Source organism: Sebastes fasciatus, chromosome 1 (assembly GCF_043250625.1).
Source record: "Sebastes fasciatus isolate fSebFas1 chromosome 1, fSebFas1.pri, whole genome shotgun sequence".
NCBI classification, from domain to species: Eukaryota; Metazoa; Chordata; class Actinopteri; order Perciformes; family Sebastidae; genus Sebastes; species Sebastes fasciatus.
In genome coordinates this window covers 401,371-471,547 of record NC_133795.1, presented here as the reverse complement: position 1 = coordinate 471,547, position 70,177 = coordinate 401,371, and the positions used below count along the sequence as shown (strand labels likewise).

General features: G+C 44.7%; 2 protein-coding genes across 2 annotated transcripts in view; both read right to left on the bottom strand.

The window, feature by feature from the left end:
- Nucleotides 1-34,319: 34,319 nt before the first annotated feature.
- On the bottom strand, nucleotides 34,320-40,126 carry LOC141776690 (uncharacterized). Its single transcript, XM_074650444.1, has 2 exons — nucleotides 40,085-40,126; nucleotides 34,320-35,212 (listed from the first exon to the last, which is right to left on the bottom strand). Exons 1-2 carry the CDS (start codon nucleotides 40,124-40,126, stop codon nucleotides 34,616-34,618), a joined length of 639 nt encoding a protein of 212 aa, XP_074506545.1. The 3' UTR covers nucleotides 34,320-34,615.
- A 22,511-nt stretch (nucleotides 40,127-62,637) lies between these two features.
- The window catches only part of LOC141778339 (Krueppel-like factor 15), a 26,299-nt gene continuing 18,759 nt past the window's right edge, over nucleotides 62,638-70,177 (bottom strand). The window contains exon 4 of the mRNA XM_074652926.1: nucleotides 62,638-65,676. Coding sequence (XP_074509027.1) covers nucleotides 65,508-65,676 — 169 coding nt within the window. The 3' untranslated portion in view covers nucleotides 62,638-65,507. The remainder of the gene's footprint in view (nucleotides 65,677-70,177) is intronic.

Genomic DNA, 70,177 nt, shown 5'->3' with positions numbered 1-70,177 from the left:
GTGTCCCTCTCATGGTGTGTTTCTCTCATGGTGTGTCCCTCTCATGGTGTGTCCCTCTCTCTGTGTGTCCCTCTCATGGTGTGTCCCTCTCATGGTGTGTTTCTCTCATGGTGTGTCCCTCTCATGGTGTGTCCCTCTCATGGTGTGTCCCTCTCTCTGTGTGTCCCTCTCATGGTGTGTCCCTCTCATGGTGTGTTTCTCTCTCTGTGTGTCCCTCTCATGGTGTGTCCCTCTCATGGTGTGTCCCTCTCTCTGTGTGTCCCTCTCATGGTGTGTCCCTCTCATGGTGTGTTTCTCTCATGGTGTGTCCCTCTCATGGTGTGTCCCTCTCATGGTGTGTCCCTCTCTCTGTGTGTCCCTCTCATGGTGTGTCCCTCTCATGGTGTGTTTCTCTCATGGTGTGTCCCTCTCATGGTGTGTCCCTCTCATGGTGTGTCCCTCTCATGGTGTGTTTCTCTCATGGTGTGTCCCTCTCTCTGTGTGTCCCTCTCATGGTGTGTCCCTCTCATGGTGTGTCCCTCTCATGGTGTGTCCCTCTCTCTGTGTGTCCCTCTCATGGTGTGTCCCTCTCATGGTGTGTCCCTCTCTCTGTGTGTCCCTCTCTCTGTGTGTCCCTCTCATGGTGTGTCCCTCTCATGGTGTGTTTCTCTCATGGTGTGTCCCTCTCTCATGGTGTGTCCCTCTCATGGTGTGTCCCTCTCATGGTGTGTTTCTCTCATGGTGTGTCCCTCTCATGGTGTGTCCCTCTCATGGTGTGTTTCTCTCATGGTGTGTCCCTCTCATGGTGTGTCCCTCTCTCTGTGTGTCCCTCTCATGGTGTGTCCCTCTCATGGTGTGTCCCTCTCTCTGTGTGTCCCTCTCATGGTGTGTCCCTCTCATGGTGTGTCCCTCTCTCTGTGTGTCCCTCTCATGGTGTGTTTCTCTCATGGTGTGTCCCTCTCATGGTGTGTCCCTCTCATGGTGTGTTTCTCTCATGGTGTGTCCCTCTCATGGTGTGTCCCTCTCATGGTGTGTCCCTCTCTCTGTGTGTCCCTCTCATGGTGTGTCCCTCTCATGGTGTGTCCCTCTCTCTGTGTGTCCCTCTCTCTGTGTGTCCCTCTCTCTGTGTGTCCCTCTCATGGTGTGTTTCTCTCATGGTGTGTCCCTCTCATGGTGTGTCCCTCTCATGGTGTGTCCCTCTCTCTGTGTGTCCCTCTCATGGTGTGTCCCTCTCATGGTGTGTTTCTCTCATGGTGTGTCCCTCTCTCATGGTGTGTCCCTCTCATGGTGTGTCCCTCTCATGGTGTGTCCCTCTCATGGTGTGTCCCTCTCTCTGTGTGTCCCTCTCATGGTGTGTCCCTCTCATGGTGTGTTTCTCTCATGGTGTGTTTCTCTCATGGTGTGTCCCTCTCATGGTGTGTCCCTCTCATGGTGTGTCCCTCTCTCTGTGTGTCCCTCTCATGGTGTGTCCCTCTCATGGTGTGTCCCTCTCATGGTGTGTCCCTCTCATGGTGTGTCCCTCTCTCTGTGTGTCCCTCTCATGGTGTGTCCCTCTCATGGTGTGTTTCTCTCATGGTGTGTTTCTCTCATGGTGTGTCCCTCTCATGGTGTGTCCCTCTCATGGTGTGTCCCTCTCTCTGTGTGTCCCTCTCATGGTGTGTCCCTCTCATGGTGTGTCCCTCTCATGGTGTGTCCCTCTCATGGTGTGTCCCTCTCTCTGTGTGTCCCTCTCTCTGTGTGTCCCTCTCATGGTGTGTCCCTCTCATGGTGTGTCCCTCTCTCTGTGTGTCCCTCTCATGGTGTGTCCCTCTCATGGTGTGTTTCTCTCATGGTGTGTCCCTCTCATGGTGTGTCCCTCTCATGGTGTGTTTCTCTCATGGTGTGTCCCTCTCATGGTGTGTCCCTCTCATAGTGTGTCCCTCTCATGGTGTGTTTCTCTCATGGTGTGTCCCTCTCATGGTGTGTCCCTCTCATGGTGTGTTTCTCTCATGGTGTGTCCCTCTCATGGTGTGTCCCTCTCTCTGTGTGTCCCTCTCTCTGTGTGTCCCTCTCATGGTGTGTCCCTCTCATGGTGTGTTTCTCTCATGGTGTGTCCCTCTCTCATGGTGTGTCCCTCTCATGGTGTGTCCCTCTCATGGTGTGTTTCTCTCATGGTGTGTCCCTCTCATGGTGTGTCCCTCTCATGGTGTGTCCCTCTCTCTGTGTGTCCCTCTCATGGTGTGTTTCTCTCATGGTGTGTCCCTCTCATGGTGTGTCCCTCTCTCTGTGTGTCCCTCTCATGGTGTGTCCCTCTCATGGTGTGTTTCTCTCATGGTGTGTCCCTCTCATGGTGTGTCCCTCTCATGGTGTGTCCCTCTCATGGTGTGTTTCTCTCATGGTGTGTCCCTCTCATGGTGTGTCCCTCTCATGGTGTGTCCCTCTCTCTGTGTGTCCCTCTCATGGTGTGTCCCTCTCATGGTGTGTTTCTCTCATGGTGTGTCCCTCTCATGGTGTGTCCCTCTCATGGTGTGTCCCTCTCTCTGTGTGTCCCTCTCATGGTGTGTCCCTCTCATGGTGTGTTTCTCTCTCTGTGTGTCCCTCTCATGGTGTGTCCCTCTCTCTGTGTGTCCCTCTCATGGTGTGTCCCTCTCATGGTGTGTCCCTCTCTCTGTGTGTCCCTCTCATGGTGTGTCCCTCTCATGGTGTGTTTCTCTCATGGTGTGTCCCTCTCATGGTGTGTCCCTCTCATGGTGTGTCCCTCTCTCTGTGTGTCCCTCTCATGGTGTGTCCCTCTCATGGTGTGTTTCTCTCATGGTGTGTCCCTCTCATGGTGTGTCCCTCTCATGGTGTGTCCCTCTCATGGTGTGTTTCTCTCATGGTGTGTCCCTCTCTCTGTGTGTCCCTCTCATGGTGTGTCCCTCTCATGGTGTGTCCCTCTCATGGTGTGTCCCTCTCTCTGTGTGTCCCTCTCATGGTGTGTCCCTCTCATGGTGTGTCCCTCTCTCTGTGTGTCCCTCTCTCTGTGTGTCCCTCTCATGGTGTGTCCCTCTCATGGTGTGTTTCTCTCATGGTGTGTCCCTCTCTCATGGTGTGTCCCTCTCATGGTGTGTCCCTCTCATGGTGTGTTTCTCTCATGGTGTGTCCCTCTCATGGTGTGTCCCTCTCATGGTGTGTTTCTCTCATGGTGTGTCCCTCTCATGGTGTGTCCCTCTCTCTGTGTGTCCCTCTCATGGTGTGTCCCTCTCATGGTGTGTCCCTCTCTCTGTGTGTCCCTCTCATGGTGTGTCCCTCTCATGGTGTGTCCCTCTCTCTGTGTGTCCCTCTCATGGTGTGTTTCTCTCATGGTGTGTCCCTCTCATGGTGTGTCCCTCTCATGGTGTGTTTCTCTCATGGTGTGTCCCTCTCATGGTGTGTCCCTCTCATGGTGTGTCCCTCTCTCTGTGTGTCCCTCTCATGGTGTGTCCCTCTCATGGTGTGTCCCTCTCTCTGTGTGTCCCTCTCATGGTGTGTTTCTCTCATGGTGTGTCCCTCTCATGGTGTGTCCCTCTCATGGTGTGTCCCTCTCTCTGTGTGTCCCTCTCATGGTGTGTCCCTCTCATGGTGTGTTTCTCTCATGGTGTGTCCCTCTCTCATGGTGTGTCCCTCTCATGGTGTGTCCCTCTCATGGTGTGTCCCTCTCATGGTGTGTCCCTCTCTCTGTGTGTCCCTCTCATGGTGTGTTTCTCTCATGGTGTGTCCCTCTCATGGTGTGTTTCTCTCATGGTGTGTCCCTCTCATGGTGTGTCCCTCTCATGGTGTGTCCCTCTCTCTGTGTGTCCCTCTCTCTGTGTGTCCCTCTCATGGTGTGTCCCTCTCATGGTGTGTCCCTCTCTCTGTGTGTCCCTCTCATGGTGTGTTTCTCTCATGGTGTGTTTCTCTCATGGTGTGTCCCTCTCATGGTGTGTCCCTCTCATGGTGTGTCCCTCTCTCTGTGTGTCCCTCTCTCTGTGTGTCCCTCTCATGGTGTGTCCCTCTCATGGTGTGTCCCTCTCATGGTGTGTCCCTCTCTCTGTGTGTCCCTCTCATGGTGTGTCCCTCTCATGGTGTGTCCCTCTCTCTGTGTGTCCCTCTCATGGTGTGTCCCTCTCATGGTGTGTCCCTCTCTCTGTGTGTCCCTCTCATGGTGTGACCGCTGGATCAGCTGTCAGACATCAGCAGACAGGAATCTCACCTTGGATATTTTCAGATGTCTCACTCGTCTCTCAGAGGACCAAACACAAACAAAACACCTGCATATGACTGACATACTGGTACATACTGGTACATACTGGTACATACTGGTACATACTGGTACACACTGGTACATACTGGTACATACTGGTACATACTGGTACATACTGGTACATACTGGTACATACTGGTACATACTGGTACATACTGGTACATACTGGTACACACTGGTACATACTGGTACATACTGGTACATACTGGTACATACTGGTACACACTGGTACATACTGGTACATACTGGTACATACTGGTACATACTGGTACACACTGGTGCATACTGGTGCATACTGTTACATACTGGTACATACTGGTACACACTGGTACATACTGGTACATACTGGTACATACTGCTACATACTGGTACATACTGGTACATACTGGTACATACTGTTACATACTGGTACATACTGGTACATACTGGTACATACTGGTACATACTGGTACACACTGGTACACACTGTTACATACTGGTACATACTGGTACATACTGGTACACACTGGTACATACTGGTACATACTGTTACATACTGTTACATACTGGTACATACTGCTACATACTGGTACATACTGCTACACACTGGTACATACTGGTACACACTGGTACATAATGGTACATACTGGTACATACTGGTACATACTGCTAAGTACATACTGGTACATACTGGTACATACTGCTACATACTGGTACATACTGCTACATACTGCTACATACTGGTACATACTTGTACATACTGGTACATAATGGTACATACTGGTACATACTGGTACATACTGCTACACACTGGTACATACTGGTACACACTGGTACATAATGGTACATACTGGTACATACTGGTACATACTGCTAAGTACATACTGGTACATACTGGTACATACTGCTACATACTGGTACATACTGCTACATACTGCTACATACTGGTACATACTTGTACATACTGGTACATACTGGTACATACTGGTACATACTGCTACATACTGCTACATACTGGTACATACTGGTACATACTGGTACATACTGTTACATACTGGTACATACTGGTACATACTGGTACATACTGGTACATACTGGTACACACTGGTACATACTGTTACATACTGGTACATACTGGTACATACTGGTACACACTGGTACATACTGGTACATACTGTTACATACTGTTACATACTGGTACATACTGCTACATACTGGTACATACTGCTACACACTGGTACATACTGGTACACACTGGTACATAATGGTACATACTGGTACATACTGGTACATACTGCTAAGTACATACTGGTACATACTGGTACATACTGCTACATACTGGTACATACTGGTACATACTGTTACATACTGTTACATACTGGTACATACTGCTACATACTGGTACATACTGCTACACACTGGTACATACTGGTACATACTGGTACATACTGGTACATACTGGTACACACTGGTGCATACTGGTGCATACTGTTACACACTGGTACATACTGGTACACACTGGTACATACTGGTACATACTGGTACATACTGTTACATACTGGTACATACTGGTACATACTGGTACATACTGTTACATACTGGTACATACTGGTACATACTGGTACATACTGGTACACACTGGTACACACTGTTACATACTGGTACATACTGGTACATACTGGTACACACTGGTACATACTGGTACATACTGTTACATACTGTTACATACTGGTACATACTGCTACATACTGGTACATACTGCTACACACTGGTACATACTGGTACACACTGGTACATAATGGTACATACTGGTACCTACTGGTACATACTGCTAAGTACATACTGGTACATACTGGTACATACTGCTACATACTGGTACATACTGCTACATACTGCTACATACTGGTACATACTTGTACATACTGGTACATAATGGTACATACTGGTACATACTGGTACATACTGCTACACACTGGTACATACTGGTACACACTGGTACATAATGGTACATACTGGTACATACTGGTACATACTGCTAAGTACATACTGGTACATACTGGTACATACTGCTACATACTGGTACATACTGCTACATACTGCTACATACTGGTACATACTTGTACATACTGGTACATACTGGTACATACTGGTACATACTGCTACATACTGCTACATACTGGTACATACTGGTACATACTGGTACATACTGTTACATACTGGTACATACTGGTACATACTGGTACATACTGGTACATACTGGTACACACTGGTACATACTGTTACATACTGGTACATACTGGTACATACTGGTACACACTGGTACACACTGGTACATACTGTTACATACTGTTACATACTGGTACATACTGCTACATACTGGTACATACTGCTACACACTGGTACATACTGGTACACACTGGTACATAATGGTACATACTGGTACATACTGGTACATACTGCTAAGTACATACTGGTACATACTGGTACATACTGCTACATACTGGTACATACTGCTACATACTGCTACATACTGGTACATACTTGTACATACTGGTACATAATGGTACATACTGGTACATACTGGTACATACTGTTACATACTGTTACATACTGGTACATACTGCTACATACTGGTACATACTGCTACACACTGGTACATACTGGTACACACTGGTACATAATGGTACATACTGGTACATACTGCTAAGTACATACTGGTACACACTGGTACATAATGGTACATACTGGTACATACTGCTAAGTACATACTGGTACATACTGGTACATACTGCTACATACTGCTACATACTGGTACATACTTGTACATACTGGTACATAATGGTACATACTGGTACATACTGCTACACACTGGTACATACTGGTACACACTGGTACATAATGGTACATACTGGTACATACTGCTAAGTACATACTGGTACATACTGGTACATACTGCTACATACTGCTACATACTGCTACATACTGCTACATACTGGTACATACTGGTACATACTGGTACATACTGCTACATACTGCTACATACTGGTACATACAGTACATAGCAAACATACACACACGACAAACACATGCCGCGACTCTCTCTCTGTCTTCCTCTTTCTATTCCTCGCTCTATCCAGTCATAAACAACACAGCACTTGTTCACCAGGTCGCGGTGTGGACGGACATGAATGTGCTGAGGACATCACATCACAGAGGTGACCGATGTGATGAAGAGGTGACCTCTGTGATGGGATGAAGAGGTGACTTCTGTGATGAGATGAAGAGGTGACTTCTGTGATGAGATGAAGAGGTGACTTCTGTGATGAGATGAAGAGGTGACTTCTGTGATGTGATGTGATGAAGAGGTGACTTCTGTGATGTGATGTGATGAAGAGGTGACTTCTGTGATGTGATGAAGAGGTGACTTCTGTGATGTGATGAAGAGGAGACCTCTGTGATGTGATGAAGAGGAGACCTCTGTGATGTGATGAAGAGGTGACGTCTGTGATGTGATGAAGAGGTGACCTCTGTGATGAGATGAAGAGGTGACCTCTGTGATGTGATGAAGAGGTGACCTCTGTAATGTGATGAAGAGGTGACCTCTGTGATGTGATGAAGAGGTGACCTCTGTGATGTGATGAAGAGGTGATGTCTGTGATGTGATGAAGAGGTGACCTCTGTGATGTGATGAAGAGGTGATGTCTGTGATGTGATGAAGAGGTGACCTCTGTGATGTGATGAAGAGGTGACCTCTGTGATGAGATGAAGAGGTGACCTCTGTGATGTGATGAAGAGGAGACCTCTGTGATGTGATGAAGAGGTGACGTCTGTGATGTGATGAAGAGGTGACCTCTGTGATGAGATGAAGAGGTGACCTCTGTGATGTGATGAAGAGGTGACCTCTGTGATGTGATGAAGAGGTGACCTCTGTGATGTGATGAAGAGGTGACCTCTGTGATGTGATGAAGAGGTGATGTCTGTGATGTGATGAAGAGGTGACCTCTGTGATGTGATGAAGAGGTGACCTCTGTGATGTGATGAAGAGGTGACCTCTGTGATGAGATGAAGAGGTGACCTCTGTGATGTGATGAAGAGGTGACCTCTGTGATGTGATGAAGAGGTGACCTCTGTGATGTGATGAAGAGGTGACCTCTGTGATGTGATGAAGAGGTGATGTCTGTGATGTGATGAAGAGGTGACCTCTGTGATGTGATGAAGAGGTGATGTCTGTGATGTGATGAAGAGGTGACCTCTGTGATGTGATGAAGAGGTGACCTCTGTGATGTGATGAAGAGGTGACCTCTGTGATGTGATGAAGAGGTGACCTCTGTGATGAGATGAAGAGGTGACCTCTGTGATGTGATGAAGAGGTGATGTCTGTGATGTGATGAAGAGGTGACCTCTGTGATGTGATGAAGAGGTGACCTCTGTGATGTTCTACTGTAGCTGAGACACCTGGTTCGTTAATGGGAAGCTGCCGTCTCTGTCCTATCTTTAGCCTGTTCTCATGTCTTCTCTCATTGTGCTTCTCGTGCTGCTGGAGAGCACATTCAAGGTGTCATGGTGAAAACTCTGGTCACAGACTGTTACCTGCTGTGTTGAATGTGTGTTGTGTTTTTCTGCCCTATTCTCTGTCTCCTCAGGTGCCGGCCTCCTCCCCTGTGCAGCTGCAGTCCAGGGAAGCACACGGCTGCAGCTGATCAGTAATCAAGGTGGAGAGTATAAAAGAGCAGGAGAACGGAGGAGAAGTGTCCCAGAGCCAATCTGCAGTATCTCTGAGACTCTGTGGTCAGTGGTTGACAGGTGTGCTTTAACCTTCATGGTGTTTAAGGTTGTAGTGTTGGCTGTCTCTGTGGAGCAGGAGATTGAAGTTGAGTACCTTCGGGTTGTTTTGCGCTGCACTCTGAAGCAGTAGCTTTAATGTGACTGTTTTATTCTTGGTTCCTGTTATATTTATTGAGTTGTGTAATTCTCCCATGCTTTCTGTTAGAGAGGAGTTTGCATTTGGTGTTTGTACATTTTTGTTATCATACTTTTTGTTAATAAATTGTATGATTCTTTTTCACACAATCTTGTTGCCAGTCCTCTCATTCCCGGGTTTAAAAATGTACGTTGTACGTTGCTCCATCCCCTGGACCTTAACGGAGGGGAACGGAACACAAACATTTTGAGGTCCTCAAAATCTTTTGATCCTCTTTTGAGGATCCAAACCTCACTCCACTAAACAACAAGACCCAGGACCCCCATTGACACGGACTCTGATCCTGATCCACATCTCACGTACTGTGTTAGTTCAGTGTGTTAGTTCAGTGTGTTAGTTCAGAGTGTTAGTTCAGAGTGTTAGTTCACTATCTTAGTTCACTATCTTAGTTCAGAGTGTTAGTTCAGTGTGTTAGTTCAGTGTGTTAGTTCAGAGTGTTAGTTCAGTGTTAGTTCAGAGTTAGTTCAGAGTGTTAGTTCAGAGTGTTAGTTCAGAGTGTTAGTTCAGAGTGTTAGTTCAGTGTGTTAGTTCAGAGTGTTAGTTCAGTGTTAGTTCAGAGTTAGTTCAGAGTGTTAGTTCAGAGTGTTAGTTCAGTGTTAGTTCAGTGTGTTAGTTCAGAGTGTTAGTTCACTATCTTAGTTCACTATCTTAGTTCAGAGTGTTAGTTCAGTGTGTTAGTTCAGTGTGTTAGTTCAGAGTGTTAGTTCAGTGTTAGTTCAGAGTTAGTTCAGAGTGTTAGTTCAGAGTGTTAGTTCAGTGTTAGTTCAGTGTGTTAGTTCAGAGTGTTAGTTCACTATCTTAGTTCACTATCTTAGTTCAGAGTGTTAGTTCAGTGTGTTAGTTCAGTGTGTTAGTTCAGAGTGTTAGTTCAGTGTTAGTTCAGAGTTAGTTCAGTGTGTTAGTTCAGAGTGTTAGTTCAGAGTGTTAGTTCACTATCTTAGTTCACTATCTTAGTTCAGAGTGTTAGTTCAGTGTGTTAGTTCAGTGTGTTAGTTCAGAGTGTTAGTTCAGTGTTAGTTCAGAGTTAGTTCAGTGTGTTAGTTCAGTGTGTTAGTTCAGTGTGTTAGTTCAGAGTGTTAGTTCAGTGTTAGTTCAGAGTTAGTTCAGAGTGTTAGTTCAGAGTGTTAGTTCAGTGTTAGTTCAGTGTGTTAGTTCAGAGTGTTAGTTCACTATCTTAGTTCACTATCTTAGTTCAGAGTGTTAGTTCAGTGTGTTAGTTCAGTGTGTTAGTTCAGAGTGTTAGTTCAGTGTTAGTTCAGAGTTAGTTCAGTGTGTTAGTTCAGTGTGTTAGTTCAGTGTGTTAGTTCAGTGTGTTAGTTCAGAGTGTTAGTTCAGAGTGTTAGTTCAGAGTGTTAGTTCACTATCTTAGTTCACTATCTTAGTTCAGAGTGTTAGTTCAGAGTGTTAGTTCAGTGTGTTAGTTCAGTGTGTTAGTTCAGAGTGTTAGTTCAGTGTTAGTTCAGTGTGTTAGTTCAGAGTGTTAGTTCACTATCTTAGTTCACTATCTTAGTTCAGAGTGTTAGTTCAGTGTGTTAGTTCAGTGTGTTAGTTCAGAGTGTTAGTTCAGTGTTAGTTCAGAGTTAGTTCAGAGTGTTAGTTCAGAGTGTTAGTTCAGTGTTAGTTCAGTGTGTTAGTTCAGAGTGTTAGTTCACTATCTTAGTTCACTATCTTAGTTCAGAGTGTTAGTTCAGTGTGTTAGTTCAGTGTGTTAGTTCAGAGTGTTAGTTCAGTGTTAGTTCAGAGTTAGTTCAGTGTGTTAGTTCAGTGTGTTAGTTCAGAGTGTTAGTTCAGTGTGTTAGTTCAGAGTGTTAGTTCAGTGTGTTAGTTCAGAGTGTTAGTTCAGTGTGTTAGTTCAGTGTGTTAGTTCAGAGTGTTAGTTCAGTGTTAGTTCAGTGTGTTAGTTCAGAGTGTTAGTTCAGTGTGTTAGTTCAGAGTGTTAGTTCAGTGTTAGTTCAGAGTGTTAGTTCAGAGTGTTAGTTCAGTGTGTTAGTTCAGAGTGTTAGTTCAGTGTTAGTTCAGAGTGTTAGTTCAGTGTGTTAGTTCAGAGTGTTAGTTCAGAGTGTTAGTTCAGTGTGTTAGTTCAGTGTGTTAGTTCAGAGTGTTAGTTCAGTGTTAGTTCAGTTTGTTAGTTCAGAGTGTTAGTTCAGTGTGTTAGTTCAGAGTGTTAGTTCAGTGTTAGTTCAGAGTGTTAGTTCAGTGTTAGTTCAGTGTGTTAGTTCAGAGTGTTAGTTCAGTGTGTTAGTTCAGTGTGTTAGTTCAGAGTGTTAGTTCAGTGTTAGTTCAGTGTGTTAGTTCAGTGTTAGTTCAGTGTGTTAGTTCAGAGTGTTAGTTCAGTGTGTTAGTTCAGAGTGTTAGTTCAGTGTGTTAGTTCAGAGTGTTAGTTCAGTGTGTTAGTTCAGAGTGTTAGTTCAGTGTGTTAGTTCAGAGTGTTAGTTCAGTGTTAGTTCAGTGTGTTAGTTCAGAGTGTTAGTTCAGTGTGTTAGTTCAGTGTGTTAGTTCAGTGTGTTAGTTCAGAGTGTTAGTTCAGTGTTAGTTCAGAGTGTTAGTTCAGAGTGTTAGTTCAGAGTGTTAGTTCAGTGTTAGTTCAGTGTGTTAGTTCAGAGTGTTAGTTCAGTGTTAGTTCAGTGTGTTAGTTCAGAGTGTTAGTTCAGTGTTAGTTCAGTGTGTTAGTTCAGTGTGTTAGTTCAGAGTGTTAGTTCAGTGTTAGTTCAGAGTGTTAGTTCAGAGTGTTAGTTCAGTGTTAGTTCAGTGTGTTAGTTCAGAGTGTTAGTTCAGTGTTAGTTCAGTGTGTTAGTTCAGTGTGTTAGTTCAGAGTGTTAGTTCAGTGTTAGTTCAGAGTGTTAGTTCAGAGTGTTAGTTCAGAGTGTTAGTTCAGTGTGTTAGTTCAGAGTGTTAGTTCAGTGTGTTAGTTCAGAGTGTTAGTTCAGTGTTAGTTCAGTGTGTTAGTTCAGAGTGTTAGTTCAGTGTGTTAGTTCAGTGTGTTAGTTCAGTGTGTTAGTTCAGAGTGTTAGTTCAGTGTTAGTTCAGAGTGTTAGTTCAGAGTGTTAGTTCAGAGTGTTAGTTCAGTGTTAGTTCAGAGTGTTAGTTCAGTGTGTTAGTTCAGTGTGTTAGTTCAGAGTGTTAGTTCAGAGTGTTAGTTCAGTGTTAGTTCAGAGTGTTAGTTCAGTGTGTTAGTTCGGTGTGTTAGTTCGGTGTGTTAGTTCGGTGTGTTAGTTCAGAGTGTTAGTTCAGTGTTAGTTCAGTGTGTTAGTTCAGAGTGTTAGTTCAGAGTGTTAGTTCAGAGTGTTAGTTCAGAGTGTTAGTTCAGTGTTAGTTCAGTGTTAGTTCAGTGTGTTAGTTCGGTGTGTTAGTTCGGTGTGTTAGTTCGGTGTGTTAGTTCAGAGTGTTAGTTCGGTGTGTTAGTTCAGAGTGTTAGTTCAGAGTGTTAGTTCAGAGTGTTAGTTCAGAGTGTTAGTTCAGTGTTAGTTCAGTGTGTTAGTTCAGTGTGTTAGTTCAGTGTGTTAGTTCAGTGTTAGTTCAGTGTGTTAGTTCGGTGTGTTAGTTCAGAGTGTTAGTTCAGAGTGTTAGTTCAGTGTTAGTTCAGTGTGTTAGTTCGGTGTGTTAGTTCAGAGTGTTAGTTCAGAGTGTTAGTTCAGTGTTAGTTCAGAGTGTTAGTTCAGTGTGTTAGTTCAGAGTGTTAGTTCAGTGTGTTAGTTCAGAGTGTTAGTTCAGAGTGTTAGTTCAGAGTGTTAGTTCAGAGTGTTAGTTCAGTGTTAGTTCAGTGTGTTAGTTCAGTGTGTTAGTTCAGTGTGTTAGTTCAGTGTTAGTTCAGTGTGTTAGTTCAGAGTGTTAGTTCAGTGTGTTAGTTCAGAGTGTTAGTTCAGAGTGTTAGTTCAGTGTTAGTTCAGAGTGTTAGTTCAGTGTTAGTTCAGTGTGTTAGTTCAGAGTGTTAGTTCAGAGTGTTAGTTCAGTGTTAGTTCAGTGTTAGTTCAGTGTGTTAGTTCAGTGTTAGTTCAGTGTGTTAGTTCAGAGTGTTAGTTCAGAGTGTTAGTTCAGTGTTAGTTCAGTGTTAGTTCAGTGTGTTAGTTCAGAGTGTTAGTTCAGAGTGTTAGTTCAGTGTTAGTTCAGTGTTAGTTCAGTGTGTTAGTTCAGTGTGTTAGTTCGGTGTGTTAGTTCGGTGTGTTAGTTCAGAGTGTTAGTTCAGTGTTAGTTCAGTGTGTTAGTTCGGTGTGTTAGTTCAGAGTGTTAGTTCAGTGTTAGTTCAGTGTGTTAGTTCAGAGTGTTAGTTCAGAGTGTTAGTTCAGAGTGTTAGTTCAGAGTGTTAGTTCAGTGTGTTAGTTCAGAGTGTTAGTTCAGAGTGTTAGTTCAGAGTGTTAGTTCGGTGTTAGTTCGGTGTTAGTTCGGTGTTAGTTCAGAGTGTTAGTTCAGAGTGTTAGTTCAGTGTTAGTTCAGTGTGTTAGTTCAGTGTTAGTTCAGAGTGTTAGTTCAGAGTGTTAGTTCAGTGTTAGTTCAGTGTGTTAGTTCAGAGTGTTAGTTCAGTGTGTTAGTTCAGTGTGTTAGTTCAGAGTGTTAGTTCAGAGTGTTAGTTCAGTGTTAGTTCAGTGTGTTAGTTCAGTGTTAGTTCAGAGTGTTAGTTCAGAGTGTTAGTTCAGTGTTAGTTCAGTGTGTTAGTTCAGAGTGTTAGTTCAGAGTGTTAGTTCAGAGTGTTAGTTCAGTGTTAGTTCGGTGTTAGTTCGGTGTTAGTTCAGAGTGTTAGTTCAGAGTGTTAGTTCAGTGTTAGTTCAGTGTGTTAGTTCAGTGTTAGTTCAGAGTGTTAGTTCAGAGTGTTAGTTCAGTGTTAGTTCAGTGTGTTAGTTCAGAGTGTTAGTTCAGTGTGTTAGTTCAGAGTGTTAGTTCAGAGTGTTAGTTCAGTGTGTTAGTTCAGAGTGTTAGTTCAGAGTGTTAGTTCAGAGTGTTAGTTCAGTGTTAGTTCAGAGTGTTAGTTCAGAGTGTTAGTTCAGAGTGTTAGTTCAGTGTTAGTTCAGTGTTAGTTCAGTGTGTTAGTTCAGTGTTAGTTCAGAGTGTTAGTTCAGAGTGTTAGTTCAGTGTTAGTTCAGTGTGTTAGTTCAGTGTTAGTTCAGAGTGTTAGTTCAGAGTGTTAGTTCAGTGTTAGTTCAGTGTGTTAGTTCAGAGTGTTAGTTCAGTGTTAGTTCAGAGTGTTAGTTCAGAGTGTTAGTTCAGTGTTAGTTCAGTGTGTTAGTTCAGTGTTAGTTCAGAGTGTTAGTTCAGAGTGTTAGTTCAGTGTTAGTTCAGTGTGTTAGTTCAGAGTGTTAGTTCAGTGTGTTAGTTCAGAGTGTTAGTTCAGTGTGTTAGTTCAGAGTGTTAGTTCAGTGTTAGTTCAGAGTGTTAGTTCAGAGTGTTAGTTCAGAGTGTTAGTTCAGTGTTAGTTCAGTGTGTTAGTTCAGTGTGTTAGTTCAGTGTTAGTTCAGTGTGTTAGTTCAGAGTGTTAGTTCAGTGTTAGTTCAGTGTGTTAGTTCAGTGTTAGTTCAGAGTGTTAGTTCAGAGTGTTAGTTCAGAGTGTTAGTTCAGTGTTAGTTCAGTGTGTTAGTTCAGTGTGTTAGTTCAGTGTGTTAGTTCAGTGTTAGTTCAGTGTGTTAGTTCAGAGTGTTAGTTCAGTGTTAGTTCAGTGTGTTAGTTCAGAGTGTTAGTTCAGAGTGTTAGTTCAGAGTGTTAGTTCAGAGTGTTAGTTCAGAGTGTTAGTTCAGTGTTAGTTCAGTGTGTTAGTTCAGAGTGTTAGTTCAGTGTGTTAGTTCAGAGTGTTAGTTCAGTGTGTTAGTTCAGAGTGTTAGTTCAGTGTTAGTTCAGTGTGTTAGTTCAGAGTGTTAGTTCAGAGTGTTAGTTCAGAGTGTTAGTTCAGTGTGTTAGTTCAGTGTTAGTTCAGTGTGTTAGTTCAGAGTGTTAGTTCAGTGTGTTAGTTCAGAGTGTTAGTTCAGTGTTAGTTCAGTGTGTTAGTTCAGTGTGTTAGTTCAGAGTGTTAGTTCAGAGTGTTAGTTCAGAGTGTTAGTTCAGAGTGTTAGTTCAGAGTGTTAGTTCAGAGTGTTAGTTCAGAGTGTTAGTTCAGAGTGTTAGTTCAGAGTGTTAGTTCAGTGTTAGTTCAGTGTGTTAGTTCAGTGTGTTAGTTCAGTGTGTTAGTTCAGTGTGTTAGTTCAGAGTGTTAGTTCAGAGTGTTAGTTCAGTGTTAGTTCAGTGTGTTAGTTCAGTGTGTTAGTTCAGAGTGTTAGTTCAGAGTGTTAGTTCAGAGTGTTAGTTCAGTGTGTTAGTTCAGTGTGTTAGTTCAGTGTGTTAGTTCAGTGTTAGTTCAGTGTGTTAGTTCAGTGTGTTAGTTCAGAGTGTTAGTTCAGTGTTAGTTCAGTGTGTTAGTTCAGTGTTAGTTCAGTGTGTTAGTTCAGTGTTAGTTCAGTGTGTTAGTTCAGTGTGTTAGTTCAGTGTGTTAGTTCAGAGTGTTAGTTCAGAGTGTTAGTTCAGAGTGTTAGTTCAGTGTGTTAGTTCAGTGTGTTAGTTCAGTGTGTTAGTTCAGTGTGTTAGTTCAGTGTGTTAGTTCAGTGTGTTAGTTCAGAGTGTTAGTTCAGTGTTAGTTCAGTGTGTTAGTTCAGTGTGTTAGTTCAGTGTGTTAGTTCAGTGTTAGTTCAGAGTGTTAGTTCAGAGTGTTAGTTCAGTGTTAGTTCAGTGTGTTAGTTCAGAGTGTTAGTTCAGAGTGTTAGTTCAGAGTGTTAGTTCAGTGTGTTAGTTCAGTGTTAGTTCAGAGTGTTAGTTCAGTGTGTTAGTTCAGTGTGTTAGTTCAGAGTGTTAGTTCAGTGTTAGTTCAGTGTGTTAGTTCAGTGTGTTAGTTCAGTGTGTTAGTTCAGTGTGTTAGTTCAGTGTTAGTTCAGTGTGTTAGTTCAGTGTGTTAGTTCAGTGTGTTAGTTCAGAGTGTTAGTTCAGTGTGTTAGTTCAGTGTGTTAGTTCAGAGTGTTAGTTCAGTGTTAGTTCAGTGTGTTAGTTCAGTGTGTTAGTTCAGTGTGTTAGTTCAGAGTGTTAGTTCAGAGTGTTAGTTCAGTGTGTTAGTTCAGAGTGTTAGTTCAGTGTGTTAGTTCAGAGTGTTAGTTCAGAGTGTTAGTTCAGAGTGTTAGTTCAGTGTGTTAGTTCAGAGTGTTAGTTCAGTGTGTTAGTTCAGTGTTAGTTCAGAGTGTTAGTTCAGTGTGTTAGTTCAGAGTGTTAGTTCAGTGTGTTAGTTCAGAGTGTTAGTTCAGAGTGTTAGTTCAGTGTGTTAGTTCAGTGTGTTAGTTCAGAGTGTTAGTTCAGAGTGTTAGTTCAGAGTGTTAGTTCAGTGTGTTAGTTCAGAGTGTTAGTTCAGAGTGTTAGTTCAGAGTGTTAGTTCAGTGTGTTAGTTCAGAGTGTTAGTTCAGAGTGTTAGTTCAGAGTGTTAGTTCAGTGTTAGTTCAGTGTGTTAGTTCGGTGTGTTAGTTCAGAGTGTTAGTTCAGAGTGTTAGTTCAGAGTGTTAGTTCAGTGTGTTAGTTCAGAGTGTTAGTTCAGTGTTAGTTCAGTGTGTTAGTTCAGAGTGTTAGTTCAGTGTGTTAGTTCAGAGTGTTAGTTCAGTGTGTTAGTTCAGTGTGTTAGTTCAGAGTGTTAGTTCAGTGTTAGTTCAGTGTGTTAGTTCAGAGTGTTAGTTCAGAGTGTTAGTTCAGTGTGTTAGTTCAGTGTGTTAGTTCAGAGTGTTAGTTCAGTGTTAGTTCAGTGTGTTAGTTCAGAGTGTTAGTTCAGTGTGTTAGTTCAGTGTGTTAGTTCAGAGTGTTAGTTCAGTGTTAGTTCAGTGTGTTAGTTCAGAGTGTTAGTTCAGTGTGTTAGTTCAGAGTGTTAGTTCAGAGTGTTAGTTCAGTGTTAGTTCAGTGTGTTAGTTCAGTGTGTTAGTTCAGTGTGTTAGTTCAGTGTGTTAGTTCAGTGTGTTAGTTCAGTGTGTTAGTTCAGTGTTAGTTCAGTGTGTTAGTTCAGTGTGTTAGTTCAGTGTGTTAGTTCAGTGTTAGTTCAGTGTGTTAGTTCAGTGTGTTAGTTCAGAGTGTTAGTTCAGAGTGTTAGTTCAGTGTTAGTTCAGTGTGTTAGTTCAGAGTGTTAGTTCAGAGTGTTAGTTCAGTGTTAGTTCAGTGTGTTAGTTCAGAGTGTTAGTTCAGAGTGTTAGTTCAGTGTTAGTTCAGTGTGTTAGTTCAGTGTGTTAGTTCAGTGTGTTAGTTCAGTGTGTTAGTTCAGTGTTAGTTCAGTGTGTTAGTTCAGTGTGTTAGTTCAGAGTGTTAGTTCAGAGTGTTAGTTCAGAGTGTTAGTTCAGAGTTAGTTCAGTGTGTTAGTTCAGAGTGTTAGTTCAGAGTGTTAGTTCAGTGTTAGTTCAGTGTGTTAGTTCAGTGTGTTAGTTCAGTGTGTTAGTTCAGTGTGTTAGTTCAGTGTGTTAGTTCAGTGTGTTAGTTCAGTGTTAGTTCAGTGTGTTAGTTCAGTGTGTTAGTTCAGTGTGTTAGTTCAGTGTTAGTTCAGTGTGTTAGTTCAGTGTGTTAGTTCAGAGTGTTAGTTCAGAGTGTTAGTTCAGTGTTAGTTCAGTGTGTTAGTTCAGAGTGTTAGTTCAGAGTGTTAGTTCAGTGTTAGTTCAGTGTGTTAGTTCAGAGTGTTAGTTCAGAGTGTTAGTTCAGAGTGTTAGTTCAGTGTTAGTTCAGAGTGTTAGTTCAGAATCTTAGTTCAGAGTGTTAGTTCAGAGTGTTAGTTCAGTGTGTTAGTTCAGTGTGTTAGTTCAGAGTGTTAGTTCAGAGTGTTAGTTCAGTGTTAGTTCAGTGTGTTAGTTCAGTGTGTTAGTTCAGAGTGTTAGTTCAGAGTGTTAGTTCAGAGTGTTAGTTCAGTGTGTTAGTTCAGAGTGTTAGTTCAGTGTGTTAGTTCAGAGTGTTAGTTCAGAGTGTTAGTTCAGTGTTAGTTCAGTGTGTTAGTTCAGAGTGTTAGTTCAGTGTGTTAGTTCAGTGTTAGTTCAGAGTGTTAGTTCAGAATGTTAGTTCAGAGTGTTAGTTCAGAGTGTTAGTTCAGTGTGTTAGTTCAGTGTGTTAGTTCAGAGTGTTAGTTCAGAGTGTTAGTTCAGTGTTAGTTCAGTGTGTTAGTTCGGTGTGTTAGTTCAGAGTGTTAGTTCAGAGTGTTAGTTCAGAGTGTTAGTTCAGTGTGTTAGTTCAGAGTGTTAGTTCAGTGTTAGTTCAGTGTGTTAGTTCAGAGTGTTAGTTCAGTGTGTTAGTTCAGAGTGTTAGTTCAGAGTGTTAGTTCAGTGTGTTAGTTCAGTGTTAGTTCAGTGTGTTAGTTCAGTGTGTTAGTTCAGAGTGTTAGTTCAGAGTGTTAGTTCAGAGTGTTAGTTCAGTGTGTTAGTTCAGAGTGTTAGTTCAGTGTTAGTTCAGTGTGTTAGTTCAGTGTGTTAGTTCAGTGTGTTAGTTCAGAGTGTTAGTTCAGAGTGTTAGTTCAGTGTGTTAGTTCAGAGTGTTAGTTCAGTGTTAGTTCAGTGTGTTAGTTCAGTGTGTTAGTTCAGTGTGTTAGTTCAGTGTGTTAGTTCAGTGTTAGTTCAGTGTGTTAGTTCAGTGTGTTAGTTCAGTGTGTTAGTTCAGTGTGTTAGTTCAGTGTTAGTTCAGAGTGTTAGTTCAGAGTGTTAGTTCAGAGTGTTAGTTCAGAGTTAGTTCAGTGTGTTAGTTCAGAGTGTTAGTTCAGAGTGTTAGTTCAGTGTTAGTTCAGTGTGTTAGTTCAGTGTGTTAGTTCAGTGTGTTAGTTCAGTGTGTTAGTTCAGTGTGTTAGTTCAGTGTGTTAGTTCAGTGTTAGTTCAGTGTGTTAGTTCAGTGTGTTAGTTCAGTGTGTTAGTTCAGTGTTAGTTCAGTGTGTTAGTTCAGTGTGTTAGTTCAGAGTGTTAGTTCAGAGTGTTAGTTCAGTGTTAGTTCAGTGTGTTAGTTCAGAGTGTTAGTTCAGAGTGTTAGTTCAGTGTTAGTTCAGTGTGTTAGTTCAGAGTGTTAGTTCAGAGTGTTAGTTCAGAGTGTTAGTTCAGTGTGTTAGTTCAGTGTTAGTTCAGAGTGTTAGTTCAGAGTGTTAGTTCAGAGTGTTAGTTCAGAGTGTTAGTTCAGTGTGTTAGTTCAGTGTGTTAGTTCAGTGTGTTAGTTCAGAGTGTTAGTTCAGAGTGTTAGTTCAGTGTGTTAGTTCAGAGTGTTAGTTCAGTGTGTTAGTTCAGTGTTAGTTCAGAGTGTTAGTTCAGAGTGTTAGTTCAGTGTGTTAGTTCAGTGTGTTAGTTCAGTGTGTTAGTTCAGAATCTTAGTTCAGAGTGTTAGTTCAGTGTGTTAGTTCAGTGTGTTAGTTCAGTGTGTTAGTTCAGAATCTTAGTTCAGAGTGTTAGTTCAGAGTGTTAGTTCAGTGTGTTAGTTCAGTGTGTTAGTTCAGAGTGTTAGTTCAGTGTGTTAGTTCAGTGTGTTAGTTCAGAATCTTAGTTCAGAGTGTTAGTTCAGAGTGTTAGTTCAGTGTTAGTTCAGAGTGTTAGTTCAGTGTGTTAGTTCAGTGTGTTAGTTCAGTGTGTTAGTTCAGAATCTTAGTTCAGAGTGTTAGTTCAGTGTGTTAGTTCAGAGTGTTAGTTCAGTGTGTTAGTTCAGAATCTTAGTTCAGAGTGTTAGTTCAGAGTGTTAGTTCAGTGTGTTAGTTCAGAATCTTAGTTCAGAGTGTTAGTTCAGAGTGTTAGTTCAGTGTTAGTTCAGAGTGTTAGTTCAGTGTGTTAGTTCAGTGTGTTAGTTCAGTGTGTTAGTTCAGAATCTTAGTTCAGAGTGTTAGTTCAGTGTGTTAGTTCAGAGTGTTAGTTCAGTGTGTTAGTTCAGAATCTTAGTTCAGAGTGTTAGTTCAGTGTGTTAGTTCAGTGTGTTAGTTCAGAGTGTTAGTTCAGTGTTAGTTCAGTGTGTTAGTTCAGTGTGTTAGTTCAGAGTGTTAGTTCAGAGTGTTAGTTCAGAGTGTTAGTTCAGTGTGTTAGTTCAGAATCTTAGTTCAGAGTGTTAGTTCAGTGTGTTAGTTCAGAGTGTTAGTTCAGTGTGTTAGTTCAGAATCTTAGTTCAGAGTGTTAGTTCAGTGTGTTAGTTCAGTGTGTTAGTTCAGAGTGTTAGTTCAGAGTGTTAGTTCAGTGTTAGTTCAGTGTGTTAGTTCAGTGTGTTAGTTCAGAGTGTTAGTTCAGAGTGTTAGTTCAGTGTGTTAGTTCAGTGTGTTAGTTCAGTGTGTTAGTTCAGAGTGTTAGTTCAGTGTGTTAGTTCAGTGTGTTAGTTCAGAGTGTTAGTTCAGAGTGTTAGTTCAGTGTGTTAGTTCAGAATCTTAGTTCAGAGTGTTAGTTCAGAGTGTTAGTTCAGTGTGTTAGTTCAGAATCTTAGTTCAGAGTGTTAGTTCAGTGTGTTAGTTCAGTGTGTTAGTTCAGAGTGTTAGTTCAGAGTGTTAGTTCAGTGTTAGTTCAGTGTGTTAGTTCAGTGTGTTAGTTCAGAGTGTTAGTTCAGAGTGTTAGTTCAGTGTGTTAGTTCAGTGTGTTAGTTCAGTGTGTTAGTTCAGAGTGTTAGTTCAGAGTGTTAGTTCAGTGTTAGTTCAGTGTGTTAGTTCAGTGTGTTAGTTCAGTGTGTTAGTTCAGTGTTAGTTCAGAGTGTTAGTTCAGAGTGTTAGTTCAGAGTGTTAGTTCAGTGTGTTAGTTCAGTGTGTTAGTTCAGAGTGTTAGTTCAGAGTGTTAGTTCAGTGTTAGTTCAGAGTGTTAGTTCAGAGTGTTAGTTCAGTGTGTTAGTTCAGTGTGTTAGTTCAGAGTGTTAGTTCAGTGTATTAGTTCAGTGTTAGTTCAGAGTGTTAGTTCAGTGTGTTAGTTCAGAGTGTTAGTTCAGAGTGTTAGTTCAGTGTTAGTTCAGAGTGTTAGTTCAGAGTGTTAGTTCAGTGTGTTAGTTCAGTGTGTTAGTTCAGAGTGTTAGTTCAGTGTATTAGTTCAGTGTTAGTTCAGAGTGTTAGTTCAGAGTGTTAGTTCAGAGTGTTAGTTCAGAGTGTTAGTTCAGTGTTTTAGTTCAGAGTGTTAGTTCAGAGTGTTAGTTCAGTGTGTTAGTTCAGAGTGTTAGTTCAGAGTGTTAGTTCAGAGTGTTAGTTCAGTGTGTTAGTTCAGAGTGTTAGTTCAGAGTGTTAGTTCAGTGTGTTAGTTCAGAGTGTTAGTTCAGAGTGTTAGTTCAGTGTTAGTTCAGAGTGTTAGTTCAGAGTGTTAGTTCAGAGTGTTAGTTCAGAGTGTTAGTTCAGTGTTAGTTCAGAGTGTTAGTTCAGAGTGTTAGTTCAGTGTTAGTTCAGAGTGTTAGTTCAGTGTGTTAGTTCAGAGTGTTAGTTCAGAGTGTTAGTTCAGTGTTAGTTCAGAGTGTTAGTTCAGAGTGTTAGTTCAGAGTGTTAGTTCAGAGTGTTAGTTCAGTGTGTTAGTTCAGAGTGTTAGTTCAGAGTGTTAGTTCAGAGTGTTAGTTCAGTGTTAGTTCAGAGTGTTAGTTCAGAGTTAGTTCAGAGTGTTAGTTCAGTGTTAGTTCAGTGTGTTAGTTCAGAGTGTTAGTTCAGTGTTAGTTCAGAGTGTTAGTTCAGAGTTAGTTCAGTGTTAGTTCAGAGTGTTAGTTCAGAGTGTTAGTTCAGTGTTAGTTCAGAGTGTTAGTTCAGAGTTAGTTCAGTGTGTTAGTTCAGTGTTAGTTCAGAGTGTTAGTTCAGAGTGTTAGTTCAGTGTTAGTTCAGAGTGTTAGTTCAGAGTTAGTTCAGTGTGTTAGTTCAGTGTTAGTTCAGTGTGTTAGTTCAGAGTGTTAGTTCAGTGTGTTAGTTCAGTGTGTTAGTTCAGAGTGTTAGTTCAGAGTGTTAGTTCAGAGTGTTAGTTCAGAGTGTTAGTTCAGAGTGTTAGTTCAGAGTGTTAGTTCAGTGTGTTAGTTCAGAGTGTTAGTTCAGTGTGTTAGTTCAGTGTTAGTTCAGAGTGTTAGTTCAGAGTGTTAGTTCAGAGTGTTAGTTCAGAGTGTTAGTTCAGAGTGTTAGTTCAGTGTTAGTTCAGTGTGTTAGTTCAGTGTGTTAGTTCAGTGTGTTAGTTCAGTGTTAGTTCAGTGTGTTAGTTCGGTGTGTTAGTTCAGAGTGTTAGTTCAGAGTGTTAGTTCAGTGTTAGTTCAGTGTGTTAGTTCGGTGTGTTAGTTCAGAGTGTTAGTTCAGAGTGTTAGTTCAGTGTTAGTTCAGAGTGTTAGTTCAGTGTGTTAGTTCAGAGTGTTAGTTCAGTGTGTTAGTTCAGAGTGTTAGTTCAGAGTGTTAGTTCAGAGTGTTAGTTCAGTGTTAGTTCAGTGTGTTAGTTCAGTGTGTTAGTTCAGTGTGTTAGTTCAGTGTTAGTTCAGTGTGTTAGTTCAGAGTGTTAGTTCAGTGTGTTAGTTCAGAGTGTTAGTTCAGAGTGTTAGTTCAGTGTTAGTTCAGAGTGTTAGTTCAGTGTTAGTTCAGTGTGTTAGTTCAGAGTGTTAGTTCAGAGTGTTAGTTCAGTGTTAGTTCAGTGTGTTAGTTCAGAGTGTTAGTTCAGAGTGTTAGTTCAGTGTTAGTTCAGTGTTAGTTCAGTGTTAGTTCAGTGTGTTAGTTCAGAGTGTTAGTTCAGAGTGTTAGTTCAGTGTTAGTTCAGTGTTAGTTCAGTGTGTTAGTTCAGTGTGTTAGTTCGGTGTGTTAGTTCGGTGTGTTAGTTCAGAGTGTTAGTTCAGAGTGTTAGTTCAGTGTTAGTTCAGAGTGTTAGTTCAGTGTTAGTTCAGTGTGTTAGTTCGGTGTGTTAGTTCAGAGTGTTAGTTCAGAGTGTTAGTTCAGTGTTAGTTCAGTGTGTTAGTTCAGTGTGTTAGTTCAGAGTGTTAGTTCAGTGTGTTAGTTCAGAGTGTTAGTTCAGAGTGTTAGTTCAGAGTGTTAGTTCAGTGTTAGTTCGGTGTTAGTTCGGTGTTAGTTCAGAGTGTTAGTTCAGAGTGTTAGTTCAGTGTTAGTTCAGTGTGTTAGTTCAGTGTTAGTTCAGAGTGTTAGTTCAGAGTGTTAGTTCAGTGTTAGTTCAGTGTGTTAGTTCAGAGTGTTAGTTCAGAGTGTTAGTTCGGTGTTAGTTCGGTGTTAGTTCGGTGTTAGTTCAGAGTGTTAGTTCAGAGTGTTAGTTCAGTGTTAGTTCAGTGTGTTAGTTCAGTGTTAGTTCAGAGTGTTAGTTCAGAGTGTTAGTTCAGTGTTAGTTCAGTGTGTTAGTTCAGAGTGTTAGTTCAGTGTGTTAGTTCAGAGTGTTAGTTCAGAGTGTTAGTTCAGTGTGTTAGTTCAGAGTGTTAGTTCAGAGTGTTAGTTCAGAGTGTTAGTTCAGAGTGTTAGTTCAGTGTTAGTTCAGAGTGTTAGTTCAGAGTGTTAGTTCAGAGTGTTAGTTCAGTGTTAGTTCAGTGTTAGTTCAGAGTGTTAGTTCAGAGTGTTAGTTCAGTGTTAGTTCAGTGTGTTAGTTCAGTGTTAGTTCAGAGTGTTAGTTCAGAGTGTTAGTTCAGTGTTAGTTCAGTGTTAGTTCAGTGTGTTAGTTCAGTGTTAGTTCAGTGTTAGTTCAGTGTTAGTTCAGAGTGTTAGTTCAGAGTGTTAGTTCAGTGTTAGTTCAGTGTGTTAGTTCAGAGTGTTAGTTCAGAGTGTTAGTTCAGAGTGTTAGTTCAGAGTGTTAGTTCAGTGTTAGTTCAGTGTGTTAGTTCAGTGTGTTAGTTCAGTGTGTTAGTTCAGTGTGTTAGTTCAGTGTTAGTTCAGTGTGTTAGTTCAGTGTGTTAGTTCAGAGTGTTAGTTCAGAGTGTTAGTTCAGTGTGTTAGTTCAGAGTGTTAGTTCAGTGTGTTAGTTCAGAGTGTTAGTTCAGAGTGTTAGTTCAGAGTGTTAGTTCAGTGTGTTAGTTCAGAGTGTTAGTTCAGTGTGTTAGTTCAGTGTTAGTTCAGAGTGTTAGTTCAGTGTGTTAGTTCAGAGTGTTAGTTCAGTGTGTTAGTTCAGAGTGTTAGTTCAGAGTGTTAGTTCAGTGTGTTAGTTCAGTGTGTTAGTTCAGAGTGTTAGTTCAGAGTGTTAGTTCAGAGTGTTAGTTCAGTGTGTTAGTTCAGAGTGTTAGTTCAGAGTGTTAGTTCAGAGTGTTAGTTCAGTGTGTTAGTTCAGAGTGTTAGTTCAGAGTGTTAGTTCAGAGTGTTAGTTCAGTGTTAGTTCAGTGTGTTAGTTCGGTGTGTTAGTTCAGAGTGTTAGTTCAGAGTGTTAGTTCAGAGTGTTAGTTCAGTGTGTTAGTTCAGAGTGTTAGTTCAGTGTTAGTTCAGTGTGTTAGTTCAGAGTGTTAGTTCAGTGTGTTAGTTCAGAGTGTTAGTTCAGTGTGTTAGTTCAGTGTGTTAGTTCAGAGTGTTAGTTCAGTGTTAGTTCAGTGTGTTAGTTCAGAGTGTTAGTTCAGAGTGTTAGTTCAGAGTGTTAGTTCAGTGTTAGTTCAGTGTGTTAGTTCAGAGTGTTAGTTCAGAGTGTTAGTTCAGAGTTAGTTCAGTGTGTTAGTTCAGAGTGTTAGTTCAGAGTGTTAGTTCAGTGTTAGTTCAGTGTGTTAGTTCAGTGTGTTAGTTCAGTGTGTTAGTTCAGTGTGTTAGTTCAGTGTTAGTTCAGTGTGTTAGTTCAGTGTGTTAGTTCAGTGTGTTAGTTCAGTGTGTTAGTTCAGTGTTAGTTCAGAGTGTTAGTTCAGAGTGTTAGTTCAGTGTTAGTTCAGTGTGTTAGTTCAGAGTGTTAGTTCAGAGTGTTAGTTCAGAGTTAGTTCAGTGTGTTAGTTCAGAGTGTTAGTTCAGAGTGTTAGTTCAGTGTTAGTTCAGTGTGTTAGTTCAGTGTGTTAGTTCAGTGTGTTAGTTCAGTGTGTTAGTTCAGTGTGTTAGTTCAGTGTGTTAGTTCAGTGTGTTAGTTCAGTGTTAGTTCAGTGTGTTAGTTCAGTGTGTTAGTTCAGTGTGTTAGTTCAGTGTGTTAGTTCAGTGTTAGTTCAGTGTGTTAGTTCAGTGTGTTAGTTCAGAGTGTTAGTTCAGTGTTAGTTCAGTGTGTTAGTTCAGAGTGTTAGTTCAGAGTGTTAGTTCAGTGTTAGTTCAGTGTGTTAGTTCAGAGTGTTAGTTCAGAGTGTTAGTTCAGAGTGTTAGTTCAGTGTGTTAGTTCAGTGTTAGTTCAGAGTGTTAGTTCAGTGTGTTAGTTCAGTGTGTTAGTTCAGTGTGTTAGTTCAGAGTGTTAGTTCAGAGTGTTAGTTCAGTGTGTTAGTTCAGAGTGTTAGTTCAGTGTGTTAGTTCAGTGTTAGTTCAGAGTGTTAGTTCAGAGTGTTAGTTCAGTGTGTTAGTTCAGTGTGTTAGTTCAGTGTGTTAGTTCAGAATCTTAGTTCAGAGTGTTAGTTCAGTGTGTTAGTTCAGTGTGTTAGTTCAGTGTGTTAGTTCAGAATCTTAGTTCAGAGTGTTAGTTCAGAGTGTTAGTTCAGTGTGTTAGTTCAGTGTGTTAGTTCAGAGTGTTAGTTCAGTGTGTTAGTTCAGTGTGTTAGTTCAGTGTGTTAGTTCAGAGTGTTAGTTCAGAATCTTAGTTCAGAGTGTTAGTTCAGAGTGTTAGTTCAGTGTGTTAGTTCAGAGTGTTAGTTCAGAGTGTTAGTTCAGTGTTAGTTCAGTGTGTTAGTTCAGTGTGTTAGTTCAGTGTTAGTTCAGAGTGTTAGTTCAGTGTGTTAGTTCAGTGTTAGTTCAGTGTGTTAGTTCAGTGTGTTAGTTCAGTGTTAGTTCAGTGTGTTAGTTCAGTGTGTTAGTTCAGAGTGTTAGTTCAGTGTTAGTTCAGTGTGTTAGTTCAGTGTTAGTTCAGTGTGTTAGTTCAGTGTTAGTTCAGTGTGTTAGTTCAGTGTGTTAGTTCAGTGTTAGTTCAGAGTGTTAGTTCAGTGTGTTAGTTCAGTGTGTTAGTTCAGTGTGTTAGTTCAGAGTGTTAGTTCAGTGTTAGTTCAGAGTGTTAGTTCAGTGTGTTAGTTCAGTGTGTTAGTTCAGTGTGTTAGTTCAGTGTGTTAGTTCAGAGTGTTAGTTCAGAGTGTTAGTTCAGTGTTAGTTCAGAGTGTTAGTTCAGAGTGTTAGTTCAGTGTTAGTTCAGAGTGTTAGTTCAGTGTGTTAGTTCAGTGTGTTAGTTCAGTGTTAGTTCAGAGTGTTAGTTCAGAGTGTTAGTTCAGTGTTAGTTCAGAGTGTTAGTTCAGTGTGTTAGTTCAGTGTGTTAGTTCAGTGTGTTAGTTCAGTGTTAGTTCAGAGTGTTAGTTCAGTGTGTTAGTTCAGTGTGTTAGTTCAGTGTTAGTTCAGAGTGTTAGTTCAGAGTGTTAGTTCAGTGTTAGTTCAGAGTGTTAGTTCAGAGTGTTAGTTCAGTGTGTTAGTTCAGTGTGTTAGTTCAGTGTGTTAGTTCAGAGTTAGTTCAGAGTGTTAGTTCAGTGTGTTAGTTCAGTGTTAGTTCAGAGTGTTAGTTCAGTGTGTTAGTTCAGTGTGTTAGTTCAGTGTTAGTTCAGAGTGTTAGTTCAGAGTGTTAGTTCAGTGTTAGTTCAGAGTGTTAGTTCAGAGTGTTAGTTCAGTGTGTTAGTTCAGTGTGTTAGTTCAGTGTGTTAGTTCAGAGTTAGTTCAGAGTGTTAGTTCAGTGTGTTAGTTCAGAGTGTTAGTTCAGAGTGTTAGTTCAGTGTGTTAGTTCAGAGTGTTAGTTCAGAGTTAGTTCAGAGTGTTAGTTCAGTGTGTTAGTTCAGAGTGTTAGTTCAGAGTGTTAGTTCAGAGTGTTAGTTCAGTGTGTTAGTTCAGAGTGTTAGTTCAGAGTGTTAGTTCAGTGTGTTAGTTCAGTGTGTTAGTTCAGAGTGTTAGTTCAGAGTTAGTTCAGAGTGTTAGTTCAGTGTGTTAGTTCAGTGTGTTAGTTCAGAGTGTTAGTTCAGAGTTAGTTCAGAGTGTTAGTTCAGAGTGTTAGTTCAGAGTGTTAGTTCAGAGTGTTAGTTCAGAGTGTTAGTTCAGAGTGTTAGTTCAGAGTGTTAGTTCAGTGTTAGTTCAGAGTGTTAGTTCAGTGTGTTAGTTCAGTGTGTTAGTTCAGTGTGTTAGTTCAGAATCTTAGTTCAGAGTGTTAGTTCAGAGTGTTAGTTCAGTGTGTTAGTTCAGTGTGTTAGTTCAGTGTGTTAGTTCAGAATCTTAGTTCAGAGTGTTAGTTCAGAGTGTTAGTTCAGTGTGTTAGTTCAGAATCTTAGTTCAGAGTGTTAGTTCAGTGTGTTAGTTCAGTGTGTTAGTTCAGAGTGTTAGTTCAGTGTTAGTTCAGTGTGTTAGTTCAGTGTGTTAGTTCAGAGTGTTAGTTCAGAGTGTTAGTTCAGAGTGTTAGTTCAGTGTGTTAGTTCAGAATCTTAGTTCAGAGTGTTAGTTCAGTGTGTTAGTTCAGAGTGTTAGTTCAGAGTGTTAGTTCAGTGTGTTAGTTCAGAATCTTAGTTCAGAGTGTTAGTTCAGTGTGTTAGTTCAGAGTGTTAGTTCAGAGTGTTAGTTCAGAGTGTTAGTTCAGAGTGTTAGTTCAGTGTGTTAGTTCAGAATCTTAGTTCAGAGTGTTAGTTCAGTGTGTTAGTTCAGTGTGTTAGTTCAGAGTGTTAGTTCAGAGTGTTAGTTCAGTGTTAGTTCAGTGTGTTAGTTCAGTGTGTTAGTTCAGAGTGTTAGTTCAGAGTGTTAGTTCAGTGTGTTAGTTCAGTGTGTTAGTTCAGTGTGTTAGTTCAGAGTGTTAGTTCAGTGTGTTAGTTCAGTGTGTTAGTTCAGAGTGTTAGTTCAGAGTGTTAGTTCAGAGTGTTAGTTCAGTGTGTTAGTTCAGAATCTTAGTTCAGAGTGTTAGTTCAGAGTGTTAGTTCAGTGTGTTAGTTCAGAATCTTAGTTCAGAGTGTTAGTTCAGTGTGTTAGTTCAGTGTTAGTTCAGTGTGTTAGTTCAGTGTGTTAGTTCAGAGTGTTAGTTCAGAGTGTTAGTTCAGAGTGTTAGTTCAGTGTGTTAGTTCAGTGTGTTAGTTCAGTGTGTTAGTTCAGAGTGTTAGTTCAGAGTGTTAGTTCAGAGTGTTAGTTCAGTGTTAGTTCAGTGTGTTAGTTCAGTGTGTTAGTTCAGAGTGTTAGTTCAGAGTGTTAGTTCAGTGTGTTAGTTCAGTGTGTTAGTTCAGTGTGTTAGTTCAGAGTGTTAGTTCAGAGTGTTAGTTCAGTGTTAGTTCAGTGTGTTAGTTCAGTGTGTTAGTTCAGTGTGTTAGTTCAGTGTTAGTTCAGAGTGTTAGTTCAGAGTGTTAGTTCAGAGTGTTAGTTCAGTGTGTTAGTTCAGTGTGTTAGTTCAGTGTGTTAGTTCAGAGTGTTAGTTCAGAGTGTTAGTTCAGTGTTAGTTCAGAGTGTTAGTTCAGAGTGTTAGTTCAGAGTGTTAGTTCAGTGTGTTAGTTCAGTGTGTTAGTTCAGAGTGTTAGTTCAGTGTATTAGTTCAGTGTTAGTTCAGAGTGTTAGTTCAGAGTGTTAGTTCAGAGTGTTAGTTCAGTGTGTTAGTTCAGAGTGTTAGTTCAGAGTGTTAGTTCAGTGTGTTAGTTCAGAGTGTTAGTTCAGAGTGTTAGTTCAGAGTGTTAGTTCAGAGTGTTAGTTCAGTGTGTTAGTTCAGAGTGTTAGTTCAGAGTGTTAGTTCAGTGTGTTAGTTCAGAGTGTTAGTTCAGAGTGTTAGTTCAGTGTTAGTTCAGAGTGTTAGTTCAGAGTGTTAGTTCAGAGTGTTAGTTCAGAGTGTTAGTTCAGTGTGTTAGTTCAGAGTGTTAGTTCAGAGTGTTAGTTCAGTGTTAGTTCAGAGTGTTAGTTCAGTGTGTTAGTTCAGAGTGTTAGTTCAGAGTGTTAGTTCAGTGTTAGTTCAGAGTGTTAGTTCAGAGTGTTAGTTCAGAGTGTTAGTTCAGAGTGTTAGTTCAGTGTGTTAGTTCAGAGTGTTAGTTCAGAGTGTTAGTTCAGAGTGTTAGTTCAGTGTTAGTTCAGAGTGTTAGTTCAGAGTTAGTTCAGAGTTAGTTCAGAGTGTTAGTTCAGTGTGTTAGTTCAGAGTGTTAGTTCAGAGTGTTAGTTCAGAGTGTTAGTTCAGAGTGTTAGTTCAGAGTGTTAGTTCAGTGTGTTAGTTCAGAGTGTTAGTTCAGTGTGTTAGTTCAGTGTTAGTTCAGAGTGTTAGTTCAGAGTGTTAGTTCAGAGTGTTAGTTCAGAGTGTTAGTTCAGTGTTAGTTCAGTGTGTTAGTTCAGTGTGTTAGTTCAGTGTGTTAGTTCAGAGTGTTAGTTCAGTGTTAGTTCAGAGTGTTAGTTCAGTGTGTTAGTTCAGAGTGTTAGTTCAGTGTTAGTTCAGAGTGTTAGTTCAGTGTGTTAGTTCAGAGTGTTAGTTCAGTGTGTTAGTTCAGTGTTAGTTCAGTGTGTTAGTTCAGTGTGTTAGTTCAGAGTGTTAGTTCAGTGTTAGTTCAGAGTGTTAGTTCAGAGTGTTAGTTCAGTGTGTTAGTTCAGTGTTAGTTCAGAGTGTTAGTTCAGAGTGTTAGTTCAGTGTGTTAGTTCAGTGTTAGTTCAGAGTGTTAGTTCAGTGTGTTAGTTCAGAGTGTTAGTTCAGTGTTAGTTCAGTGTTAGTTCAGTGTGTTAGTTCAGTGTGTTAGTTCAGAGTGTTAGTTCAGTGTTAGTTCAGAGTGTTAGTTCAGAGTGTTAGTTCAGTGTGTTAGTTCAGAGTGTTAGTTCAGTGTGTTAGTTCAGAGTGTTAGTTCAGTGTTAGTTCAGAGTGTTAGTTCAGTGTGTTAGTTCAGAGTGTTAGTTCAGTGTTAGTTCAGTGTGTTAGTTCAGTGTGTTAGTTCAGTGTGTTAGTTCAGAGTGTTAGTTCAGTGTGTTAGTTCAGAGTGTTAGTTCAGTGTTAGTTCAGAGTGTTAGTTCAGAGTGTTAGTTCAGAGTGTTAGTTCAGAGTGTTAGTTCAGTGTGTTAGTTCAGAGTGTTAGTTCAGAGTGTTAGTTCAGAGTGTTAGTTCAGTGTTAGTTCAGAGTGTTAGTTCAGAGTTAGTTCAGAGTTAGTTCAGAGTGTTAGTTCAGTGTGTTAGTTCAGAGTGTTAGTTCAGAGTGTTAGTTCAGAGTGTTAGTTCAGAGTGTTAGTTCAGAGTGTTAGTTCAGTGTGTTAGTTCAGAGTGTTAGTTCAGTGTGTTAGTTCAGTGTTAGTTCAGAGTGTTAGTTCAGAGTGTTAGTTCAGAGTGTTAGTTCAGAGTGTTAGTTCAGTGTTAGTTCAGTGTGTTAGTTCAGTGTGTTAGTTCAGTGTGTTAGTTCAGAGTGTTAGTTCAGTGTGTTAGTTCAGAGTGTTAGTTCAGTGTTAGTTCAGAGTGTTAGTTCAGTGTGTTAGTTCAGAGTGTTAGTTCAGTGTGTTAGTTCAGTGTTAGTTCAGTGTGTTAGTTCAGTGTGTTAGTTCAGAGTGTTAGTTCAGTGTTAGTTCAGAGTGTTAGTTCAGTGTGTTAGTTCAGTGTTAGTTCAGAGTGTTAGTTCAGAGTGTTAGTTCAGTGTGTTAGTTCAGTGTTAGTTCAGAGTGTTAGTTCAGTGTGTTAGTTCAGAGTGTTAGTTCAGTGTTAGTTCAGTGTGTTAGTTCAGTGTGTTAGTTCAGAGTGTTAGTTCAGTGTTAGTTCAGAGTGTTAGTTCAGAGTGTTAGTTCAGTGTGTTAGTTCAGAGTGTTAGTTCAGTGTGTTAGTTCAGAGTGTTAGTTCAGTGTTAGTTCAGAGTGTTAGTTCAGTGTGTTAGTTCAGAGTGTTAGTTCAGTGTTAGTTCAGTGTGTTAGTTCAGTGTGTTAGTTCAGTGTGTTAGTTCAGAGTGTTAGTTCAGTGTGTTAGTTCAGAGTGTTAGTTCAGAGTGTTAGTTCAGAGTGTTAGTTCAGAGTGTTAGTTCAGAGTTAGTTCAGAGTGTTAGTTCAGTGTGTTAGTTCAGAGTTAGTTCAGAGTTAGTTCAGAGTGTTAGTTCAGAGTGTTAGTTCAGTGTGTTAGTTCAGTGTGTTAGTTCAGAGTTAGTTCAGAGTGTTAGTTCAGAGTGTTAGTTCAGAGTTAGTTCAGAGTGTTAGTTCAGAGTTAGTTCAGTGTGTTAGTTCAGAGTGTTAGTTCAGAGTTAGTTCAGAGTGTTAGTTCAGAGTGTTAGTTCAGTGTGTTAGTTCAGTGTGTTAGTTCAGAGTTAGTTCAGAGTGTTAGTTCAGAGTTAGTTCAGAGTGTTAGTTCAGAGTTAGTTCAGAGTGTTAGTTCAGAGTGTTAGTTCAGAGTGTTAGTTCAGAGTGTTAGTTCAGAGTGTTAGTTCAGAGTGTTAGTTCAGAGTGTTAGCTCAGAGTGTTAGCATGCTGATGAGATGGGAATATTGTGGAAAATTACATTTTAAATTGACACTACATGAAAATGTATTCCAATTCATCCGGAGGGGAACATGAACGAGAAAATCCATTTCACTCAAAGGCACAAATATGTGAACCTAAACCTAAACCTAACCTAAACCTAAACCTAAACCTAAACCTAAACCTAAACCGAACCTGAACCGGAACCTAACCTAAACCTGAACCTAACCTAAACCTGAACCTAACCTAAACCTAAAACCTAACCCTAGCCCTAACCTAAAACCTAAACCTAAACCCTAACCCTAGCCTAAACCTAAAACCTAAACCTAAACCTAAACCTAAAACCTAAAACCTGTTCATTTTCGTTGTTCAAACGTGGTCGTTTTAAACCCAACCATATAGTTCTTTACTAAACAGAACTATAGTGGTTTTGTTGCCTGATCCTAAAGTGACACCAAGCGGTGCGACAAACAGCTGTATGTGACGAGTTGGGATAAGAACGCATTGGCTCCTCCGGTCACTGGACCGCTCTGACCAGAGAGATCACCTCCACCGCCACCGCCACCGCCACCGCTCCGTCTGTGCTCAGCGTCTCCTCGACTCGTCTCTCTGCGTGTGTGAGTGTAGACATGTTTGTGGGCCTTCTCGGCAGTGTTTTGAGGCGGATGTGTTCGTGTATCACACACCGCCTCTCCAGCGTAATGCAGCCTTCCTCTCAGCCCTTCCCGACAGAGCGATCGGATCTCAGTGTGGAAACTGGAGACACATTTATACCAGGTTTAAATGCAATCAGGTTAAATCCTATCTCTACCATCTGGATACATGATGTATTTCAATGGCAGGTGTAAAGAGGATCTGTGTGTGTATGAAACACTTTCTGACATCACAGAGCAGATGATGCTGTGTTCATGTAGAATGTGTTTTATTTGCCGGCACAGAACTCCTCATGTGGTCCAACCACAGCAGATGAAATCTGTATGAAGTATTCCTGTAGTGTGAACTCTCCACGTTCCCACAAAACGTTACAAACCATCCGATCAATGTGTTTTTCTTTATGTATTGATCCGGTGAATAAACGGTTAACATGAAACGGCCTCAGTGACGGCCGAAGCTCAGCGCATACATAAATATACAAGCAGCCTTGTTTTCCAGGAAATCAACCACTTCCTTCGTGGGCACCGGTTTGGGATATTGTTGGACATCGTTCACCAGCACAAATTGAGCGTGACCATTAAAACGGCGCCTTGAGGCACCTCGCCACCTCGCCGCAAACACAATGAACCGCTTCAGTAAAACACATCAGAATAACAACCCAAGCTGCAGCGGCAGATTGTGGAGCGTGTGTTTTAGATGAAACGGCGGACTTATCGTATGTCAGAAGACTGATTAGCCTGATGTTTACAGGTCTTTAGACGGCGGTGGAAAGGCAGACGACAACGGGCTGAAGGAACCTTTTACTTCTTCGAATAGTAGTTCCAGGGACGTCCCGTTTCCACCATGGAGGTATTCCACGTTTCTACCGCTGTCTTCCGGCAACACGTCTCCTCGCCAGATTTCAGAAGGAGACTTCTCCTTGAGTGAGACTCTTTCCATAATATTATCAGACACTGATAATACCAATCAGAGCCATCATGGTGGAAACAACAACTGTTAGTGGACGGTGCCATGTTGGTGCCATGTTGGTGCCATGTTGGTGCCATGTTGCCCCAACAGCACCATATTGAGCAGCTGTCGTCCGCAGCGTTCTCCCTCATACTGGACCAGTTTCAGACGCGTTGTCCTGATGCAGGTTGAAGTTTCCCTTTAATGAGACGTTTCCAAGCAACACTGACCTGCTTTTATTTTGAAATATTAATAAATTCATTTTTCACACAGGCAGATTTCATGCCCTACTTCTCCTCCTTCCCTCTCCTTTGTGTTTAGTTTTCATCAGTGTGTGTGTGTGTGTGTGTGTGTGTGTGTGTGTGTTCAGTTCAAGAATGTGCACACACACATAGACACACACACACACACACACACAAACAAATCTGCGTTCGTTGAGGTCTTTCATATTTGTTTCGTTGTTTGTGTTCGTCCAGTGAGTGTGTCAGTGTTTGAATATGCACACGTGTACACACATATTATGGATACGTGTGTGTGTGTGTGTGTGTGTGTGTGTGTGTGTGTGTGTGTGTGTGTGTGTGTGTGTGTGTGTGTGTGTGTGTGCGCGAGTGCGAGTGCGAGTGTGTGCGTGTGCGTGTGCGTGTGCGTGTGCGTGTGCGTGTGCGTGTGCGTGTGTGTGTGTGTGTCTGGTTTCCATTTGGGGCTCTGTTTTGACCAAACCAAGCATGACCGGGTGTGGATGGCGTGGGACCTCCAGAGCAGCGGGGGGGGGGATGGAGGGATCTTTGCAGCCCAATGAGGAGGCCACAGAGTGGTTGATTGAATCATCATCATCATCATCACGTCCTTCACTGTGAACTGTGCGATGAAGATGATTCAGTCACTCAGTCAGATATTATCCAGCGTACAGTTATCAGAAGTTCAGCTGCTGCCTGACTGATCCTGACTGATCCTGACTGATCCTGAATGATTCTGACTGATCCTGAATGATCCTGAATGATTCTGACTGATCCTGACTGATCCTGAATGATCCTGAATGATTCTGACTGATCCTGAATGATCCTGACTGATCCTGACTGATCCTGACTGATCCTGAATGATCCTGACTGATCCTGAATGATCCTGACTGATCCTGAATGATCCTGACTGATCCTGACTGATCCTGATGACATGATGATGATGATGATGGAAACACACGTTTTTTATCTGGTGTAGCGTGTCACAGTACACGACAACCGACACCGCGTCTGGGACGCCTCACGACGTCCCGACAGGAAGTCTACCATGTTTGATTTTTGTTTCTTTCAACGACGTTTCCCGTGAATTTGACCGTCTGAGCTCAGACGCACACAGCGTAAACAGAAGCACATGGCTACTTATTATGCAGAATGATGTCATCGACCTTCAACTGCTGCCGGACCTCTGGTAGGATATTCAGTCTTGGTTGTGTCGGAGTAGAAAACACCACCGCCGTTGTGTCTTTGTGCATGGAGCATCCTGTTGAGCGCCCGCTTTCTCTTCTCTCTGTGAATTATATCTTTATTGTTTTCCCCTGGAGCCTCGTGGGCCTCCTTACATTGTCGGGCACCTTTACATGGTCGGGCCCCTTTACATGGTCGGGCCCCTTCACGTGGTCGGGCCCCTTTACGTGGTCGGGCCCCTTTACGTGGTCGGGCCCCATTACGTGGTCGGGCCCCATTACGTGGTCGGGCCCCTTTACATGGTCGGGCCCCTTTACATGGTCGGGCCCCTTCACATGGTCGGGCCCCTTTACGTGGTCGGGCCCCTTTACGTGGTCGGGCCCCATTACGTGGTCGGGCCCCCTTACATGGTCGGGCCCCTTTAGATGGTCGGGCCCCTTTACATGGTCGGGCCCCTTCACATGGTCGGGCCCCATTACATGGTCGGGCCCCTTCACATGGTCGGGCCCCTTTACGTGGTCGGGCCCCATTACGTGGTCGGGCCCCATTACGTGGTCGGGCCCCCTTACATGGTCGGGCCCCGTTACATGGTCGGGCCCCTTCACATGGTCAGGCCCCGTTACATGGTCGGGCCCCTTTACAGGGTCGGGCCCCGTTACATGGTCGGGCCCCTTTACATGGTCGGGCCCCGTTACATGGTCGGGCCCCTATACAGGGTCGGGCCCCTTTACAGGGTCGGGCCCGGGGGGCTTGAGCCCCGGTAAGCCCGTATATATTCAGACGGCGGTGTCAGGAGGGTGTGTGTTGTCGGAACAGAGGACCGGTCTGTAGCCTGTAGCCTGTAGCCTGTAGGCTGTAGGCTGTAGTCTGTAGCCTGTAGCCTGTAGGCTGTAGCCTGTAGCCTGTAGGCTGTAGTCTGTAGTCTGTAGCCTGTAGCCTGTAGGCTGTAGTCTGTAGCCTGTAGGCTGTAGCCTGTAGCCTGTAGCCTGTAGGCTGTAGGCTGTAGTCTGTAGCCTGTAGCCTGTAGGCTGTAGCCTGTAGGCTGTAGTCTGTAGCCTGTAGCCTGTAGCCTGTAACCTGTAGGCTGTAGCCTGTAGCCTGTAGGCTGTAGTCTGTAGCCTGTAGCCTGTAGGCTGTAGCCTGTAGCCTGTAGCCTGTAGCCTGTAGGCTGTAGCCTGTAGCCTGTAGCCTGTAGGCTGTAGCCTGTAGCCTGTAGCCTGTAGGCTGTAGCCTGTAGCCTGTAGGCTGTAGGCTGTAGTCTGTAGCCTGTAGGCTGTAGTCTGTAGCCTGTAGCCTGTAGCCTGTAGCCTGTAGGCTGTAGTCTGTAGCCTGTAGCCTGTAGGCTGTAGTCTGTAGCCTGTAGCCTGTAGGCTGTAGTCTGTAGGCTGTAGTCTGTAGCCTGTAGCCTGTAGGCTGTAGGCTGTAGCCTGTAGCCTGTAGCCTGTAGCCTGTAGGCTGTAGTCTGTAGCCTGTAGCCTGTAGCCTGTAGCCTGTAGGCTGTAGTCTGTAGCCTGTAGTCTGTAGCCTGTAGCCTGTAGCCTGTAGCCTGTAGCCTGTAGCCTGTAGGCTGTAGTCTGTAGCCTGTAGCCTGTAGCCTGTAGCCTGTAGGCTGTAGTCTGTAGCCTGTAGTCTGTAGCCTGTAGCCTGTAGGCTGTAGGCTGTAGCCTGTAGGCTGTAGTCTGTAGCCTGTAGCCTGTAGGCTGTAGTCTGTAGTCTGTAGTCTGTAGCCTGTAGTCTGTAGGCTGTAGTCTGTAGGCTGTAGTCTGTAGCCTGTAGCCTGTAGCCTGTAGGCTGTAGTCTGTAGCCTGTAGTCTGTAGGCTGTAGTCTGTAGCCTGTAGCCTGTAGGCTGTAGTCTGTAGCCTGTAGTCTGTAGCCTGTAGCCTGTAGCCTGTAGCCTGTAGGCTGTAGTCTGTAGCCTGTAGTTGTTGAGTCTGGAAATCTCAAGCCTTGGGCTAAGAACGGCAGAGATCCCAGCTCAATGTTCTTCAGGTTCAATTTTAATGGTGTCAGAAAGTCAACACAGGTTACTCAAATGAATCACATAATGCTGTACAAGTATTTTGCAAAAAGCAGAGTTTTCATGGTGTTTAATATCAACAGACATAAACACAACCAAAACCCGAGCAGGTCCGGACACGTCTGTCCGGACGCAACTGCCCGTGTTCCTTACATCATAACCTTATATACTTGGAACAAAGAACTCACCCCTCTTTTCCTGTCATCATAAATCGTAGTATTCCTCAATTCTACTGGTCTCTGTCTTACTAATCAGCATATACCCTCTACCATACATATGATCTTGGTCCCTCCTCTACCATACATATGATCTTGGTACCTCCTATATGATCTTGGTACCTCCTCTGCCAGATTCCCTGTTTTGGGCCCCCTGCAGCTGCAAGGTTGCTTGGATCAGCATTACATCACTAGAGCTGTGAGTTACAGTGGCCAGTGTGAGTATTACAGCACTGGGATCAATACAGCAGCACTATGATTGTATGCTGTTTCAGTAGTAAAAACAGTGTTATAGGATTAATACTTTTATCATTGTTTATCACATTTTTATATAGTTTAAAAGGGATTGCTTCCTCATAGTCTGTAGCCTGTAGCCTGTAGTCTGTAGCCTGTAGGCTGTAGCCTGTAGTCTGTAGTCTGTAGCCTGTAGCCTGTAGGCTGTAGTCTGTAGTCTGTAGCCTGTAGGCTGTAGTCTGTAGTCTGTAGCCTGTAGCCTGTAGCCTGCAGCCTGCAGCCCGTAGCCCGTAGGCCGTAGTCCGTAGCCCGTAGCCCGTAGCCCGTAGTCCGTAGTCCGTAGTCCGTAGCCCGTAGCCTGCAGCCTGCAGGCTGTAGCCTGTAGGCTGTAGGCTGTAGCCTGTAGCCTGTAGCCTGTAGGCTGTAGCCTGTAGCCTGTAGCCTGTAGGCTGTAGTCTGTAGCCTGTAGCCTGTAGCCTGTAACCTGTAGGCTGTAGTCTGTAGTCTGTAGCCTGTAGGCTGTAGCCTGTAGCCTGTAGCCTGTAGCCTGTAGGCTGTAGGCTGTAGCCTGTAGCCTGTAGGCTGTAGTCTGTAGGCTGTAGTTTGTAGCCTGTAGCCTGTAGCCTGTAGCCTGTAACCTGTAGTCTGTAGCCTGTAGGCTGTAGCCTGTAACCTGTAGTCTGTAGTCTGTAGCCTGTAGGCTGTAGCCTGTAGCCTGTAGCCTGTAGGCTGTAGCCTGTAGCCTGTAGCCTGTAGCCTGTAACCTGTAGTCTGTAGCCTGTAGCCCGTAGCCCGTAGGCCGTAGCCTGTAGGCTGTAGCCTGTAGGCTGTAGTCTGTAGCCTGTAGCCTGTAGCCTGTAGCCTGTAGGCTGTAGCCTGTAGCCTGTAGCCTGTAGCCTGTAGCCTGTAGTCTGTAGCCTGTAGCCTGTAGGCTGTAGTCTGCAGCCTGTAGCCTGTAGTCTGTAGTCTGTAGCCTGTAGGCTGTAGCCTGTAGCCTGTAGGCTGTAGCCTGTAGCCTGTAGGCTGTAGCCTGTAGCCTGTAACCTGTAGTCTGTAGGCTGTAGTCTGTAGTCTGTAGCCTGTAGTCTGTAGCCTGTAGGCTGTAGTCTGTAGCCTGTAGGCTTTAGCCTGTAGTCTGTAGCCTGTAGCCTGTAGCCTGTAGCCTGTAGCCTGTAGGCTGTAGTCTGTAACCTGTAGTCTGTAGTCTGTAGCCTGTAGCCTGTAACCTGTAGTCTGTAGCCTGTAGCCTGTAACCTGTAGTCTGTAGCCTGTAGCCTGTAGCCTGTAGCCTGTAGCCTGTAGGCTGTAGCCTGTAGCCTGTAGCCTGTAGGCTGTAGCCTGTAGCCTGTAGCCTGTAGCCTGTAGGTTGTAGTCTGTAGCCTGTAGCCTGTAGCCTGTAGCCTGTAACCTGTAGTCTGTAGCCTGTAGCCTGTAGCCTGTAGTCTGTAGCCTGTAGCCTGTAGCCTGTAACCTGTAGTCTGTAGTCTGTAGCCTGTAGCCTGTAGCCTGTAACCTGTAGTCTGTAGCCTGTAGCCTGTAGGCTGTAGTCTGTAGCCTGTAGCCTGTAGTCTGTAGCCTGTAACCTGTAGTCTGTAGTCTGTAGCCTGTAGCCTGTAGGCTGTAGTCTGTAGCCTGTAGGCTGTAGCCTGTAGTCTGTAGCCTGTAGCCTTTAGCCTGTAGCCTGTAACCTGTAGTCTGTAGGCTGTAGTCTGTAGCCTGTAGCCTTTAGCCTGTAGCCTGTAACCTGTAGTCTGTAGTCTGTAGGCTGTAGTCTGTAGCCTGTAGCCTGTAGCCTGTAGCCTGTAGGCTGTAGTCTGTAGCCTGTAGCCTGTAGTCTGTAGCCTGTAACCTGTAGTCTGTAGGCTGTAGTCTGTAGCCTGTAGCCTTTAGCCTGTAGCCTGTAGCCTGTAGCCTGTAACCTGTAGTCTGTAGCCTGTAGCCTGTAGCCTGTAGCCTGTAACCTGTAGTCTGTAGTCTGTAGGCTGTAGTCTGTAGCCTGTAGCCTGTAGTCTGTAGCCTGTAGCCTGTAGCCTGTAGCCTGTAGCCTGTAGCCTGTAGGCTGTAGTCTGTAGCCTGTAGCCTGTCCACTTCCTGTTTACAGTCTATATCTGTTCTGTCAGGTATAGCGGGGGGGGGGGTGTAACAGGCCCTGAACTCTTGGAGGAAACCTGGTTTCTCCTTTGACGTGAGGAATCCGGTGATTCCAGCTGGAAGTGAACACGCTGCTGCTCAGACGGAGAGTCTGCAGAGTGACGCCACGTCGTGTCTGAGCGAAGGCCGACCGAGGCCAACCAGATGAGACTGACGTTGTAATTTGAGCTTTGGTTCTTCACACTGAGGTATTGTGTAGCGTAATCTATCCCTTCTCTAATTTAAGACCTGGGGACAGGAAAGGTAGGACGAGGAAGTGAACCTCAGGTATCAGCAGAATACATCAGCCATCAGCCGCCACACAACCAGGTCAGGTGATCCTGCAACCACCTGAAGACTTCTTGATTCCCAGCTTCTACAGTGCACATTTCATATATCTTCTTTGTCTAGATTTATCTCTGTACCCCCCCGCCCCTCCTGCCTGACAGAACCACAGAGCTGCTTTATGACTGTAATATAGCAGCGGGGACGACGAGGACGCCAGCTGTACGACAGCGCTGGCCTCCCAAGAGGCCGGCTAGAAAGAAGTGGAACGAAGGACAATAGCATCAGCACAATGTGGCGGTCTGTTAGTGAGCAGCGCTGCCAGGCTCCTCTCAGCAGCGTAACACCGGGTCACACATGATTACATCTGTCCTGACTGTGAACTCTCTCCATTATCACATTAGCATGGAAGACACGCTTTGCCTTACACCTTGACTCAGTCTGACGGAAGATAACTGACCCTTCCTAAGTCCCGCCCCTTTACGCTCTGTGCTCCAATAAGAGTTGAGCGAGCTCGGAACCCGGCAGAACCTCGGTTCCCTTTTCCTGTTGGGTTATACATGTACTATATGCTACGTCTGTTCAAAGGTAACATTACTGTCAGTAAATCAATTTAATACATATAAACTTGAAACAGGAAATACAAAGAGCGGCAAACGCAGCGTCGGGAGGAGGTACAAAAACACGGGACTCTCACCAGGAGACCGGCGTTTGGGTCCCGTCTGAAACCAGAAGGCATAGTTGATTTAATTGTCACGTAAGTTACACACTTAAGTAACGCCACTTTCTGAATTATTTCAAGCCAAACCACCATCTTTTCCTCAACCTAACCGAAGCTGTTTGTTGCCTAAACCAAAGGAAGCTTTTTCCTGTGAAGTTTATTTTGAAAAGATTGTATGCATGTTAACGAGCGTAGGAAAACTAACGAAGAATGAGGAATAACTTCTTCGTAAGATATCATACGAACCGTTGTATGAGGATACGTTCCAGGGTCTGAACTTAGCACCCGCCACCAGCGGGTAGGTTGTTGACAGTGGCGGGTGAAATCATCAGGACATCCGTCACGTTGGCAGGCAGAGAAAACACTAGAGATGGAACAGAGAACAGTAGTTGTCCTCTTTCTTGACATCTCATGTCTCCGTGACCATCGATTCCTCTTATTGATGCTTTCCCACAGTTACGCTGCACAATGACGCAGACGCACGCTGCATCATGTTTCAGTTTGTTTGACCGGAGACACGGCGGAGAGAAAAAAAAGCTCTCAACAGCGTGGCGCTACTAAACCTGAGGGGACGCACCCTATTTCTACCTGATAAAGAGACACTGAACAACAAACCTGTTCACATCAGCAGGAGAGTTAGTAACGTTAGCTGTTAGCAGCCGTTAGCAGCTCAGTCCTGACTGGATAAATAACGGAGATACTAACGTTAACGGAGGTGCCATTGAGTTATTGTTATGAGACGTTCAGGGTCTGCTCAGGGAAAATGAATTCTGGGTAAAGGTAAATTACAACGTCATCATGATGTGTTCAAATGTAATCTGGTAAAATGTAGTTTTTGGTGATAAACTTGAATAAATCCAGTTGTTTGAAGGAGATGTTTTCACATCAATATAAAATAGATATTAGAGAGAATTATGACCTGTTGAACTTCCTAACACTAGCTCTAAGCAGTTTGACAAGACTTTTTTGATCAAAGCAAATATTTAAATATTCATAATCACTTAAATTGTGTGCTTTAATGCAAACAGCCACTATAGATGACAATAACAAAGTACAGTTCAGTACTGAGTACACTACCCTCCCTCCACGGTGTAATTCAAACACTGTAATTTACTGTGTATATAATGTTTTTATGTTAAATATATGGAACATTGAATGACATCAGATCTAAAATGTTATTCCTTCATTTAGTGCAGAGATTTCAAAAGTGGCAGATTAAAATAAACCCTTGTCTACCACAGAGGCAGGAAGTGAAGGAAGGTAATGTCAGACCCTGTAAACATGTGGGATTCATTCTGCCTGTCTCCGTTGACTACCGTACATCATGAGGTCCCATCAGGGACACCAGAAGGGGCTTTGTCTCTCCATTCAGAGGATGATTCCAGTGAGGGGTGGTACCCTGACAGGTCAGAGTTTCCACTCAGCTGGTGAAGTTCAGGAAGTCAGCAGAAGTTAAAGTGCGTTCATACAAACCAACACATTCACACATCTTCTCTGAAACTGGGGAACATCCCTCGGCAGCTCGTTCACATCTCTTGAGTGACCTCACATCCTTCTGCCCCACTTCCATCACGAGTACAAAGTGAGACCGACTGTGAACACACAGCAGCACAACCTCAGCTGACATAGCACATCGCTGCAGCCTGACATGCCTTCACATTAATAAAAACACTACACCTCCCATGAGACCTCATTAAGGCCTCTCTGCCGTGCTGATAGGACAGAATGGGGCTCCGGCTTTGTGTGCTGGACTTCACCACAACCTCAGGCAGGCAGAATAAAGGTCCATTGTCTGATTCCTGCTTCCACTCACTGTGTCACTGTTCATCCTTCAAACGCCGACCCGGCCACAACAAGCCCCGTGCCAAATGTTCCTGGTCCACTGGGTCTGGGAATCTGGCAGCCAGTTTACACTCTCACAAAAAGAGGTACAGTTTAGTGGACGGCCACAGCCGCATGACGGGCCCCGAAAACCCAACTGAATTTACACTTGTGTTCAACGTGGTCACGACGAGTCCCTGAACGCCTCCGGAGGTGGTTCGGCCCATCGGATCACCGTTCGTCCTCAATGTGTTTTGGGTGCATTTACTTTCATGTGGTCTAGAACTCCGGGTAGGGAATGAGTCCTTACCCCAAGTGAAGGAGTTCAAGTACCTCGGGGTCTTGTTGGCTCCTGTGATTATTACGTGATATTTCTGCCACCCCAGGAATATTTCTCTAGATGCGCCACTGGAATATGGAAACCAATCTTTACCTCCATCACTGATTCACAGGGAACCCTTTTCATAGCAACAACACTCCTTTGTTTCTCAGAGTGTATGAAGCCCTCTGCTGCGGCCCGGCCGGCGTATCGGAGTCCCAGCACTGATGAGCTGCACACTAACTGGGTTAGGGGGAAAATAGGGCACTCTGGGAAATAAAACAAAGTCCTGTTTTGAGTCAAATCAAAGCAGGTTTCATCTCAGAGAGCACGGTGAGGAGATCAGAGGTGTTAGAATGACTTAAAACAGTCAGTAGCAGGTCCCTGAACGCCACTTTCTCCGGTTAACGAGGAGCCCGTCTCGCTCCGACAGAGACAGGCGATTGTTCCAAAAGCAGTAAATGATTTTTCCATTTGTCTTTATTTCCATGTAGGCAGAGTGAATCCGATACCCCGTGAGCCTATAGGGTGTCAGGACGCGCTGCAGTGAAACCGTATCGCTCAGTCAACAAGCAAGTAAACGTACCATGATATCCTCCTGGTCCACAGACAGCAGCAGTAATCAGATCCCAGAGCTCCAAGAGCTGCTCCCAGAGAGCTCCCAGAGCTGCTCCCAGAGCTGCTCCCAGAGCTCCCACCAGAGCTCCCAGAGCAGTGGTTATGGCACATTTAACTGTTATTTGTGTTGTAATCAGGGTCTGAATGACCTTTCTTCACTTCCTGCCACTGCGGCAGTAGAGTATTTTTTTTTATCTGCCAATTTTGAAATCTCAGTAAATGAAGGAATAACATTTTAGATCTGATGTCATTCAATGTTCCATATATTTAACATAAAAACATTATATACACGGTAAATTATAGTGTTGGAATTACACCATGGAGGGAGGGTAGTGTACACTGTACTTTACTCTACTTTGTTATTGTCATCTATAGTGGCTATTTGCATAAAAACACACAATTTAAGTGATTATGAATATTTAAATATTTGCTTTGATTAAAAAAATAAATCTTGCCAAGCTGCTTAGAGCTAGTGTTATGAAGTTAAATAGGTCATAGTTCTCTCTCTAATATCTATTTTATATTGCTCAAACATCTGGATTTATTCAAGTTTCTCACCAAAAACTAAATTTTACCAGATTACATTTGAACACATCGTGATAACTAATTTACCTTTACCCAATAGTCATTTTTCCTGAGCCGACCCTGAACGCCTCATAACAATAACTCAATGGCACCTCCGTTAACGTTAGTATCTCCGTTATTTATCCAGTCAGGACTGAGCTGCTAACGGCTGCTAACAGCTAACGTTACTAACTCTCCTGCTGATGTGAACAGGTTTGTTGTTCAGTGTCTCTTTATCAGGTAGAAATAGGGTGCGTCCCCTCAGGTTTAGTAGCGCCACGCTGTTGAGAGCTTTTTTTTCTCTCCGCCGTGTCTCCGGTCAAACAAACTGAAACATGATGCAGCGTGCGTCTGCGTCATTGTGCAGCGTAACTGTGGGAAAGCATCAATAAGAGGAATCGATGGTCACGGAGACATGAGATGTCAAGAAAGAGGACAACTAATAACCCGTTCTTAACGGGAACCGGTTCTCTGTTCCATCTCTAGCGGTTTCCCTGCCTGCCAAAGTGCCGGATGGCCTAACGATTTAACGATTTTCTCCGCCACCCGCCAAATGCAGGTAAATTGGCAGTGGTGGGTGCTAATTTCCAACCCTGGCTGTAACACACAGCAGCGGTTCTATAAGTAAAGGGAGGTGGGGATGTGATGTCCAGTCTCGGTCTGTGAGTGTTTGATAGAAAGAGACGTGTAAGAGAGGACGAGCTGGTAATTTGGACTTCAAGCTGCATTGGATCTTAAACAGAACTGTTAGTGGAGTCCGTCTGAGGAACGGAGGAGCGCTACGAGGGAAACATTTACACATTCACACACTGAAAGTACACAGTGCTTCTTCTCTCAAAGAGAAGCTCCACTACTGACTGAAGTTCCTGTGTGGAAAAGTCATTTCATCAGGATCCATACGGCCCAACGCAACATTAACAGGAGAATATTATGACTTAGTTAACTGGGCCGTATTTATGAAGCTTCCTCGCACAAAGAGTCGCTCCTGGTGACGACAAACGTTTCCTCTTCCAGTTCAGGCTAGATCCTGGTAAAGATAAAAGTTATTCACAAACATCTTCGCCGTTAAAGGACCAGTGTTTAACATTCAGGGGATCTACAGGCAGAAATGGTTTTCTTTAATGTATAATCACCTGATAATAAGAACGGTCGTGTTTTCGTGACCTTATAATGAGCCGTTTATATCTCCACGGGGTCCGCCATGTTTCTACAGTAGCCCAGAACGGACAAACCAAACTCTCTCTCTCTCTCTTGCTTCACCACTCACTTCACACGCACTGGCTCTGCCCTAAATGACCCACGCTACTCTTACATCGCCATTCACATTATCGCGTCGGCCACCGTAGCTCTCCAACACGCTCGGCACACGGGAGAGGCTTCAGTTGGTTGTAATCTCCTCACCTCACTAGATACCACCAGATCCGACACACCACAGGCGCAGTTTGAACTTTAAGGTTGGAATGTGATGTGTACAACGCAGGGAGGTCTAAAGTATCAGGATGTGTGTAGCTACATATTACAAGTGTACGTGACAAAATCGGTTTGATTGCATTGTTTTCTATCGGAGTGTCCGACTCTTAACTGGCCACAAGCGACGAAGCGCTGCACAGTTTAGAGCTGAACTTTTGTCAGACGCCCTGTTTCTATTTACTCCCGGCACTCACTTTGAAAGCGCCGCAACGGACGAGGAACGACTGATTGGTGAAGTTGAAACGAGACGTCTGATACGATATCTCCTCGTTTCACTACAAACACCTGAATAAGGAGGCAGCAGGCTGGAGGGAGATCACCAGAATAAGGAGGCAGCAGGCTGGAGGGAGATCACCTGAATAAGGAGGCAGCAGGCTGGAGGAGATCACCTGAATAAGGAGGCAGCAGGCTGGAGGAGATCACCTGAATAAGGAGGCAGCAGGCTGGAGGAGATCACCTGAATAAGGAGGCAGCAGGCTGGAGGGAGATCACCTGAATAAGGAGGCAGCAGGCTGGAGGAGATCACCTGAATAAGGAGGCAGCAGGCTGGAGGAGATCACCTGAATAAGGAGGCAGCAGGCTGGAGGGAGATCACCTGAATAAGGAGGCAGCAGGCTGGAGGGAGATCACCTGAATAAGGAGGCAGCAGGCTGGAGGAGATCACCTGAATAAGGAGGCAGCAGGCTGGAGGGAGATCACCTGAATAAGGAGGCAGCAGGCTGGAGGAGATCACCTGAATAAGGAGGCAGCAGGCTGGAGGGAGATCACCTGAATAAGGAGGCAGCAGGCTGGAGGGAGATCACCTGAATAAGGAGGCAGCAGGCTGGAGGAGATCACCTGAATAAGGAGGCAGCAGGCTGGAGGGAGATCACCTGAATAAGGAGGCAGCAGGCTGGAGGAGATCACCTGAATAAGGAGGCAGCAGGCTGGAGGGAGATCACCTGAATAAGGAGGCAGCAGGCTGGAGGAGATCACCTGAATAAGGAGGCAGCAGGCTGGAGGAGATCACCTGAATAAGGAGGCAGCAGGCTGGAGGAGATCACCTGAATAAGGAGGCAGCAGGCTGGAGGAGATCACCTGAAGGTTTCCTGAGGCTGCTGTTGGCTGGATTGTTTATCATTTTCAGTAAATATCACAATATAAAACCTTTCTGTTTAAAAAAACACATTACATTTTGTGACTATTTCACGAGCTGCTGTGCGACTGTGCTGTAGTGAAAAAGACAGACCGTCTTTCTCCTAGTTTAAACAAACCAGGATGAAGTCATCAGTCACCGTAACTAATGATCAGCATGCTTATCGTCTCATTATGATTGACTGACGGTAACTAACGGAGACGGATTAACAACCGCGTTGTGTCTCGTGTGTTTGGACACGAAGCAGACGGCCTTCTGCCGCGCCGCCGTCAGCGGTGAGTTCACTGCCTGCTGACACATGACAGCTTTTAAAGCTGGTAATGGAAAGCAGTGTTTGTCACCGCCACTGAAATGAAAGGCCTGTTGATGGAGCGTTATGTAACGTGTTTACTGGTTCAGAGCGACTGCAGCATTCAGATATATATATATATGCATGCCTCCTGATATCTCCAGGATCAGCGTGTGCACTGGATGGTTCCCTGGATAGAGCAGCTGCTGTTCTGGATGACGGATACTGTACATACCTGACAGGGTGCAGAGTTTCACACTGAGAACCACGGTCCTGTACAGCTCCGGTGTCATTTCTTGAAGGCTGGAGAATGTGTGACATCCTCCAGCTGGAACATGACCGAGGTGTTGTGTGCACTGCAGTGATGATGCAAAACAAATTCAATTTCATGCTTTGTAATTTTAGCAAAGCGGAACAGGCTTTTATTCATTTTATCTCTGGCGTTCACAGGAAGAAGCTGAATGTGAGCTCTGTTTCAGACAGCTGCTTGTGTTTTTATAGTCGTCCTTCCAACAGGAAGTGCTGCTATCAGATGTCAACACATTAACTGTTGTCTTCTGGGGCATTTGGATTAAATTCAATTCTCCTGGAGTTAAAAATGATGTCTTGTTTGAGTGACACTGTTATCAAACTATCCAGAGTTTAGATAAGCTGCTCTCAACTTGCTGGGTGTGAACAAACACGCCCTCGCTGCAGAGATATCACACATACGTTCACTCAGATATTCAAAATATCCACATGAGGCTGCAGCCCACGGCGTAACAGCGTAACAGGGTAACAGGGTAACAGCGTAACAGGGTAACAGGGTAACAGGGCAACAGGGTAACAGTGTAACAGGGTAACAGTGTAACAGCGTAACAGTGTAACAGGGTAACAGTGTAACAGGGTAACAGGGTAACAGGGTAACAGGGCAACAGGGTAACAGTGTAACAGAGTAACAGGGTAACAGGGTAACAGGGTAACAGGGTAACAGGGCAACAGGGTAACAGGGTAACAGTGTAACAGGGTAACAGTGTAACAGCGTAACAGGGTAACAGGGTAACAGCGTAACAGGGTAACAGGGTAACAGCGTAACAGGGCAACAGGGTAACAGTGTAACAGAGTAACAGAGTAACAGGGTAACAGTGTAACAGCGTAACAGGGTAACAGGGTAACAGTGTAACAGGGTAACAGTGTAACAGCTTAACAGGGCAACAGGGTAACAGTGTAACAGGGTAACAGTGTAACAGGGTAACGGTAACAGTGTAACAGCGTAACAGCGTAACAGGGTAACAGTGTAACAGGGTAACAGGGTAACAGGGTAACAGTGTAACAGCGTAACAGCGTAACAGGGTAACAGGGTAACAGCGTAACAGGGTAACAGGGTAACAGCGTAACAGCGTAACAGGGTAACAGTGTAACAGGGTAACAGGGTAACAGTGTAACAGGGTAACAGGGTAACAGTGTAACAGGGTAACAGTGTAACAGGGTAACAGGGTAACAGTGTAACAGGGTAACAGCGTAACAGGGTAACAGGGTAACAGGGTAACAGCGTAACAGGGCAACAGGGTAACAGTGTAACAGGGTAACAGGGTAACAGTGTAACAGGGTAACAGTGTAACAGCGTAACAGGGTAACAGCGTAACAGGAGTTTGAGGGAACCGCCAAAAAGATTCTGATGTCCAGAATGAGCCTGACAACTGTTTATACTGTGAGGAGACTAATTTGTGCCTGTAAGTCCAGCCTTTAGTCCACATCTATATCTTTGTCTCCAATGTATCCTCAGACAACGGTTTGTATGATATCTTCTTTCTTTTTTTCCGTGAGTGTCAAGTTTCCGCTTCAGTCTTCAGAATAAACTTCTTTATATTTAATGAGAATGTTGAAGGTTTTAACTTTAGATGATCTCATACAGTATCTCACACTGCTCCTCCCTGCTGCAGCAGGTAACAATAGTTCACTTCTGATTACTGCGTATCATATGACTATGAAAAGGCCAGGGAACATTAGTTGCACCCTGTTTGTTGATGCTGACTTTGTGTAGAAGGAGTCAAAGAGGAGCTGGTGGGAGGACAGAACACTGAGATCACTGAGCATGTGATGAGGGAGGACGTGTGATCAAGAGATATTTCATAGTTCTTACATTCAAGCAGCTTGGTATCAAAAAGGTAGAAGAGCGGAAACTTTGATTTCTTTCTGCAGCATTAAGCAAAGTTTCCTTTCAGAGCACAAACAGCCTCCTGAGCTTTGTGCTCTGAATGTGAGAGAAATATATAGGACAGGAAGAGATTAGTAGAAAGAGGCATGATGGAAACTGACTGTAGTTTGACAGAAGAGTTGTTAGGAAAAGGTGAGGAGGAGGAGGAGGATAGGTGGGAGTTAACTCCGGTGATTCAGCTTTGATACGTGACACTTTGGTTTGCAGATAAAGGCTATGTTCACCTCAACCAAAGCCTGACTTCAGTTTACATCCCGTTAAACCAAAGGTGTGTTACCCGTGAAGAGCAGGTGGAAATCGATTTAAGGCTAAACTTGGTGAGGCTCTCTGGTAAATCTAAATTTTGATGCATACAACGTTGACCGGTCAAATAAAAGTCGTTCCAAAGAGCAGCTGAAGGATGACTGATGATTGACAGGCTGGTATCATCTCTGCTGACGTCATCAGCTGTTTACCTGTGTTTGTTTTGGCCGCGCTCGTCGATAAACAGCCCGACCCGGAGGGGTCCTGAGGGGACTTTCTGGAACACCATCTGCCTGCACAAATATTGACCGGAGCGCACGGCCGCTAGCGTCATCGGCTGCGAGCGTGCAGGTCAGTGGCACGAGGTTCGCTGAGGAGAGCCGAGAGAGAGTGGCATGAAGCGTAGAGTGTTGCAACGCGTGTGTGTGTGTGTGTGTGTGTGTGTGTGTGTTTACACACCGATAACCGGCGGTGGAAAGTTACTTCATCTACTCTGGTACTTTACTGATGGACACCTTGGAGGTACACACCTTTCATATTTTCATTTAGTGCATCTTTATACCTCGACTCACTAAACGTCAGAGACAAATCACCTCCTTTTTGTTTATCAAGACCAAAATCACAAATCTTTGTCTCAGAGTTCTGAAAATAACGTTTGATCTCGACTTCCTTCAACGTGTGGGCTAAGAGATCATTTCTACACATTATAAGACATAAAATAATGCATTTACAAACAGGATGTCAATAAATGTGATGCAAATAATTATGAAATGAACGTACATAGAGACTTTAAAAAGGAAAAGACGGAGCGAATACAAACTCTGAACCGTATGAAGTCACGACATAAACAGACGTTTGTGCCGATTGACGGCCGCCGTCGTCACAAAGTGACGCCGCTTCTACGGCTGTCAATCCATTCAAATATTTAGTCGTGATTAATCCCGCTTGGGCCGGAGTCGATATCGTTCTTCACTCCTGCCGCCGCCGCTCTCTCTCTCTCTCTTGCTTCTGTAGCGGAGTTAATGATTACACTTGCCATTACTAACTCTGTCTTAATATGTTTATATGTATGTACACTGAATGAATGTATTATATGTCATCTGTTTCAATATCGTGTTATTTACTTTATTATTTACTTTATTATTTACTTTATTATTTACTTTATTATTTAATTATTATTATTCATTTTATATATTATTTACTCTGATATCTGATTATAATGGAGGTTGCCATGGAGACCGTTGTGTGTACGTAGCATTAGCGCCCTCTACTGCGCCCCTGCAGACTTGACAGGTGCACCCCGCATCTGGTCAACAGTCTGCATGTGCCGTCTCCGTGGTAGGTTGACTTTGAATTAGCTCCGTAAATATAAAGAGCATAAGCCTTGTTTTTATGGGTAAAATTGTGTTTCTGTAAATTGTATGTCGAGCTACGCTTACAAAGTACTAGAGAAAATGCTGAATGTTGATATTAGTTGCCTCTTTGATTGTACTTTGTTGAACACGCCACGTTGTCGGTGACTTTGCTAGCTTAGTTAAAGCTAGCTGGCTAATCAACAGCAACTTCAACTGATATCATTTTGTTTTAGCATCTTTGAGAAGCTTTGCCGCTGTGAGACTGACTGTGGGAGATCTAACATCATCTCTGTATTATCAGGTACATGTTGTATATTTTTATATTTGTATTAATGTTAGCTTGTATGTAAATAACTTGTGAACAGTCTGCATGTGCCGTCTCCGTGCATCTTTGAGAAGCTTTGTCGCTGTGAGACTGACTGTGGGAGATCTAACATCATCTCTGTATTATCAGAATAAATGGCGAGTTGGAGCCAAACGTGACGGTGTGTGGACATCATTCATAACACAACGCAAAGAGAGAGTACACAACTGCTACACTTCACCACTCACTTCCCACATACACACACACACACACACACACACTCTACACACTGGCTCTGCTCCAGATGACCTCCGCTACTCTGACAACAACAACCGTCTCCAGAGAGGAACAGCCATGTTTTAGCTCTCCAACACGCTCGGCACACGGGAGACGCTTCAGCTGGTTGCAACCTGCAACCTCACCGCTAGATACCAGCAGATGCTCCATACTGGACCTTTAAGGACATTACGCGTGTCATGATTACACATTTGAAGCTTTTCGTGGGTCATGTCATGCCACGGGGTTAACGTTGTGAAACGTCTTCTCGCGTCACAAACTACGGTAACGTCTCAGTTAGGTTTATGCAACAAAACCACTTTAGATAGGTTTAGGAAATAAAACATGGTTGGGCTTAAAATACGTACGGAATCAACGTCACATAAGTAGTAGAAGTACATAAGTACAGAAAACAAGTCCCAAGCACCCGACCTCCTCCCTACGCAGGCATTGACGCTCTATATATGATGTCATCTCACTTCCTCGTTATTACCACGGCCGGTCGCAGGTCCACGGCATCTTCTTGTGTTCCTGTCGCTGATGAACCGTGAGGCTGATGACATTCACAGAGACATCAAAAACAGCAAAGTAGGGAAAGAACAACTTCCTCCTAAACTGTCCCTGAATAGACGATAACATTCAGTTTGACATGACGATGTGAAAGCAGGCCCAATATATGTTTGTGAATAACATTCAGATTTATGATGCTCTAATATTAAACGTGGATGATTGCATTCCTCTGTGTTGTTTGAAATGCCAGTTTATCATCCAGGCACGTCATTAAAGGACGATCAGCGTCTCCGTCTCTGCCAGAGTTTCTGCTTCAGTGTAACGTCTCTGGTTTACGTTTGTCATCACGATGAATCGTCACATTATCAAAACTTCACTTTCTCATCATAAGAAAAAATCAAACTCTGCTGTTTCATAGTGTTCTTACATAACTGTTGGCTGTTTGGATGACTGGAAGTGTTTCACAGGAATATTTGTACTCTCCAAAGAGAACACGCTGCTCCGGGAATGCTCCTTCCTCATATGGAAATCTTTATCATCATCATCATCATCATCATCATCATCATTTTGGGCCTCGTTGTATTCTTTTAAATGTAATTGAAGACATAATCTGTGTTGTGCTGTTCATTGACTTCTTATGTGGGCGAAGGATTCATTTAAAGCAGCGGCGCTCCCATCACAAACATGTGTTACTGGTTGGGAGCTACGAACACTGAAATTACAGCATTCAACACACACACACACACGCACACACAAACGCACACACACACACACACAAACGCACGCACACACACACACACAAACACACAAACACACACACACAAACGCACACACACACACACAAACACACAAACACACACACACCATCTCCCTCAATCTTTAAAAGGTCTGTAAAAAGAAAGGAACTGTGCAGCTGAAGATTTAAAACTACCGTCAGTAACTTTAATAAAAATAGCTTTTTGTCATATTCGCTCAACGGTTGCTAAATCCTGAGAGTAGTGCATGAGACAGATAATCTGTCCCCCGGTGTCCCCCGGTGTCCTCCGGTTCATTCACAGCGCTGAAGGAAAACAACCAATCAGGAGTCTCTACAGCAGCTGTCAATCACTGCTCGTGAAGCTCTGACCTCCGATCGGACGGTCAAACGGTTTCGGCTCGACTGTTTTCAACATGGCGTCCGAGTCAAACAACAATCTGATCAGATTTATTTGGTCCTGGTTCGGCACCGTCAACTCCCTCTAAGGGGCTGTTCACATATAGAAAACGCCAGCCGTACCACTTTCATCCTTTTATCCAAGGTGCTTTGGAGGTTGCGCTACTGTCGCGCCTGCCGTTACTAAGCAACCAAAACCTGCGTGCTGCGATGACGATGATGAAGATGAAGTTGCGGACCGCAAATCCCTCACAGGAGCTTAACCGCTTCATTTGTCTTCTTCAATTTGGCCGACCTTTCGACCAGATGTTGTGATGTTCTTGGACGGAAAGAGTGAAGCAAGTCCTGAGCAGCTGATTGGCTGAAGGGAACCTATCATGCTTTTGTGCTGTTTCTCTTTCCTTTAGTGTGTTATATAGTATATAGTTTATATAGTATATAGTATATAATATAGTTTTAGTGCATGTAAAAGGTCTGCAGAGTTATAAACCCAAAGTCCAGGCCAAAGGGAGCTGCTCTCCCCCACAGAAGCACTGCTCCTGAACTGCCTGAAATGTCTTGATTAAAGTCCCGCCTTTTGTTCCGTAACGTGGTGATGTCACCAAGTAACACACTTTGCCTAGCGGCTAGTTTGGCACACCCTTAAACAAAGCTAGTCAGAGTGGAGCCGGAGCAGAGACCGAAGAGTTCGGTTGGTTAAAGATAAACGTAGCAGACCTGTGGTGCGCTCGCTGCGTTTGAAAAAGTCAAGATTTTTCCGTCTCGGTGTGCCGCGGACACCCGCCTGAAAAACAGAAGCTCCGCAAAGACAGCGTTCCGCGACAGCGTTGCTCGTGGTTTTGAGTGCACGTCTCATTTTAAAATAATTCATTTGTGTGCGCAAAAGGTGGACGACCCCTAACGGGATAAGCGGTTGCAGATGGATGGATGGATGGATGGCAAAAGGTGTAAATGTGAACAGTCCTCATTACCACAGCAGCTTCTGTATTCATTACCAGCCGGTTCATGATGGGAGATAAAACATCTGATATCTGCATCAGGCTCCTCTCTGCAGTGATCTGGGTGATGATATGTACATCTAACTATACGTCATGTCTGTTGAGACACATGAGACCTATAACGTGATAGAAGGATCTAAAACAACCTCTTTGCAACACATTTAGTCACTCAGTCAGTGTCTGCATGCGGAACAGGGAAAGGTTTTTATGTGAAAAATGACCCTTGAATTCTTTATGAGTCCACTTAACGTATACCATATATAGATATAGATATGTATATACATATACATATCTATATCTATATATATAGAGAGATATATATATACATCAGTCACCTGAAGCAAAATGCATCAGATGTATGAATTGAAGTTGAAGTTGTACTTTACAGCGGTGCAGAATGAGGCCGTATGGAGGTCAATGAAATCCAGCCAGCAGGGATATCAAAAGTCTCTGACTCATGCAAACACACACACACACACACACACACACACACACACACACACACACTTTCACCCTTGAGAAATCCCTACACAGACAGCTGACACTGCGTCAATATTTTGCATGTTGTGCAATAGTGCGGTCCCGTGAGCCGGCTGCTTGATGCTTCATTACGTAAGTGATTCCAGAGGCCCGGTGAGCCCGACCCGCTCACCTTGCAGAACACAAATGATCCCATATTTCTCCGGCTGTCGGGCCCAGACCCGGTGCTGGGAAGTATCGCTGCTTCCAACCCATTTATTCAAAGTACCAGACAACGTAAAGAGGAACGCTCGGGATGTTTCTGGTGCTCTTCTGCTGTAGAGGAACATCAGCTGATCCCTTCAACGTTGCCTCTAAATCAATAAAGCTACTAAATCTGCAGCTACACATCAGTAACCTCTCTGGTGGTATTTATACATTAAAATAACTTCCTGTGTGAATCCGGCACATGGAATATAATATTATTCATGTTGCATTTATAACCTTTTTATAAGATAAACATATAGAACAACTCAGTCTCACAGCACTTTATGAAATAGTCACATCATGTAATCTATTGATTCCTGTTCACAGACATCAACATATTTTTCGTGCATTTTCCTACGAATGTCCAGCAACACGTGACACGCCTCAGTGTTTCTAAAATAAAACTACTCAGTTAGGTTTAGGACTAGACGGTGTTTGGGTTCACAGAACTCTGGAAGTGCTGTAACTTAAGTACAAAAGTTACGTGACAAATAAATCAACGTTGACTTTTGGTTTGAGACGGGACAGGAGCTGGTCTCCTGGTGAACGTCCCCGCTCTTTATACTTCCTGGTTCACAGTTAGGTGGATTACATGCGAACTGATTTTGTGCTGACCATCATGAAAACATTGAAAGTGTTTCTATGTGATTTCCCATCAGGAGAAGAAGCTGCTGTCGGGATCAGTGGAGTCCCACCTCGGGACCGGTCTTTGTAAACCAGCAGGGAGCTCCTACTTTCAGAGTCTGGCAGTTCAATCTGGCTAAAAACAGGAATTATAACCTCTAAACCGCGCTGCATGGCTGACCTCCATCATGAGACGTCCAGTTGAACCGGTTCCAACATATCTGAGGATTATATTTAACAACTGTGTCACCGAGTTGGACGCTGTGATGTTCCTCTACTGCATTCAGAGAGGTTCTATTGCTAAACCTTCTCCGTCTGTGTGTCCACTTCTTATGTCTTTTGACATCTTTCTCTTGCCTTAACTTTCTCTGACTACTCCTACGCAGACATGCAACCTCCAGTCTTTAGCAACCGTCTGTCCACGGAGACGTCTGCAGCGTCTTATTCAACCGTCTGTCCACGGAGACGTCTGCAGCGTCTTATTCAACCGTCTGTCCACGGAGACGTCTGCAGCGTCTTATTCAACCGTCTGTCCACGGAGACGTCTGCAGCGTCTTATTCAAGTGTCTGTCTACGGAGACGTCTGCAGCGTCTTATTCAAGTGTCTGTCCACGGAGACGTCTGCAGCGTCTTATTCAACCGTCTGTCCACGGAGACGTCTGCAGCGTCTTATTCAACCGTCTGTCCACGGAGACGTCTGCAGCGTCTTATTCAACCGTCTGTCCACGGAGACGTCTGCAGCGTCTTATTCAACCGTCTGTCCACGGAGACGTCTGCAGCGTCTTATTCAACCGTCTGTCCACGGAGACGTCTGCAGCGTCTTATTCAACCGTCTGTCCACGGAGACGTCTGCAGCGTCTTATTCAACCGTCTGTCCACGGAGACGTCTGCAGCGTCTTATTCAACCGTCTGTCCACGGAGACGTCTGCAGCGTCTTATTCAACCGTCTGTCCACGGAGACGTCTGCAGCGTCTTATTCAACCGTCTGTCCACGGAGACGTCTGCAGCGTCTTATTCAACCGTCTGTCCACGGAGACGTCTGCAGCGTCTTATTCAACCGTCTGTCCACGGAGACGTCTGCAGCGTCTTATTCAACCGTCTGTCCACGGAGACGTCTGCAGCGTCTTATTCAACCGTCTGTCCACGGAGACGTCTGCAGCGTCTTATTCAACCGTCTGTCCACGGAGACGTCTGCAGCGTCTTATTCAACCGTCTGTCCACGGAGACGTCTGCAGCGTCTTATTCAACCGTCTGTCCACGGAGACGTCTGCAGCGTCTTATTCAACCGTCTGTCCACGGAGACGTCTGCAGCGTCTTATTCAACCGTCTGTCCACGGAGACGTCTGCAGCGTCTTATTCAACCGTCTGTCCACGGAGACGTCTGCAGCGTCTTATTCAACCGTCTGTCCACGGAGACGTCTGCAGCGTCTTATTCAACCGTCTGTCCACGGAGACGTCTGCAGCGTCTTCTTCTCTGTCTGGTTGTGCTCAGTGGAGGTTCTGTCCTCCTGAAACCACACAGGAAGGAGAGACTTCAACAGTAAACCGCTGTAAATAGGACCTTAGCAGGATTAACATGGTGCTCTGATGCCAGGAGGGTTTTATGTGTTGAGTTATGTACTGTTTCTGCCAGCAGACATTAATATGAGAACAGAATACCTCAGTTATGAGGCTGGCAAAAACCTTTACAGCTCATTATTCTGCTCACGATGTGATGGCACGTCTCCTGTGATTGAAAGCTCACTGAAAGTTCTCCATGTCATGCTGCGATGCATTTTATGTTGCAATTAGAGCAAGAAACAAAATAAATACACATCCATATAACAAATGTGTGATTTTCTTTACTGAGAGATCAAGTCTGTATTTCTAGAGTCCTAATAGAACTAGATGACTTAGTGACTCGAGTTCACCACAGTGAGAGTTCCTGTTTACACCTCTGTGTACATATATTACTTCTCATCATGCATATACATACTTCACTTTTCCCACCTGAAATACTGTCTCCAACAAATTGTAGGAAAACGCATATAAACTCTGTTGTTGAAAGTCGAGCTGAGCCTCACGAGAAAAAGAACTTTGTGTCTCTGAACACGAATCAAACAGATTAAATGTTGTGAGTATTTCACAAACTGCCGTGACACTGGAGGATTGATTACTGGAGGATTGGATATTAACGTTGTCTCTGTTGCTCCGGTCCGTTAGCTGCCTCCACGGCTGCAGAAGGCTGTGTGGTGTTTCATGTTGAACTGAGCCGTGCACGAGATCACAGCAGCCACAACACAAACAGACGTTCTGGACTACAATAGGAAAGTCAAAGGAGAACAAGTAGCATTGTATAATAACTATATTACTATTATAATGTATTCATTACAGAAAATATGAAACATGTCGGTGCTTTACAGTCAGCAGCTTCATGATGTTTGAGTTCTCCTCCTACACGTTGCTGCTAGCTTTGTTTCAGACTCGTCTTACCGGCGGTCAGGAGGAAGTCTGACGATCACACACGGATCCACGTGCTCATAATGACCCCCAGATGTGTTCTTGGCTCTCAGAGGAGGATATCCTGATGACGGTTGGAGCTGCCAAGTCCTCACAGAAACACAACTAAAGACATACTGCAAAGACAAGATGCAGATGAGAACATTATTCATATATATATATACATATATATATATGTATATATATGTATATATATGTGTATATATGTGTGTCTGGTGGAGCCAGTGTACTGTACATGATGTTGTGTTGAGGTGGAGCAGAGTACAGTCCATGGGGAACATCTGCACACATGTAGGAACAAAAGGTTCATTAAAAAGTGGTTCTTTAACTTTAACTTGAACCAACAGAAGTGCAGTTTATCTGTTATTCACCAGGTCTTATTCACCAGGTCTTATTCACAAGGTCTTATTCACCAGGTCTTATTCACCAGGTCTTATTCACAAGGTCTTATTCACCAGGTCTTATTCACCAGGTCTTATTCACCAGGTCTTATTCACAAGGTCTTATTCACAAGGTCTTATTCACCAGGTCTTATTCACCAGGTCTTATTCACAAGGTCTTATTCACCAGGTCTTATTCACAAGGTCTTATTCACCAGGTCTTATTCACCAGGTCTTATTCACCAGGTCTTATTCACAAGGTCTTATTCACCAGGTCTTATTCACCAGGTCTTATTCACCAGGTCTTATTCACAAGGTCTTATTCACAAGGTCTTATTCACCAGGTCTTATTCACAAGGTCTTATTCACAAGGTCTTATTCACCAGGTCTTATTCACCAGGTCTTATTCACCAGGTCTTATTCACAAGGTCTTATTCACAAGGTCTTATTCACCAGGTCTTATTCACAAGGTCTTATTCACAAGGTCTTATTCACAAGGTCTTATTCACCAGGTCTTATTCACAAGGTCTTATTCACAAGGTCTTATTCACCAGGTCTTATTCACAAGGTCTTATTCACAAGGTCTTATTCACCAGGTCTTATTCACCAGGTCTTATTCACAAGGTCTTATTCACAAGGTCTTATTCACCAGGTCTTATTCACAAGGTCTTATTCACAAGGTCTTATTCACCAGGTCTTATTCACAAGGTCTTATTCACAAGGTCTTATTCACCAGGTCTTATTCACAAGGTCTTATTCACAAGGTCTTATTCACAAGGTCTTATTCACCAGGTCTTATTCACAAGGTCTTATTCACAAGGTCTTATTCACCAGGTCTTATTCACAAGGTCTTATTCACAAGGTCTTATTCACAAGGTCTTATTCACCAGGTCTTATTCACCAGGTCTTATTCACAAGGTCTTATTCACAAGGTCTTATTCACCAGGTCTTATTCACAAGGTCTTATTCACAAGGTCTTATTCACCAGGTCTTATTCACCAGGTCTTATTCACAAGGTCTTTACACAGCTGCTGCAGCGGTTCAGTGTTCCTGGAGTAGCAGGAAGCAACAAAGTCAAGTCCAATTTTGTGCAAATTAAAGAACAGAAGAGCAGCTGTCAGTGTTTGATAGGTTTACTCTCTGACGTTTTTACAACCGTCTGTATGTTCGTCAGTCCGGTCTCACCAAATGGTGAAAGAATGACGCGGCTGATGTACAGTAGGCAGGAGGGGAGGTGCATGTGGATGCATCATGCAGATGTGGATGCATCATGCAGATGTGGATGCATCATGCAGATGTGGATGCATCATGCAGATGTGCATGAGGTGATGTGTTCAAAGCTCCTGAGGAGGGAGGAGTCTGAGCAGCTCATTGTCTATCTGCTTCCCTTCTAACAGGAAATGTGGTTTCCTTGTGAGGACTGGTGTGTCTGTGCAGGCTGAGGTACCTCAGGATGGTTGGCATATAGATACACATGCACGCACAACACGTGGCCACGCACACACATGCACACACACACACGCACGCACGCACACACACACACACACACACACACACACACACACACACACACACACACACACACGTCCAAGATAAACACTCTTCCTCTGGACATACAAAGTGCAGAGCACTCATCACCCCGTGCTGTATCTGTGGTTGTGTCTATAGATCACAGAGATTCTGCAGCAGCTCTGCAGTCAGTTAATCAGCTCAGACCGCTCAGTCCCGACTCACTGAACTCCGTCCAGACATAAAGCTCCTCCGTCCAGCTATCAGCAGCTAACCTTGAGCCTGTGTGAACGCCATGAAGCCAGCGGGAACACTGATAAGATACTGCATGTTTACGTACAATATGCAGCCTCCTCACTGAGTATGGCCCTCGCTGTTATAGGACACACTGATGTTACAGCACTGGGATGTTACAGCACTGGGATGTTACAGCACTGGGATGTTACAGCACACTGGGATGTTACAACACACTGGGATGTTACAGCACTGGGATGTTACAGCACTGGGATGTTACAGCACTGGGATGTTACAGCACACTGGGATGTTACAACACACTGGGATGTTACAACACACTGGGATGTTACAGCACTGGGATGTTACAGCACTGGGATGTTACAGCACACTGGGATGTTACAACACACTGGGATGTTACAACACACTGGGATGTTACAGCACTGGGATGTTACAGCACTGGGATGTTACAACACACTGGGATGTTACAGCACTGGGATGTTACAGCACACTGGGATGTTACAGCACTGGGATGTTACAGCACACTGGGATGTTACAGCACTGGGATGTTACAGCACACTGGGATGTTACAGCACACTGGGATGTTACAGCACTGGGATGTTACAGCACTGGGATGTTACAGCACACTGGGATGTTACAGCACACTGGGATGTTACAGCACACTGGGATGTTACAGCACACTGGGATGTTACAGCACTGGGATGTTACAGCACACTGGGATGTTACAACACACTGGGATGTTACAGCACTGGGATGTTACAACACACCGGGATGTTACAGCACTGGGATGTTACAACACACTGGGATGTTACAGCACACTGGGATGTTACAGCACTGGGATGTTACAGCACACTGGGATGTTACAGCACTGGGATGTTACAGCACACTGGGATGTTACAGCACTGGGATGTTACAGCACACTGGGATGTTACAACACACTGGGATGTTACAACACACTGGGATGTTACAGCACTGGGATGTTACAACACACTGGGATGTTACAACACACTGGGATGTTACAGCACTGGGATGTTACAGCACTGGGATGTTACAACACACTGGGATGTTACAGCACACTGGGATGTTACAGCACTGGGATGTTACAGCACTGGGATGTTACAGCACTGGGATGTTACAACACACTGGGATGTTACAACACACCGGGATGTTACAGCACTGGGATGTTACAACACACTGGGATGTTACAACACACTGGGATGTTACAGCACACTGGGATGTTACAGCACACTGGGATGTTACAGCACACTGGGATGTTACAACACACTGGGATGTTACAACACACTGGGATGTTACAACACACCGGGATGTTACAGCACTGGGATGTTACAACACACTGGGATGTTACAACACACTGGGATGTTACAGCACACTGGGATGTTACAGCACACTGGGATGTTACAGCACACTGGGATGTTACAGCACACTGGGATGTTACAGCACTGGGATGTTACAGCACACTGGGATGTTACAGCACTGGGATGTTACAACACACCGGGATGTTACAGCACTGGGATGTTACAACACACTGGGATGTTACAGCACACTGGGATGTTACAGCACTGGGATGTTACAGCACACTGGGATGTTACAGCACTGGGATGTTACAGCACACTGGGATGTTACAGCACTGGGATGTTACAGCACACTGGGATGTTACAACACACTGGGATGTTACAACACACTGGGATGTTACAGCACTGGGATGTTACAGCACTGGGATGTTACAACACACTGGGATGTTACAGCACACTGGGATGTTACAGCACTGGGATGTTACAGCACTGGGATGTTACAGCACTGGGATGTTACAGCACACTGGGATGTTACAGCACTGGGATGTTACAACACACTGGGATGTTACAACACACTGGGATGTTACAACACACTGGGATGTTACAGCACTGGGATGTTACAGCACTGGGATGTTACAACACACTGGGATGTTACAGCACACTGGGATGTTACAACACACTGGGATGTTACAGCACTGGGATGTTACAGCACTGGGATGTTACAGCACACTGGGATGTTACAGCACTGGGATGTTACAGCACACTGGGATGTTACAGCACACTGGGATGTTACAACACACTGGGATGTTACAGCACACTGGGATGTTACAGCACACTGGGATGTTACAACACACTGGGATGTTACAGCACTGGGATGTTACAGCACACTGGGATGTTACAACACACTGGGATGTTACAGCACACTGGGATGTTACAACACACTGGGATGTTACAGCACACTGGGATGTTACAACACACTGGGATGTTACAGCACACTGGGATGTTACAGCACACTGGGATGTTACAACACACTGGGATGTTACAGCACTGGGATGTTACAGCACTGGGATGTTACAACACACTGGGATGTTACAGCACACTGGGATGTTACAACACACTGGGATGTTACAGCACTGGGATGTTACAGCACTGGGATGTTACAGCACTGGGATGTTACAGCACACTGGGATGTTACAACACACTGGGATGTTACAACACACTGGGATGTTACAGCACTGGGATGTTACAGCACTGGGATGTTACAGCACTGGGATGTTACAACACACTGGGATGTTACAGCACACTGGGATGTTACAACACACTGGGATGTTACAGCACACTGGGATGTTACAACACACTGGGATGTTACAGCACACTGGGATGTTACAGCACACTGGGATGTTACAACACACTGGGATGTTACAGCACTGGGATGTTACAGCACTGGGATGTTACAGCACACTGGGATGTTACAGCACTGGGATGTTACAACACACTGGGATGTTACAACACACTGGGATGTTACAGCACACTGGGATGTTACAGCACACTGGGATGTTACAACACACTGGGATGTTACAGCACTGGGATGTTACAGCACTGGGATGTTACAGCACACTGGGATGTTGGAGGAGGAGCAGACTTGTGATGTATTGATACCGGGCCGTTGTATCTCCTCTGGAGCTCGTAGAGGAGCAACAGGTGTGTCTCTTCTGGAGCTCGTAGAGGAGCAACAGGTGTGTCTCTTCTGGAGCTCGTAGAGGAGCAACAGGTGTGTCTCCTCTGGAGCTCGTAGAGGAGCAACAGGTGTGCCTCTTCTGGAGCTCGTAGAGGAGCAACAGGTGTGCCTCTTCTGGAGCTCGTAGAGGAGCAACAGGTGTGTCTCTTCTGGAGCTCGTAGAGGAGCAACAGGTGTGTCTAGATGATGGATTCACCCTCCACACCTCAGTGTCAGTGTACAACTTACTAAAGACAACGTAGACGTGTTTGTTTCTTTTCAGTTTTTATTTGTAAATGCATCTCGGATAGAACAAAGAAAAAAATATAATATATTCATATGTACTGAAACGTTAAGTTATGTACACATTTAGGGTTTACACTAGAAATCTTCATAACCGCTGATTTGTTTTAAGATATCAGAATAAGTCTCTGTGTGTTTCCTCCTGATGATGCCGCGATGTACACACACACACACACACACTGCATATTTACATACATTCATAGGATGTGATAAAACACCTGTGTTCACACAAGCATTACAAATTCAAAAATTGAATGAAAGGAATGATGCACAACGTTGTGTACCCCTGCGTGTTGTCGCTTTACATACATGAATCACACGTGGACGGCGTCGTCACACCCCTACATATATTCACAGCGGGGCGTGCGTGGTGCACGTAGCAAACAAGATCTGACAGCAATTACAAAGTGTGTCATGGCCTCCAAAAGGGGACGTCGGGACTACATTTCCCAGAAGCACATGGTCCCAGTAGTTCAGCACCATGTTGCGTGTCCACTGACGTCACCTCAACGTAACGTAACTGCCGGCTGAGGTCGAAGGCTGTCAGGGTGTCTCCGGTAACAAGTAAAGCAGAGTTGAGGCAGCTTTTGTGTCAAGTCAGCACAATAATAATCAAGATATCAGACTGAGAGTCGGGCTCCGTGGCGATGCTCTGACTGACACAGTCACTTAACACCCCAATAAAACATGGATCACTGGAAAGCCTGAAAGCGTTTGGCTCCCCAGTAAGGACTGTGTGGTACAGTAAGGCCAGAGAAGCGATTACTAGTAGACGACCAGCGAGTAGACACACACATGACTTCATATAACAAAGATCATTGAACGCTGATCAGAAGGCCGGCTTTAACAATCACTGTGCGTTTAACCTTTTAGTTGCATTTCACTTTTGGATTTCTTGTGTTGCTCTGCGATTCTCCTCCTCGTGTCCCAACAGGTTTACCGTTAAATCCGTTAAATGCTGTCGGGCGGAAACCTCGTTACCGTTACCGTTCAGGAAATGAAAAAATAATTGAACACTGCGACGTCAAAGTCGGTGTTGTGTCTTTCTATGTGCTCAGATACTTGCGTGTGTCGTTATTAGAGCTGTCAAAGTTAACACGATTATAACGCGTTAACGCAGATTAGTTTTAACGCCACTCATTTCTTTAACACAACTTGTGATGTTCAGGTCGTAGCGGCTCAGTTTTAAAGCTAGAGTGAAGATCCTGGTATCATCTGAAACTAGAGGACCTGATGAATCCATCGGTACCAACCCGGTCAGACTAGCTTGTGAGCTAGCTTAGGAAAAACTGTCCTGGGCGTATATTGACACGCTGTCCCTGGTCCGTCCAAAAGTAACGCAAGAGGGTGAGAATGTGTTGATTCTGAAGTCATTTTGCATCCAATAACAACACCGCTCTTGCTTTTTGGCGTGTCATTTCAGCGATGTAGAATAAAAAGCACGGCTGATTTTTGACTCTTTTTAGGGTGCTCAAGCAAGTTTCATCTCAGCACCCCTAAAAAATAATGATCAAACCCTCTGAGACCGCCAACATGACTGTGTTTCAGAGGTTGTAGCTCCGTCCTAAAGCTAACCGGATGATTCCATCGGTACCAACCAGGTCAGACTGCCAAGAAAGAGGCTTAATAACGCTCCAAAGTCAGGCTACATTCTTTTCAAAGGGGTCCCTTGACCTCTGACCTCCAGATCAGTGAATGTAAATGGGTTCTATGGGTACCCACGAGTCTCCCCTTTACAGACATGCCCACTTTATGATAATCACATGCAGTTTGGGGCAAGTCATAGTCAAGTCAGCACACTGACAAATGGCAAAAATCTGATCTGGGATCAATCTGCAAAAACTTGCAAAAACTCTCGCGAGACTCGCCGCCCAACGACCTCTCCTAACCCTAACTATTCAAGGTCAGTGCCTAACCTTAACAACCTCACAAGAGTTTCCCCAGTTTGCTGGTTCCCTTCTCGACACTACCCCCACTTCGAGCTTCATAACGGCTCTTCAGAACCCTCTGGGTGACATCCCGGAGACTACGTCCATATTTTATAGTCTACGAGGTTTTGCCGACAGTTTGAGGATCCGATGGTGTTACGAGATTAAGTCACAAGCTCTTTTTAAAACTTTACATTGGTTAAATATTTGTAAAACCCACAGAAAGGGTGACTAGTAGCATTGATTTATGACAAAAAAATCGAAATATGGGGATAAGAAGGTTTGTGCCCGACAGCAACGACATACGAGAGGAACCCAGGTAGTTTGTCGTGATTCTGTCTCCAACGGTATCCTTCAACCATACTGTCAATGACAAACAAAGCTATCAGGAAAAAGCTCCACAGGAAGAGGAACTAGTACTACGAGTAGCTAACGAAGATCCGGATGAACTTCCTCGGACATCCTAAACGTTGGATAAGATGAGGAATGTCCGAGACATTGGCAGCTTTCAGGAAGATAAAAGGCAGTTGATTTGATCTAGGTACCAAAGCTATCACCTAATCCAGACTGAATGAGAAGAAGCTTATCTTATCTTGTGCGGAGGCAGGCGATAAGGACAGAACAAACAGAAGGAGTACAACATACCAAAGCACCAACAGCAACAACAACCTTCAGCTGATTACAGACAGGGCGGTAACTGTGTACAATAAATTAGAACAATCACAGACTGCTGACACAGAAAGCCACGCATGCTTCCACGCACATATTCAGACTGACTTGACGATGGCGCAAACATTTGCCCACGCACGCACGCACGCACACGTACGTTTCCACTCGCACCGTGCTCCCGTGGCCTCTGTCTGTGTGAGAGTGATCTCGGCGTTCCCAGCGATCCGTCAGTTTGCTGAGCGAACTGTCCGGCTGTTTCGTGGAAAGCGATGGACTTTGATGTGTTTCGACAGGTGGTCGCTGCGGGCGAACCTCTTCTCACAGACGGGACACTGGTAGGGCTTCACTCCTGAGTGGGAACGCCGGTGTCGAGACAGCTCGTCTGACCGGGAAAACCTGAGAGAAGAAGAAGAAGAAGCAATGTTTTATGTTCGGCAGAGACAAACGGAGAAATCACAAATCTGATGATCTGAGACTCAACTTGACAAAACATCACTCAACACTTGCAACTTGACTTTGACTCTTTATCAACATTGATTTGCGATCACTTGAACTTTAACCTTTTGACTTGGAAGGACTTGATATCTTTCCCAAACCAAAAGATTCAAATTGATGTCATCAAAAAAAGTGCGACGAATCAACTTTTCCCTGACAACGGATATACTTTCAGCCATCAAAAGTTCCATGAATGAATAAAGTTTTAAAATTTGAATTGTGGATTATTACTATTCTTTACAAATGAGTACCGGCTTCTTAACCTTTCTCTGTCTAACATAAATATAAATGACATTTATAGTGAAAGGAAATGTCCATTATGAAACTCTATGTAGAAAGAAAGGGCTGGCGGCAGCAGCAGCAGCGCAGCAGCAGAAACGCTGCCGGTGTGGACGCCACACACGTGAGAGACGCAGTAGTTAAGCGAGGCAGCCGCCACGCAGCTGCTGACGTGCTCAGTCTGGCCCGGGCGTCACTGCAGACGGGGACTCACTGGGTACACCGAGTTTAGCGGCACTTCTACCGGTGACTGTATAGTTGTGACATCACAACCTTACAGAAGTCCTGACGGCTCGTTTAAAGGCACAGTTTGTGAATACGTGCATTTGTCTGTGGATCGAGCATTTTGAGCACCTAGACCTGCTTTATAATAATAATAAAAGACATCGATCGACATCGTTTAGGACTTGAACTTGGGACTTGATTTCTAGCCAAGACTTGAGACTTGCAGAACAATGACTTAGTCACTCTTGAGAAGAGAAGTCCTACTTTATCGGTTTGTCTCAGGTGCTCTGGCAAAGACGATCACACTAAACCAGCTGCATCCAGAATCTGTTCAGTTCATGAGGAAACTTTCGTCTTGGCTCCTCTGAACAAACAATGACAAAGGATCTGACAAAATCCTTCACCTTCAGAGTAAACCTCTTTCATCTCTTGATTGTTGATGCAATCAAGAGATGAAACCTTTCCACGCCCTCACGCTGCTAGTTTCTATCTAGTTCTAGCAACTCCCTGTTTTTCCCAACACGTACACAACGTCGAGGCCAGAAAGTTGAATTATCCGTCATTCATCATCCGTCACATGTCGATGCTACAACTGGTTTGCCTGTAACTCATTTGGGGGTTAGCATGGGAGGCGCTCGCCACTTGGCTGGAGCCGCAGCGTTGACAGCTATACGGGACTTCTTCCCAGCGACCTACTTCTGTGAAACTGAGGCTCTGCGTCCCAGATGTTGCTCTGCTGAACTGACAACAAGATGATGAATCGATACGCTCTCACCCTGTAATGAAGCAGCAACACATCAGGAGCTGCAGGAACAACAAGCTCTTTGTCATATGTAGATAGAAGAAGCGTACAGCTCGGAGCTCGTACGGGCTCTGAACACGGCTCTAATCACGGCTCTGAACGCGGCTCTAATCACGGCTCTGAACACGGCTCTAATCACGGCTCTGAACGCGGCTCTAATCACGGCTCTGAACGCGGCTCTAATCACGGCTCTGAACGCGGCTCTAATCACGGCTCTGAACACGGCTCTAATCACGGCTCTGAACGCGGCTCTAATCACGGCTCTGAACGCGGCTCTAATCACGGCTCTGAACGCGGCTCTAATCACGGCTCTGAACACGGCTCTAATCACGGCTCTGAACGCGGCTCTGATCACGGCTCTGAACGCGGCTCTAATCACGGCTCTGAACGCGGCTCTAATCACGGCTCTGAACGCGGCTCTAATCACGGCTCTGAACGCGGCTCTAATCACGGCTCTGAACACGGCTCTAATCACGGCTCTGAACACGGCTCTGAACACGGCTCTAATCACGGCTCTAATCACGGCTCTAATCACGGCTCTGAACGCGGCTCTGAACACGGCTCTAATCACGGCTCTGAACGCGGCTCTGAACGCGGCTCTGAACACGGCTCTGAACACGGCTCTAATCACGGCTCTAATCACGGCTCTGAACGCGGCTCTGAACACGGCTCTGAACACGGCTCTAATCACGGCTCTGAACGTGGCTCTGAACACGGCTCTAATCACGGCTCTGAACGCGGCTCTGAACACGGCTCTGAACACGGCTCTGAACACGGCTCTAATCACGGCTCTGAACGCGGCTCTGAACACGGCTCTGCACGCGGCTCTAATCGCGGCTCTGAACACGGCTCTAATCACGGCTCTGAACACGGCTCTGCACGCGGCTCTAATCGCGGCTCTGAACACGGCTCTAATCACGGCTCTGAACGCGGCTCTGAACACGGCTCTGAACACGGCTCTAATCACGGCTCTGAACACGGCTCTGAACACGGCTCTGAACACGGCTCTGAACGCGACTCTGCACGCGGCTCTAATCACGGCTCTGAACACGGCTCTAATCACGGCTCTGAACACGGCTCTGCACGCGGCTCTAATCGCGGCTCTGAACACGGCTCTAATCACGGCTCTGAACACGGCTCTGAACACGGCTCTGCACGCGGCTCTAATCACGGCTCTGAACGCGGCTCTGAACACGGCTCTGAACACGGCTCTAATCACGGCTCTGAACACGGCTCTGAACACGGCTCTGAACACGGCTCTGAACGCGACTCTGCACGCGGCTCTAATCACGGCTCTGAACACGGCTCTAATCACGGCTCTGAACACGGCTCTGCACGCGGCTCTAATCGCGGCTCTGAACACGGCTCTAATCACGGCTCTGAACACGGCTCTGAACACGGCTCTGCACGCGGCTCTAATCACGGCTCTGAACGCGGCTCTGAACACGGCTCTGAACACGGCTCTAATCACGGCTCTAATCACGGCTCTGAACACGGCTCTGAACACGGCTCTGAACACGGCTCTGAACGCGACTCTGCACGCGGCTCTGCACGTGGCTCTGCACGCGGCTCTAATCACGGCTCTGAACGCGGCTCTGCACGCGGCTCTAATCGCGGCTCTGAACACGGCTCTAATCACGGCTCTGAACGCGGCTCTGAACACGGCTCTGCACGCGGCTCTAATCGCGGCTCTGAACACGGCTCTGCACGCGGCTCTAATCGCGGCTCTGAACACGGCTCTAATCATGGCTCTGAACGCGGCTCTGAACACGGCTCTGCACGCGGCTCTAATCGCGGCTCTGAACACGGCTCTGCACGCGGCTCTAATCGCGGCTCTGAACACGGCTCTGAACACGGCTCTAATCGCGGCTCTGAACGCGGCTCTGAACACGGCTCTAATCGCGGCTCTGAACACGGCTCTGCACGCGGCTCTAATCACGGCTCTGAACGCGGCTCTGAACGCGGCTCTGAACACGGCTCTAATCACGGCTCTGAACGCGGCTCTGAACACGGCTCTAATCGCGGCTCTGAACACGGCTCTGCACGCGGCTCTGAACGCGGCTCTGAACGCGGCTCTGAACACGGCTCTAATCGCGGCTCTGAACACGGCTCTAATCACGGCTCTGAACGCGGCTCTGAACACGGCTCTGAACGCGGCTCTGAACACGGCTCTAATCGCGGCTCTGAACACGGCTCTAATCACGGCTCTGAACGCGGCTCTGAACACGGCTCTGAACGCGGCTCTGAACACGGCTCTAATCGCGGCTCTGAACACGGCTCTAATCACGGCTCTGAACGCGGCTCTGAACACGGCTCTAATCGCGGCTCTGAACACGGCTCTAATCGCGGCTCTGAACGCGGCTCTGAACGCGGCTCTGAACACGGCTCTGAACACGGCTCTGAACACGGCTCTAATCACGGCTCTAATCACGGCTCTAATCACGGCTCTGAACGCGGCTCTGAACACGGCTCTAATCACGGCTCTGAACGCGGCTCTGAACGCGGCTCTGAACACGGCTCTGAACACGGCTCTAATCACGGCTCTAATCACGGCTCTGATCACGGCTCTGAACGTGGCTCTGAACACGGCTCTAATCACGGCTCTGAACGCGGCTCTGAACACGGCTCTGAACACGGCTCTGAACACGGCTCTGAACACGGCTCTAATCACGGCTCTGAACGTGGCTCTGAACACGGCTCTAATCACGGCTCTGAACGCGGCTCTGAACACGGCTCTGAACACGGCTCTGAACACGGCTCTAATCACGGCTCTGAACGCGGCTCTGAACACGGCTCTGCACGCGGCTCTAATCGCGGCTCTGAACACGGCTCTAATCACGGCTCTGAACACGGCTCTGCACGCGGCTCTAATCGCGGCTCTGAACACGGCTCTAATCACGGCTCTGAACGCGGCTCTGAACACGGCTCTGAACACGGCTCTAATCACGGCTCTAATCACGGCTCTGAACACGGCTCTGAACACGGCTCTGAACACGGCTCTGAACGCGACTCTGCACGCGGCTCTAATCACGGCTCTGAACACGGCTCTAATCACGGCTCTGAACACGGCTCTGCACGCGGCTCTAATCGCGGCTC

Bases quoted from the DNA above. Each gene is read 5' to 3' on its own strand.
- LOC141776690 (XM_074650444.1), bottom strand. From the start codon at position 40,126: ATGCCTTCTGGTTTCAGACGGGACCCAAACGCCGGTCTCCTG. The intron at 35,213-40,084 runs GTGAGAGTCCCG...GACCCTGTATAG, and splicing joins ACCCAAACGCCGGTCTCCTG to GGGCCCGACCATGTAACGGG.